The sequence below is a fragment of the Octopus sinensis genome, linkage group LG29 (genome assembly GCF_006345805.1).
Source record: "Octopus sinensis linkage group LG29, ASM634580v1, whole genome shotgun sequence".
Taxonomy (NCBI): domain Eukaryota; kingdom Metazoa; phylum Mollusca; class Cephalopoda; order Octopoda; family Octopodidae; genus Octopus; species Octopus sinensis.
Genome location: NC_043025.1, coordinates 6,280,205 through 6,352,293, shown reverse-complemented (window position 1 = coordinate 6,352,293; position 72,089 = coordinate 6,280,205). Strand labels below are relative to the sequence as shown.

Sequence of the window (72,089 nt, the reverse complement as noted above, 5' to 3'; positions counted from 1 at the left end):
CACACATCTACGTACACTGACACATACACACACATTTAAATACACAGACACATATGTACATAAATATACATGCACACACATTACACTCAATCATCATCATCATTGTTCGACTGTGGTCGAGACAATGGAATTTACCAAGCTACGCCAGACTTCACGGTCCTTCATGGCATTACGGAGGTCCTGTTGCTGGATGCCTGTATCCCTGGAGATTACATCAGGGTAGGAGAGTGTGCGCCCTCTGGTATTGCGAGTAGATGGCTTCCAGAGGAGAAGAGTAGAAATTACCTATTTTTCAGCTCTACAACAATGTCCAGCAAACTGGACTCTCCTACCTTTCACAAGAGATGACACAGGTGGTAGTTTCCCATATATTTGCATTTTGGTTGGATGATGCTTCCACGAGAGATTGTGAGCTCTCATAAGGAGGCAAGTGTAGGTTCCATCCAACTGCCTCTCAAGCTTCTTTGATAACGTCCAGGTTTCTGAGCCATATAAAAGGTGTCAGTAGTTAACGTTGTCTGTGTGTACAAAGAGAAAAACAAGATATATTTACATCTGTTTAAAGTTCCACAGCAAAAGGTTGGGAAAAAAAAACAAAAAACACAGCAGCAAAATTCTTAGACTTATCTTAGGTTTTTCCAATAGTGTGTTATATGAAATAGTCGTGTGTGTGTGTGTGTGTGTGTGTGTACTCTTTTACTTGTTTCAGTCATTTGACTGCGGCCATGCTGGAGCACCACCTTTAGTCGAGCAAATCAACCCCGGGACTTATTCTTTGTAAGCCCAGTACTTATTCTCAATCGATCGGCTCTTTTTGCCGAACCGCTAAGTGACAGGGACGTAAACACACCAGCATCGGTTGTCAAGCAATGCTAGGGGGACAAACACAGACACACAAACAATAACACACACACTTATATATATATATATATCTATACATATATATATACGCTGGCTTCTTTCAGTTTCCGTCTACCAAATCCACTCGCAAGGCATTGGTCGGCCCGGGGTTATAGCAGAAGACACTTGCCCAAGATGCCACGCAGTGGGACTGAACCCGGAACCATGTGGCTGGTTAGCAAGCTACTTACCACACAGCCACTCCTGCGCCTATGATATGATAATTCTAAAGATGTATATATATTTATATGTGTGTGTGTGTATATATTTATAAGTGTGTGTGTGTGTGTGTGTATGTGTCTTTGTCTCCCCAGCATCGCTTGACAACTGATGTTGGTGTCTTTACATTCCCGAAACTTAGCAGTTCAGCAAAAGAGACCAATAGAATAAGTAGTAAGCTTACAAAGAATAAGTCCTAAAGTTGGTGCTCTAGCATGGCCACAGTCAAGTGACTGAAACAAGTAAAAGATTATGTGGCCGTGTGGTAAGTAGCTTGCTAACCAACCACATGGTTCCGGGTTCAGTCCCACTGCGTGGCATCTTGGGCAAGTGTCTTCTGCTATAGCCCCGGGCCGACCAATGCCTTGTGAGTGAATTTGGTTGACGGAAACTGAAAGAAGCCTGTCATATATATGTATATATGCGTGTGTGTGTTTGTGTGTCTGTGTTTGTCCCCCTAGCATTGCTTGACAACCGATGCTGGTGTGTTTATGTCCCCGTTACTTAGTGGTGAAATGACTGAAACAAGTAAAAGAGTAAAAGAGAGTAAAGATATATATACATACATACACACACATACATATCATATATATCCATCACAGCTGATTGGTTTCACACTCAATGGTTTGATGGAGTGTTAGGTAACAGTTCGATTATGTAACTCTGTGTTCCTCAGAGGTAGTCGTTGAAGCCATCCATTCAGCATTCACCTCTTATACCCTCTGACTTTATGGTACTCTAAACTCCTCTTGAAATAATTTCATTGATCAGGTCTTCTGGATTTTCAATTACATGGACATTCTACATTGCACTTGAGAATATGACCTTCATACAAAGCAGTAAAAGCATGATTTTCAGAATAGATTTGGCTGCTATTTCTAGCATATTCAGTGACTGCGAAAACAAGTCCCACAGGATATTTTGAGGGTGGATTGTGGTGGGTAGTATCAGCCTGTGGTGTATTGGATTAAAATATAGCGTGTTATTTAGATACATTGGTTTGCATTCTGGGTTCGAATTCTTTTGAGGTCAAAGATGGTAGCAATGATGATGATGGTGGTAATGATGATGATGATGGTGGCGGTGATGATGATGACGATGGTGGTGGTGATGATGATGCTGCTTGTCGCCTCGGTGATGGATGACGGTGATTCTGGTTATGTGGTATGTGTAAGTTAAGATTGATGGCATACTATAGTTGTACGTGTGAGTGTTTATATATATATATAGATAGATACATGTGTGTATTGAAATATATATATATACACACATCTATATATGTCATGTAATATATTCATCAATCTGTATTCATATGTGTGTGTATATATATATATATATATATATATATATATACATACTACATACACATAAACATGTATATATGTGCATGTGTGTGTGTATAGACATATACACACATCTGTGTATATATATGTGTGTATTGTATTCAATGTGTGTATTGAAATATATATATACACATATCTATATATGTCATGTAATATATTTATCAATCTGTATTCATATGTGTGTATGTATATATATATATATATATATATACATACACATAGACATGTATATATGTACATACACACACACAGAGAAACATACATCATCATTTAACGTCTGTTGACCATGCTAGTATGGGTTGGACAACATGTATTTGTTACATATATTTCTCCGACTTTCTTCCACACACACACATATTTGTGCAATATATAAACACACACACACACACACACACACACCACACACACTCACATATGTATATATTTCTGTACATTTCTCTTTCTTCCAAACACACATGTATACATGTAGGTGCATACACCATGTGGTAAACCAACATACAACTTGGCTGCGTTCTTATCAGTGAAGCTGCCATCATTTTGTTCCACAATAAAGTTTGTTTTTTACTTGTTTTATATATCGTTTATCTTTTAGTTTCTTCAGTGTATAGGCTGTGGCCATCCTGGGGCACTGCCTTGAAAGTTTAGTCGAACATATTTATTTCTTTTACTGCCCACAAGGGGCTAAACATAGAGGGGACAAACAAGGACAAACAAAGGGATTAAGTCGATTACATCGACCCCAGTATGCAACTGGTACTTATTTAATCGACCCTGAAAGGATGAAAGGCAAAGTCAACCTCAGCGGAATTTGAACACAGAGAGGACAAACAAGGACAGACAAATGGATTAAGTCGATTATATTGACCCCAGTACGTAACTGGTACTTATTTAATCGACCCTGAAAGGATGAAAGGCAAAGTCAACCTCAGCGGAATTTGAACACAGAGAGGACAAACAAGGACAGACAAATGGATTAAGTCGATTATATTGACCCCAGTACGTAACTGGTACTTATTTAATCGACCCTGAAAGGATGAAAGGCAAAGTCAACCTCACCGGAATTTGAACACAGAGAGGACAAACAAGGACAGACAAACGGATTAAGTCGATTATATTGACCCCAGTACGTAACTGGTACTTATTTAATCGACCCTGAAAGGATGAAAGGCAAAGTCAACCTCAGCGGAATTTGAACTCAGAACGAAGCGGCAGACGAAATACCGCTAAGCATTTCGCCCGGCCTGCTAATGTTTCTGCCAGCTTGCCGCCTTAGTAGAACATATTGACCCCAGAACTTATGTTTTAAGCCTGGTGTTCATTGCCATCGGTGTTTTGTTGCTGGACAAGCTATCAAGCAGTGGTGGGGACAAAAACACACACAAGATGGGCTTCTTTCAGTTTCCATTTACCAAATCCACTCACAAGACTCTGGTCAGCCCAGGACCGTAGTAGAAGACACTTTCCCAAAGCCACACAGCAGGACTGAACCTGAAACCATTTGGTTGGGAAGCAAGCTTCTTACTACATAGCCATGTGTGTGCAAGCCTGGGCTTATATATATCTAAGCACAGGCATGGCTGTGTGGTAAGAAGCTTGGTTCCCAAACTCATGGTTCCAGGTTCAGTCCCACTGCGTGGCACCTTGGGCAAGTGTCTTCTACTATAGCCTCGGGCTGACCAAAGCCTTGGGAGTGGATTTGCTAGATGGCAACTAAAAGAAGCCCACTGTATATATACATATGTATGTATCTCTGTGTATTTGTTCCCTCTCCCCGTTACCACTTGACAACCGGTGTTGGTGTGTTTACGTCTCTGTAACTTAGCAGTTCAGCAATAGAGCCTGATAGAATAAGTACTAGGCATTAAAAAAAAGAGAAGGCCTGGGGTGCTCCAGCATGGCTGCAGTTAAATGACTGAGTAAAGTAAAAGAATATATATATATATATATATATTGGAGGATATATACTTAACATGGGACCCTAAAACGGTTCCCTAGCTCCAGCCTGGGCTGTGAATTTGGAACCAATCATAGCACTTACTCGGTGTGCCTATTCGTTTCGATCACCAGTGAAATAAACTCTCATATTCTATATATTTATTCTTTTACTTGTTTTAGTCATTTTACTGCGGCCATGCTGGAGCATCGCCTTTTTAGTTGAACAAATCGACCTCAGGACTTATTCTTTGTAAACCTAGTACCTATTCTATCGGTTTCTTTTTGCCGAACTACTAAGTTACAGGGACGTAAACACACCAGCATCGGTTGTCAAGCAATGCTAGGGGGACAAACACAGACACACAAACATATACACACACATACATATATATATACATATATATATATATATATATATACACATATATACAATCTTCATTTAACCTACAAACTTTTGTATAGGTGAGGTTGTTGTTTAACTCTGATCAAATTTTTGACCAGAGATATCCCACCCATGCCCCTCCATCATTACACACACATACAAACACATATTCAGACATAGTGTATCTAGGACTACATTATCTAATGTGTCCTTTGTTGTAGGTGATGCTAAGTTACAGGGGACATAAACACACCAGCATCGTTTGTCAAGTGATGTTGGGGGGGACAAGCACAGATGCACAAACATATACACGCACACACATAGATACATATCTATATATATGATGGGCTTCTTTCAGTTTCCATCTACTAAATCTACTCACAAGGCTTTGGCCGGCCCGAGGCGATAGTAGAAGACACTTGCCCAAGGTGCCACGCAGTGGGACTGAACCCGGAACCACTCATGCGCCTATACTCTTTTACTCTTTTACTTGTTTCAGTCATTTGACTGCGGCCATGCTGGAGCACCGCCTTTAGTCGAGCAACTCGACCCCGAGACTTATTCTTTTGTAAGTCCAGTACTTATTCTATCGATCTCTTTTGCCGAACCGCTAAGTGACGAGGACGTAAACACACCAGCATCGGTTGTCAAACAATGCTAGGGGGACAAACACAGACACACAAACACACACACATACATATATATAAATACATATATACGACAGGCTTCTTTCAGTTTCCGTCTACCAAATCCACTCACAAGGCATTGGTCGGCCCAGGGCTATAGCAGAAGACACTTGCCCAAGATGCCACGCAGTGGGACTGAACCCGGAACCATGTGGTTGGTTAGCAAGCTACTTACCACACAGCCACTCCTGCGCCTATATATTTTTTTTTTCTGCGATTATTTGGTAAATGGTGCTGAATTTTATGTTTCTGTAAATAATAATAAGAAATACCACAAGGGACACGTGTGTGTGTGTGTGTGTGTGTGTTTATTGTCTCAGCCTTGCTTGTTGGGGCAAGTAGACAATGAAGATGATGGGTGGGGGTGACGTGTGTTTGTCTGGTTTCAACCATACAAGGGAAATAGACATTAAAACGACGATGATGTGGCATGTGTGTGTGTGTGTGTCTGTGTGTTCACACAGTATATGTTCGTGTATGTGTGTGTCCTGTTACAGCCATGCAAATAGACAAAATGGTGCAGATGGTGTGTGTGTGTGTGCACGTGCATACGTGTGTGTGTGTACATGTACATATGTGTATGTCTATACATGTGATATGGTGTGTGTGTGTGTGCATGTGATGTACTGTATGTGTGCATGTGCAATGTGACGTGTGTGTGAGCATACGTGTATGTCTGTGTGTACATGTGTGTGCATGCATACGTCATATGTGTGTGTGTACATGTGTATGTGATACAATCATGTGTGTCTGGTCTCAACAATAGTCATAAAGGAGATATTAAAATGATGATGATGATGATGATGCAGTGTGTGTGCGCGTCTGTTTGTGATGTGTGCTTATGCAATGTGTGTGAGTATGTGTGCTTATGCAATGTGTGTGTGTGTATGCACACAATATATGTGCGTATGTATGTGTCTTGTCTCTGCCATACTAGTACAAAGAAAATAGACTTTGACACGATGATGATGATGATGTGTGTATGTGTGTGTGTTTTTGCTTGTGTATGATGTGTGTGTGTGTGTTTGCATGTGTCCATATATGTGTGTAGATCTGAGTGTATGTATACATGTGTGTGTGTGTGTGTGTGTGTATATTGGCAAGTATTGGTATGTGTACAATGTGTTTGCACACCTGTATTACGATGTGTGTGTGATGTGTATACATACATGTATCTGTTTGTTTACATGTGTATGTGTGTGTATGTGTGTGTATATATATATGATGTCTGTCATATGTTTGTGTGATGTGTATACATACATGTATCTGTCTGTTTACATGTGTATATATATATATATATATGATGTCTGTGTCATATGTTTATCTGTATGCCAATATATGTATCTGTTTGCGTGTGTATATCAGAGCTTATGTATATGTGTGTGTGTGTGTGTATATGTGTTTTTGTATATTTGTGTGTGTCGTGCTTATTTGTATGTACATATATGTATCTGTTTGTTTGCATGCGTGCATATGTAAGTGTATATCTGAGCTTATGTATACATGCAAGTGTGTGTGTGTCTGTGGATGATATATGTGTGTGGTATTTGTATGTGTATACATGTTTGTCTACATGTATGCATACATATGTGTATATCCAAACATATATAGAAATACAGATGTGTGTGTGTGTATACATATATATATATTTGTCTGCATGTATGATTTGTATATGATACATATATATATATGTGTGTGTGTGTGTGTGTGTGTATACGTGTTTGTCTACATGTATGCATACATATGTGTATATCTAAACATATATAGAAATACAGATGTGTGTGTGTGTGTGTGTACATATATATATATATATTTGTCTGCATGTATGATTTGTATATGATATATATATATATATATATATATATATATATATATATATAATATATATATATATATTATATATATATACACATATATATATGTGTGTGTGTGTGGTGTGTGTGTGTGTATATACATCTGAACATGTGTGTGTATGTGTACACACATGCATTCATGTAGCCGCAATTACTTTGCTTTCTGATTTTCCATAACTACTGACTGTTTGTCATTTGCTGGTTGCAACGAGACTGTTTATATATAAACTGGCTAATTTATAGTACACAGGTGTGTGTAGGGACGTGTGTCTGTCTCTGTGTGTGTGAGATAGTCTATGTATGCGTCTGTAAGTGAGCACATATGTCTGTGTCTATACACAAAACAATCTGTATGTTTGTTTACATATATATATATACATATATATATATATATATACATACATATACATGTATATTCATATATCTCTTACAAATGTGTGCATACGCATGAAATCTGTATGTATTCATTTGTAGAGGTACATATATGTATACATTATATTTGTGTGTGTGTGTGTTTAAATTTTTATATACATATGTTCATGTATTACAGTAATGAGTGTGTGTGTGTGTATATATATATATATACACACACACACAGAAATAGATATACATATATACATGTGTGTGTGTACGTGTATATATAATATATATATACACACACACAGAAATAGATATACATATATACATGTGTATGTATATATATATATACACACACACACACAGAAATAGATATACATATATACATGTGTATGTATATATATATATACACACACGCGCACCTATCCACCTCATTTCCTTCATTGCTCATCAGACAAACACCTTGGCGCCATCACCATTTTCTCTACTAAATATATTTACGTCTCTATGGAAATGGTATCAGAAATCCTAAAGTCATTGGTTTTTATATGCTGGTCACATGTCCAAACATGGTTCGGTCATTTTAGCCATGTGCATTCACTACAACACACACACACACACACACACATATATATATACATTTTGTCAGGTCTTTGTTGCATTTCAATGTATGTGTGTGTGTAGCAGGAGGAGACGTATAGGATGGAAAATTGCTGAAGAGATCACAGAATGCGTGAAGAAAGCTTTCCAGACAAAGTGAAGAACGAATATATAGTGTCTGTGTTTTGGTGGGGGGAAAAATACCATCCCAGAATATAACAAATATAAAAGTATCCGGTCCACAGTGAAGTGGTTTGCATTTGGAAGAGAATCCAACTGTAAAAGCCATGCCAAAACCAACCTTGCCTGTACTGGTGCCAAGTAAAATGCACCCAGTCCACTCTGTAAAATGGTTGGTGTTGGATGGAAGCACTCCGTCGGTCACGACGACGAGGGTTCCGGTTGATCCGATCAACGGAACAGCCTGCTCGTGAAATTAACGTGTAAGTGGTTGAGCACTCCACAGACACGTGTACCCTTAACGTAGTTCTCGGGGATATTCAGTGTGACACAGAGAGTGACAAGGCCGGCTCCTTGAAATACAGGTACAACAGAAACAGGAAGTAAGAGTGAGAGAAAGTTGTGGTGAAAGAGTACAGCAGGGATCACCACCATCCCCTGCCAGAGCCTCGTGGAGCTTTTAGGTGTTTTCGCTCAATAAACACTCGCAATGCCCGTTCTGAGAATCGAAACCGCGATCCTACGACCGCGAGTCCACTGCCTTAACCACTGGGCCATTGCGCCTCCGGTTGGTGTTAGGGAGGGCATCCAACCGTAAAAACCATACCAAAACAGACACAGTAGCTTGGTGTCATCTTCTACCTGGCTGGCTCCTGTCAAACTGTCCAAACCATGCGAGCTGGCAGAACCGTTAGCACGTCGGACAAAATGCATAGCCGTATTTCGTCCGCGGCTACCTTCTGAATTCAAATTCCGCCAAGGTCGACTTTGCCTTTCATCCTTTCGGGGTCGATAAATTAAGTACCAGTTACACACTGGGGTCGATGTAATCATCTTAATCCGTTTGTCTGTCCTTGTTTGTCCCCTCTGTGTGTAGCCCCTTGTGGGTAGTAAAGAAACAGTTATTAAATGATGATGATCCCTGATGAAATGAACTCGCTGTAAATTGTGTAACTTTCATATAGGCTCTTATATGTAATATGAAATAAATGGTGGGTCATTTGTTGAAACATCTTTTACAAGAAGAACTTTGGACAGATGAATCTTTTGCCAAACCATTGAGTTACTGGGACATAAACAGACCAACCCCTGTTGTCAAGCAGTAATGTAGGGACAACACAGATGCACGCACAAGTGTGTGTGTGTATATATATATATATATATATTATATATATGTATATTATATATATGTATGTATATTATATATATGTATGTATATTATATATATATATGACTTAGTGGTTAGGGTGTTGCACTCACAAACTAGTGATCGTGATTTCAATTCCTATACTAACATAAATCCTTCGACAAGATAAGTTATATTTTTATTTTAAGAAATATTGTTAAATGCTTTTTGATTATTTATAGTTAATACATGTATTTTTTTATATATTTATTTGATAATTAGTATAAGTTAAGTACATTTATTCTATTATTATTTTTTATTATCTTAGACCTGATGAGTGACTATATTTTTAAATAGAAATAATATTAGTTCGACTTAATTTTGGTTCGAATTGATTTTATTATTATTATTATCTATTTGAAAATATAGCCATGAAACATGCGTAGCCTTTTTACTATTTATTGTACTTTATTGATTTTTAAAATAAGGTTTTTTTATAGTTTGTTTTCTACATGGTGTAAATAACCTCTTTCTTCATTGAATTGTTTACTAGTGGTTTTTCTCTAAATTATATACATACATACATATCATCATCATTTAACGTCTGCTTTCCATGAGTTGAACACTTTGACTGAGGTCTGGCGAACCAGACTCCAATCTGATCTGGCAGTGTTTCTACAGCTGGATGTCCTTCCTAATGCCAACCACTCCGAGAGTGTAGTGGGTGCTTTTACGTGCCACTGGCACGAGGGCCAGTTTGGTATAAATGTATGAATTTGTGTCTCTGTGTTTGTACCCCACCATCACTTGCAAGGACTGTTTCAACAAAGTCACATGTTGTCCTTGCCTTCGTAATGCGGAGTAGATGAAACAGGGACAACTGAAGAAGGGGAATTTTCTTTATGTTGTATGACTCATTTCTCTGTTTTTTTCGTTGTTCAAAAAAAAGTTTGTTTCTATGTTTTCGTTTCTCATTAACTAACTAACTAACTAACTAACATCCCCAAAAGAGACCAATAAAATAAGTACTAGGCTTACAAAGAATAAGTCCTGGGGTCGATTTGTTCGACTAAAGGCAGTGCTCCAGTATGGCCACAGTCAAAATGACAAACAAAAGAATAAAATAATATACACACATGCATACACACACACGCACACACACACACACTTGTTTCTAAATGCCCTGACACCTCTCTTCTCTCTCTCTCATTACAGGTTATGGTCATGTGGCTCCGAAAACCCCTTATGGACGCATCGTCACAATATTCTACGCTGTGCTTGGCATCCCGTTGACGTTGCTATGTCTAACAAACATAGGAAACTTGATGGCTGATGGCTTCCGGATCCTCTATGGAAAAATATGTTGTGGATTATGCTGTCTCCTATTTAAACCTCGACGATACGGCAGAAGAAGAAGGTCTCGTTATTTTTTCTTATGTAGATATTTATAGGGGGCTGGGGCAAAATAAGGGATCTCGGATTCCTTGTTATTTTCTCTCTACCTGTTTGGAACCATTATGTTTAACCCTTTAGTATTTAAACCGGCCATATCCGGCCAAAATGGTTAATCTGTTTTATGTTCAAACTGACCAGATCCAGGCTCTCACATCTACCCTACAATATTATTCCACATTAAGTAATTACACCATCAAGATCTTGAAGATATGAGATAATGCATGATTAATTCAAATCAATGGGAATCAATAAGCATTATGTTTGATTGAATAATCTGAACACTAAAGGGTTAAGTATGGCAACATCATTTTGTACTATTGTCTCATCTTTGGGAGTGAAAATTGGTCAGCATAGTTGCCATGGCGAGTGGAGAATCCAATGTTTTGAACACATTCCTCCTTCAGGAGAAAAAATTAAAAGGAGAGAGAGAGCAGAATTTTTCATGTTCTTTGTTGTAGATAGTTTTTTTTTTTATCTTAACCCTTTAGCATTTAAACCGACCATATCCAGCCAAAAGTATTCTGCCTGTTTTATGATCAAACTGGCCATATCCGGCCAAAAGTATTCTGCCTGTTTTATGATCAAACTGGCCATATCCGGACAAAAGTATTCTGCCTGTTTTATGATCAAACTGGCCGGATCTGGCCAAAAGTATTCTGCCTGTTTTATGATCAAACTGGCCGGATCTGGCCAAAAGTATTCTGCCTGTTTTATGATCAAACTGGCCGGATCTGGCCAAAAGTATTCTGCCTGTTTTATGATCAAACTGGCCATATCCAGCCAAAAGTATTCTGCCTGTTTTATGATCAAACTGGCCATATCCGGCCAAAAGTATTCTGCCTGTTTTATGTCCAAACTGGCCATATCCGGCCAAAAGTATTCTGCTGTTTTATGATCAAACTGGCCATATCCGGCCAAAAGTATTCTGCCTGTTTTATGATCAAACTGGCCATATCCAGCCAAAAGTATTCTGCCTGTTTTATGATCAAACTGGCCATATCCGGCCAAAAGTATTCTGCCTGTTTTATGATCAAACTGGCCATATCCGGACAAAAGTATTCTGCCTGTTTTATGTCCAAACTGGCCATATCCTGCCAAAAGTATTCTGCCTGTTTTATGATCAAACTGGCCATATCCGGCCAAAAGTATTCTGCCTGTTTTATGATCAAACTGGCCATATCCGGCCAAAAGTACACTGCCTGTTTTATGATCAAACTGGCCATATCCGGACAAAAGTATTCTGCCTGTTTTATGTCCAAACTGGCCATATCCAGCCAAAAGTATTCTGCCTGTTTTATGATCAAACTGGCCAAAAGTATTCTGCCTGTTTTATGATCAAACTGGCCGGATCTGGCCAAAAGTATTCTGCCTGTTTTATGATCAAACTGGCCGGATCTGGCCAAAAGTATTCTGCCTGTTTTATGATCAAACTGGCCATATCCGGCCAAAAGTATTCTGCCTGTTTTATGATCAAACTGGCCATATCCGGCCAAAAGTATTCTGCCTGTTTTATGATCAAACTGGCCATATCCGGCCAAAAGTATTCTCCCTGTTTTATGATCAAACTGGCCAAAAGTATTCTGCCTGTTTTATGATCAAACTGGCCGGATCTGGCCAAAAGTATTCTGCCTGTTTTATGATCAAACTGGCCGGATCTGGCCAAAAGTATTCTGCCTGTTTTATGATCAAACTGGCCGGATCTGGCCAAAAGTATTCTGCCTGTTTTATGATCAAACTGGCCGGATCTGGCCAAAAGTATTCTGCCTGTTTTATGATCAAACTGGCCATATCCGGCCAAAAGTATTCTGCCTGTTTTATGATCAAACTGGCCATATCCGGCCAAAAGTATTCTGCCTGTTTTATGATCAAACTGGCCATATCCAGCCCAAAGTATTCTGCCTGATTTATGATCAAACTGGCCATATCCAGCCAAAAGTATTCTGCCTGTTTTATGATCAAACTGGCCATATCCGGCCAAAAGTATTCTGCCTGTTTTATGATCAAACTGGCCATATCCGGACAAAAGTATTCTGCCTGTTTTATGTCCAAACTGGCCATATCCTGCCAAAAGTATTCTGCCTGTTTTATGATCAAACTGGCCATATCCGGCCAAAAGTATTCTGCCTGTTTTATGATCAAACTGGCCATATCCGGCCAAAAGTACACTGCTTGTTTTATGATCAACCTGGCCATATCCGGACAAAAGTATTCTGCCTGTTTTATGTCCAAACTGGCCATATCCAGCCAAAAGTATTCTGCCTGTTTTATGATCAAACTGGCCAAAAGTATTCTGCCTGTTTTATGATCAAACTGGCCGGATCTGGCCAAAAGTATTCTGCCTGTTTTATGATCAAACTGGCCGGATCTGGCCAAAAGTATTCTGCCTGTTTTATGATCAAACTGGCCATATCCGGCCAAAAGTATTCTGCCTGTTTTATGATCAAACTGGCCATATCCGGCCAAAAGTATTCTGCCTGTTTTATGATCAAACTGGCCATATCCGGCCAAAAGTATTCTGCCTGTTTTATGATCAAACTGGCCAAAAGTATTCTGCCTGTTTTATGATCAAACTGGCGGATCTGGCCAAAAGTATTCTGCCTGTTTTATGATCAAACTGGCCGGATCTGGCCAAAAGTATTCTGCCTGTTTTATGATAAAACTGGCCATCCGGCCAAAAGTATTCTGCCTGTTTTATGATCAAACTGGCCATATCCAGCCAAAAGTATTCTGCCTGTTTTATGATCAAACTGGCCATATCCGGCCAAAAGTATTCTGCCTGTTTTATGATCAAACTGGCCATATCCGGACAAAAGTATTCTGCCTGTTTTATGATCAAACTGGCCGGATCTGGCCAAAAGTATTCTGCCTGTTTTATGATCAAACTGGCCGGATCTGGCCAAAAGTATTCTGCCTGTTTTATGATCAAACTGGCCGGATCTGGCCAAAAGTATTCTGCCTGTTTTATGATCAAACTGGCCATATCCGGCCAAAAGTATTCTGCCTGTTTTATGATCAAACTGGCCATATCCGGCCAAAAGTATTCTGCCTGTTTTATGATCAAACTGGCCATATCCAGCCAAAAGTATTCTGCCTGTTTTATGATCAAACTGGCCATATCCGGCCAAAAGTATTCTGCCTGTTTTATGTCCCAACTGGCCATATCCTGACAAAAGTATTCTGCCTGTTTTATGATCAAACTGGCCATATCCGGCCAAAAGTATTCTGCCTGTTTTATGATCAAACTGGCCATATCCGGCCAAAAGTACACTGCCTGTTTTATGATCAAACTGGCCATATCCGGACAAAAGTATTCTGCCTGTTTTATGTCCAAACTGGCATATCCAGCCAAAAGTATTCTGCCTGTTTTATGATCAAACTGGCCATATCCAGCCAAAAGTATTCTGCCTGTTTTATGATCAAACTGGCCATATCCGGACAAAAGTATTCTGCCTGTTTTATGATCAAACTGGCCATATCCGGCCAAAAGTATTCTGCCTGTTTTATGATCAAACTGGCATATCCGGCCAAAAGTATTCTGCCTGTTTTATGATCAAACTGGCCATATCCGACAAAAGTATTCTGCCTGTTTTATGATCAAACTGGCCGGATCTGGCCAAAAGTATTCTGCCTGTTTTATGATCAAACTGGCCGGATCTGGCCAAAAGTATTCTGCCTGTTTTATGATCAAACTGGCCGGATCTGGCAAAAGTATTCTGCCTGTTTTATGATCAACTGGCCATATCCGGCCAAAAGTATTCTGCCTGTTTTATGATCAACTGGCCATATCCGCCAAAAGTATTCTGCCTGTTTTATATGATCAAACTGCCATATCCAGCCAAAAGTATTCTGCCTGTTTTATGATCAAACTGGCCATATCCGGCCAAAAGTATTCTGCCTGCCTGTTTTATGTCCCAACTGGCCATATCCTGACAAAAGTATTCTGCCTGTTTTATGATCAAACTGGCCATATCCGGCCAAAAGTATTCTGCTGTTTTATGATCAAACTGGCCATATCCGGCCAAAAGTACACTGCCTGTTTTATGATCAAACTGGCCATATCCGGACAAAAGTATTCTGCCTGTTTTATGTCAAACTGGCATATCCAGCCAAAAGTATTCTGCCTGTTTTATGATCAAACTGGCCATATCAGCCAAAAGTATTCTGCCTGTTTTATGATCAAACTGGCCATATCCGGACAAAAGTATTCTGCCTGTTTTATGATCAAACTGGCCATATCCGGCCAAAATATTCTGCCTGTTTTATGATCAAACTGGCCAAAAGTATCTGCCTGTTTTATGATCAAACTGGCCGGATCTGGCCAAAAGTATTCTGCCTGTTTTATGATCAAACTGGCCGGATCTGGCCAAAAGTATTCTGCCTGTTTTATGATCAAACTGGCCATATCCGGCCAAAAGTATTCTGCCTGTTTTATGATCAAACTGGCCATATCCGGCCAAAAGTATTCTGCCTGTTTTATGATCAAACTGGCCATACCCGGCCAAAAGTATTCTGCCTGTTTTATGATCAAACTGGCCAAAAGTATTCTGCCTGTTTTATGATCAAACTGGCCATATCCGGCCAAAAGTATTCTGCCTGTTTTATGATCAAACTGGCCAAAAGTATTCTGCCTGTTTTATGATCAAACTGGCCTGATCTGGCCAAAAGTATTCTGCCTGTTTTATGATCAAACTGGCCGGATCTGGCCAAAAGTATTCTGCCTGTTTTATGATAAAACTGGCCATATCCGGACAAAAGTATTCTGCCTGTTTTATGATCAAACTGGCCATATCCAGCCAAAAGTATTCTGCCTGTTTTATGATCAAACTGGCCATATCCGGCCAAAAGTATTCTGCCTGTTTTATGATCAAACTGGCCATATCCGGACAAAAGTATTCTGCCTGTTTTATGATCAAACTGGCCGGATCTGGCCAAAAGTATTCTGCCTGTTTTATGATCAAACTGGCCGGATCTGGCCAAAAGTATTCTGCCTGTTTTATGATCAACTGGCCGGATCTGCCAAAAGTATTCTGCCTGTTTTATGATCAAACTGGCCATATCCGGCCAAAAGTATTCTGCCTGTTTTATGATCAAACTGGCCATATCCGGCCAAAAGTATTCTGCCTGTTTTATGATCAAACTGGCCATATCCAGCCCAAAGTATTCTGCCTGTTTTATGATCAAACTGGCCATATCCAGCCAAAAGTATTCTGCCTGTTTTATGATCAAACTGGCCATATCCGGCCAAAAGTATTCTGCCTGTTTTATGATCAAACTGGCCATATCCGGACAAAAGTATTCTGCCTGTTTTATGTCCAAACTGGCCATATCCTGCCAAAAGTATTCTGCCTGTTTTATGATCAAACTGGCCATATCCGGCCAAAAGTATTCTGCCTGTTTTATGATCAAACTGGCCATATCCGGCCAAAAGTACACTGCTTATTTTATGATCAACCTGGCCATATCCGGACAAAAGTATTCTGCCTGTTTTATGTCCAAACTGGCCATATCCAGCCAAAAGTATTCTGCCTGTTTTATGATCAAACTGGCCAAAAGTATTCTGCCTTTTATGATCAAACTGGCCGGATCTGGCCAAAAGTATTCTGCCTGTTTTATGATCAAACTGGCCGGATCTGGCCAAAAGTATTCTGCCTGTTTTATGATCAAACTGGCCATATCCGGCCAAAAGTATTCTGCCTGTTTTATGATCAAACTGGCCATATCCGGCCAAAAGTATTCTGCCTGTTTTATGATCAAACTGGCCATATCCGGCCAAAAGTATTCTGCCTGTTTTATGATCAAACTGGCCAAAAGTATTCTGCCTGTTTTATGATCAAACTGGCCGGATCTGGCCAAAAGTATTCTGCCTGTTTTATGATCAAACTGGCCGGATCTGGCCAAAAGTATTCTGCCTGTTTTATGATAAAACTGGCCATATCCGGACAAAAGTATTCTGCCTGTTTATGATCAAACTGGCCATATCCGGCCAAAAGTATTCTGCCTGTTTATGATCAAACTGGCCATATCCGGACAAAAGTATTCTGCTGTTTTATGATCAAAACTGGCCGGATCTGGCCAAAAGTATTCTGCCTGTTTTATGATCAAACTGGCGGATCTGGCCAAAAGTATTTGCCTGTTTTATGATCAAACTGGCCGGATCTGGCCAAAAGTATTCTGCTGTTTTATGATCAACTGGCCATATCCGGCCAAAAGTATTCTGCCTGTTTTATGATCAAACTGGCCATATCCGGCCAAAAGTATTCTGCTGTTTTATGATCAAATGGCCATATCCAGCCAAAGTATTCTGCCTGTTTTATGATCAAACTGGCCATATCCAGCCAAAAGTATTCTGCCTGTTTATGATCAAACTGACCATATCCGGCCAAAAGTATTTGCCTGTTTTATGATCAAACTGGCCATATCTGGACAAAAGTATTCTGCTGTTTTATGTCCAAACTGGCCATATCCTGCCAAAAGTATTCTGCTGTTTTATGATCAAAACTGGCCATATCCGGCCAAAAGTATTCTGCCTGTTTTATGATCAAACTGGCCATATCCAGGCAAAAGTATTCTGCCTTTTTTATGATCAAACTGGCCATATCCGGCAAAAGTATTCTGCCTGTTTTATGTCCAAACTGGCCATATCCAGCCAAAAGTATTCTGCCTGTTTTATGATCAAACTGGCCAAAAGTATTCTGCTGTTTTATGATCAAACTGGCCGGATCTGGCCAAAAGTATTCTGCCTGTTTTATGATCAAACTGGCCGGATCTGGCCAAAAGTATTCTGCCTGTTTTATGATCAACTGGCCATATCCGGCCAAAAGTATTCTGCCTTTTTTATGATCAAACTGGCCATATCCAGGCAAAAGTATTCTGCCTGTTTTATGATCAAACTGGCCATATCCGGCCAAAAGTATCTGCCTGTTTTATGATCAACTGGCCATATCCGGACAAAAGTATTCTGCCTGTTTTATGATCAACTGGCCATATCCGGACAAAAGTATTCTGCCTGTTTATGATCAAACTGGCCGGATCTGGCCAAAAGTATTCTGCCTGTTTTATGATCAAACTGGCCGGATCTGGCCAAAAGTATTCTGCCTGTTTTATGATCAAACTGGCCATATCCGGCCAAAAGTATTCTGCCTGTTTTATGATCAAACTGGCCATATCCGGCCAAAAGTATTCTGCCTGTTTTATGATCAAACTGGCCATATCCAGCCAAAAGTATTCTGCCTGTTTTATGTCCCAACTGGCCATATCCTGACAAAAGTATTCTGCCTGTTTTATGATCAAACTGGCCATATCCGGCCAAAAGTATTCTGCCTGCTTTATGATCAAACTGGCCATATCCGGCCAAAAGTACACTGCCTGTTTTATGATCAAACTGGCCATATCCGGACAAAAGTATTCTGCCTGTTTTATGTCCAAACTGGCCATATCCAGCCAAAAGTATTCTGCCTGTTTTATGATCAAACTGGCCATATCCAGCCAAAAGTATTCTGCCTGTTTTATGATCAAACTGGCCATATCCGGACAAAAGTATTCTGCCTGTTTTATGATCAAACTGGCCATATCCGGCCAAAAGTATTCTGCCTGTTTTATGATCAAACTGGCCAAAAGTATTCTGCCTGTTTTATGATCAAACTGGCCGGATCTGGCCAAAAGTATTCTGCCTGTTTTATGATCAAACTGGCCGGATCTGGCCAAAAGTATTCTGCCTGTTTTATGATCAAACTGGCCATATCCGGCCAAAAGTATTCTGCCTGTTTTATGATCAAACTGGCCATATCCGGCCAAAAGTATTCTGCCTGTTTTATGATCAAACTGGCCATACCCGGCCAAAAGTATTCTGCCTGTTTTATGATCAAACTGGCCAAAAGTATTCTGCCTGTTTTATGATCAAACTGGCTGGATCTGGCCAAAAGTATTCTGCCTGTTTTATGATCAAACTGGCCATACCCGGCCAAAAGTATTATGCCTGTTTTATGATCAAACTGGCCAAAAGTATTCTGCCTGTTTTATGATCAAACTGGCCGGATCTGGCCAAAAGTATTCTGCCTGTTTTATGATCAAACTGGCCATATCCGGCCAAAAGTATTCTGCCTGTTTTATGATCAAACTGGCCATATCCGGCCAAAAGTATTCTGCCTGTTTTATGATCAAACTGGCCATATCCGGCCAAAAGTATTCTGCCTGTTTTATGATCAAACTGGCCATATCCGGCCAAAAGTATTCTGCCTGTTTTATGATCAAACTGGCCATATCCGGCCAAAAGTATTCTGCCTGTTTTATGATCAAACTGGCCATATCCGGCCAAAAGTATTCTGCCTGTTTTATGATCAAACTGGCCGGATCCGGCCAAAAGTTTTCTGCCTGTTTTATGATCAAACTGGCCATATCCGGCCGAAAATATTCTGCCTGTTCTATGTTCAAACTGGCCGGATCTGGCCAAAAGTATTCTGCCTGTTTTATGATCAAACTGGCCGGATCTGGCCAAAAGTATTCTGAAGTTTTATGATCAAACTGGCCAATAGTATTCTGCCTGTTTTATGATCAAACTGGCCGGATCCGGCCAAAAGTATTCTGCCTGTTTTATGATCAAACTGGCCGGATCCGGCCAAAAGTATTCTGCCTGTTTTATGATCAAACTGGCCGGATCTGGCCAAAAGTATTCTGCCTGTTTTATGATCAAACTGGCCAAAAGTATTCTGCCTGTTTTATGATCAAACTGGCCATATCCGGACAAAAGTATTCTGCCTGTTTTATGATCAAACTGGCCATATCTGGCCAAAAGTATTCTGCCTGTTTTATGATCAAACTGGCCATATCTGGCCAAAAGTATTCTGCCTGTTTTATGTTCAAACTGGCTGGATCTGGCCAAAAGTATTCTGCCTGTTTTATGATCAAACTGGCCATATCTGGCCAAAAGTATTCTGCCTGTTTTATGTTCAAACTGGCTGGATCTGGCCAAAAGTATTCTGCCTGTTTTATGATCAAACTGGCCATATCTGGCCAAAAGTATTTTGCTTGTTTTATGTCCAAACTGGCTAGATCTGGTCTCTCACACTAGCCCTACAATATCGTTTTAAAAATTAACAGCTACCTCATCAAAATCTCATAGCTACAAGATAATGCAGGATAGTTCAAGGCAATGAGGATAAAAAGGGATTAATTTTGGTAGAATAATGTGAACACTAAAGGGTTAAAGGATGTAAAATTCTATTGTCTTGTTAATTTCTCTCCTTAGAATTTTTCCCTGCAGGAGGACACTGTCTGAAATGTTGGATTTTCCGCTCCTCCCAGCAAGTTCACCATACATTTTTATATTGACTTTGCTACTGTATATCATCATCGTTTAACGTCTGTTCTCCATGCTAGCATGGGTTGGACGGTTCAACTGGGGTCTGGGAAGCCAGAAGGCTGCACCAGGCTCCGGTCTTATCTGGCAATGTTTCTACAGGTGGATGCCCTTCCTAACGCCAACCACTCCGTGAGTGTAGTGGGTGCTTTTTACGTGCCACCAGCACAGGTGCCAGCCGAGGCTGGCTTCGGCTAAGGTCGGATTGGTGCATTTTACGTGCCACCTGCACGGAAGCCAGTCGAGGCGGAACTGGCTTTGGCCACGATTCGGATGGTGTTTTTTACGTGCCACCGACACGGAAGCCAGTCGAGGCGGCACTGGCTTTAGCCACGATTCGGATGGTGCTTTTTACGTACCACCGACACGGAAGCCAGTCGAGGCGGCACTGGCTTCCGCCACGATTCGGATGGTGCTTTTTATGTGCCACCCGCACGGAAGCCAGTCGAGGCGGCACTGGCTTCGGCCACGATTCGGATGGTGCTTTTTACGTGCCACCGACACAGAAGCCAGTCGAGGCGGCACTGGCTTCGGCCACGATTCGGATGGTGCTTTTTATGTGCCACCTGCACGGAAGCCAGTCGAGGCGGCACTGGCTTCGGCCACGATTCGGATGGTGCTTTTTACGTGCCACCGACACAGAAGCCAGTCGAGGCGGCACTGGCTTCGGCCACGATTCGGATGGTGCTTTTTATGTGCCACCTGCACGGAAGCCAGTCGAGGCGGCCCTGGCTTCGGCCACGATTCGGATGGTGCTTTTTATGTGCCACCGACACAGAAGCCAGTCGAGGCGGCACTGGCTTCGGCCACGATTCGGATGGTGCTTTTTACGTGCCACCTGCACGGAAGCCCGTCGAGGTGGCGCTGGCATCGGCCACGATTTGGATAGTGCTTTTTACGTATCTCCAGTCCAGGGGTCCTGGCATCTACTGGGTGCCAGTCATAGGCTTGGTTCAATTTCAATTCCGATTTCGATTTATATGTTCATAATAATTTTTCTATCATATTGTCTTAACAGCCCTTACCGTTTCTTTTCACTGTTTTGTTCTCCCTGTCCCTGTTTTTGCTACCACTTTCACCCTCCGCAAAATAATCCCAAATTTTATTTAGTTTACTTTGCGGGAAGGACTGTGTCAACAAAGTCGCGTCTTGTCCTTGCCTTCGAAACGTGGAGTAGATGAAACAGGGACAACTGAAGAAGGGAAATATTCTTTATGTTGCATGTCTCGTTTCTCTGTTTGTTTTTTTCATTATTTGAAAAAGAGGTTATTTCTATGTTTTCGTTTCTCATTGTGTTCAACATTTTTTTTGTTGTTGTCCTGTACCCATATATGCATGCATATATATGTAGGTGTGTGTGTATGTTTGTATGCATATATATATGCATACAATGTAACCCCATGTGAATCGTTGGTGATTTTTTTCCCCTCCATCTTTTTTCTCTTGGACTTTTCACAAGCAAGCTGTCCCATTGATCAGATTGACTGGAACCCTCGTCGTCGTAACCAATGGAGTGCCACTATTCCGACCCCTATAGTATCCCCACTACCACCCCTGACCCATAGTCTACCACTGCTGTCGTTATCCCCCCCCCCCCACTAATCTTATTTCTTTATTACCCAGTGTGCTGCATTGATATTCTTCCTTTCTCTCGTTTCAGAAGACACATGCACGACCCAGAATTCTGCAACTGTGAGATAATGGAACGCAAAGTGGAGAAGAGCAACGAGGTGGTACAGGTGCCGACCTCTCTCTGCATCCTCCTGATCGCGGCCTACATCTTCGCGGGGGCCCTCCTGTTCTCGCTGTGGGAGAAATGGGACTACCTGACCGGATCGTACTTCTGTTTCATCACGCTAAGCACGATCGGCTTCGGCGACATCGTGCCAGGGACCGACATCAAGTCCTGGTCCCAGCAGGAGAAACTCGTGCTGTGCGCCCTCTACCTGGTCATCGGTCTGTCGCTGATCGCTATGTGCTTCAATCTGGTGCAGGAGGACGTGAAGGCCAAGTGCCGTTGGTTGGGACGAAAATTTGGTATCATCGATAAAGATGACACCAGCATGAACTGAACAGAGGTGGAGCAGTGTGTAAGTGGCAGTGATGGTGGCACGGAGGTGGTGGGAACCTGTTGGAGGTGGCTATTCTTATCTATTTTTTTGTTTGGTTTTTTTAATTACACACTCTTTTTACTCTCAACCCCACACATATACATAAATAAACATATATATATATATACATATATACACATATATATATATATATATATATATAGGAAGGCGGCGAGCTGGCAGAAACGGTAGCACGCCGGGCGAAATGCGAAGCCGTATTTCGTCTGTCGTTACGTTCTGAGTTCAAATTCCGCCGAGGTCGACTTTGCCTTTCATCCTTTCGGGGTCGATAAATTAAGTACCAGTTACGCACTGGGGTCGATGGAATCAACTTAATCCCTTTGTCTGTCCTTGTTTGTCCCCTCTGTGTTTAGCCCTTTGTGGGTAGTAAAGAAATATATATATATATATATATATATATATATATATATATATATACATACATACATATGGTGGTGCTCCAGCATGGCCACAGTTATTGGACTGAAACATCTAAAAGAATATATATACATATAGCCTCAGGCGTGGCTGTGTGGTAAGGAGCTTCTTTTCCAACCACATGGTTCTGGGTTCAGTCCCACCATATGACACTTTGGGCAAGTGTCTTCTACTCTAGCTTTGAGCTGACCAAAGCCTTCAGAGTGGATTTTGTAGGTGGAAACTGAAAGAAGCCTGTTGTGTATGTGTGTGTGTGTGTGTGTGTCTGTGTTTGTCTGCGTCACCACCATTTTAAAACTGGTGTTTGTGTGTTTATGTCCCCGTAACTTAGTCATTCAGCAAAGGAGAATAAGTACCAGGCTTAAAAAATAAGCCCTGGGGGTTTTGATTTTCCTCGACTAAAACCCTTCAAGGTGGTGCTCCGGCATGGCCGCATTCAAATGACTGAAACAAGTAAAAGAATGTGTGCGTGTGTACATATATATCACACACTCCTACTATCATTCACTACCACCGACACTGCTATTCCCACCCATACACTAGTACCCCCACTACTACCCCTGACGATGACAACAACCACCACATGCATTCACACCACCACCCACTACCACTGCTGTCATTATCTCTCCTCCCACTACTCACAGCACCACCGCCGCCACCACCATCACGTAACAACACCACAACCACCACTGCACCTGATACTCAGCTAAGATGATGATGATGGTGGTGGTGGTGTAAAAATTGTATGTATATGTGTAGACTGACTGGGGGTGGGTATGGAAGGAATCACTTTCCCCCCCACCTCCCTCCTGCACTCACATATATACCACCACCCACCATACACGATGATGATGATGCTGACGACAGCAACAACAAGAAGAATGAAACAAACGAAATATTGGGAGGTGTGATGAGAAATATATATATACATACACAAATGAAAATTAAGATAATTAATTAACGAGTTTCTGCTGCTACTGATGAGGATTCGAAACTAATAATAATAATAATAATAATAGTAATAATAATTGTTTGTTTATTTTGCTGCACAGTCAACTGAGAAATGGGGGCCAGGGAAAGAATGCTACCCCCTAAAAAATTTTTTAAAAACTGGAAATATTTTTGGAAAATAAAAAAAAAAAAAAGCGTGAATTTAATTTGAGTGAAAAATATTTTTAAAAAAGTTTAAAAAAAAAAAGGCAATGAAACAAAGAAGAAAAGTACCAAACAAATAGAAAACAGAAATATGGGAAGAAATATATATAAACCAATAAATGGTGGAGCACTCTGCAATTCTAGCAGTGTTGGATCCTATGAAATCCATTCAATCCTTGCCAATGTGGAAGATGGACATTAAAAAATGATGAAGAATATATATAAAACTTTATAATATATATACATATATATATCCTTAAAAAACGTCTATGGAGGATGAATTAGGTCTCGTATGCACACACAGCCACTTTGACTAATTCTTCAATTTTTCCCTTTGAATATTTAACCCTTTACTGTTTAAACCAGCCCCCAAAAAATTCTACCTGTTTTATGTTCAGAATGGCCAGATCCGGCCTCTTGCACCTACCCTACAATGTCGTTTTAAAAATACACAATCACATCATTGAAATCTCAAAGCTCTGAGATTAATGCCTGATTAATTTAAAACTGTGAATAATTAAGTATTACGTTTGACAGAGGATTCTGAATGTTAAAGGTTGAAATCTTTAGCATTTAGACTGGCCACATTTGGCTTTGGTATTTTGTTTTATGTTCAAACTGGCCAGATCCAGCCTCTCACACCTACCCTACAAGGTCATTCTAAAAATAAACAATCACATCATTGAAACCTCAAAGCTATGAGATAATGCATGATTCATTCAAAACAAGGCCAGATCTCTCTTCTCACACCTACCCTACAATGTCATTCTAAAAATAAACAATCACATCTTTGAAATCTCAAAGCTATGAGATAATGCATGATTAATTCAAAACAAGGCCAGATCCAGCCTCTCACACCCACCCTACAATGTCATTCTAAAAATAAACAATCCCATCATAGAAATCTCAAAGCTTTGAGCTAATGCCTGATTAATTCAAAACAAGGCCAGATCCAGCCTCTCACACCTACCCTACAATGTCATTCTAAAAATAAACAATCACATCATTGAAATCACAAAGCTATGAGATAATGCATGATTAATTCAAAACAAGGCCAGATCCAGCCTCTCACACCTACCCTACAATGTCATTCTTAAAATAAACAATCTCATCATAGAAATCACAAAGCTATGAGATAATATTTGATTAATTCAAAACAAGGCCAGATCCTGCCTCTCACACTTATCCTACAATGTCATTCTAAAAAGACACAATCTCATCATTGAAATCTCAAAGCTATGAGATAATGCATGATTAATTCAAAACAATGTAAAGGTGATACAAAAATAAAATTCTAAAAAAAAAAAGATGAGAAAAAAAACAACCCCAAACCAACCAAACAGTCACAGCAGGTCGACCCTTCACTGCTTTCTCACTTGCATTTCAGTAATTCTCCAGACACAGGAATATAAAATTGGTTTCTGATTTAGGCACAAAGCCAGCAAATTTGTGGTAAGGGGAACAAATCGATACCATTAATCCCTGTACTTGGTTGGCACCCTGTTTTATCGACTGCACCCTTGATTGCCCTTCATTGGCAGTTTTATCAACTGTACCCCACAACACCAAGACAAAAAAAAAACAAAGTTAATCTTGACTGGATTTGAACTTGGAATGTTAAACAGCCAAAACAATTACAAGGCACTAATGGCTCTGATCTTCATTATCTAACGATAATAACAAGCACTCTAATTTTTGGGGAGGGCATGGAGTTGATTGCATCAACCCAAGAACTCAACTGCTATTTATTTAATCCAACTCCTAAAGGACGAAAGACAGGGGTGACCTCATCAAAATTTGAAGTCGGGTCATAAAGAGCTGCAAGAAATGTCGTTAAGTATTTTGTCCAACATAACGATTATTCTACCAACTTGCCACATTAATAATAATAATAATAATAATGATGATAATTTTGGCAAAAAAAAAAAAAAGGTCGCAATTTGAGGAAAGGGAGCAACTTGATCCCACGAACCATAATTCTTGACTGGTACTTTATTTCATCCACCCCAGACGGATGAATGGCAATGCTGACCTCGGCAGGATTTGAACTTAGGACATAGAGAACTGGAAGAAATACTTGTAAGCATTTTGTCCGATACACTAACGATTCTACCAATGTACCATAATAATAATAATAATAATAATCATCCTTTCTACTGGAAGTACAAGGCCTGAAATTTGAGGAAGAGTGGAGGAGTCGATTACATCAACCTACTTAATTTATCGACCCCACAAAAGGATGAAAGGCAAAGTCGACCTTGGCAGAACTTGAACCCAGAACAAAAAGACAGATGAAATACAATTAAGCATTTCGCTGTCGGGCATGCTAACGATTCTACCAGCTCACCACCCTAATAATCATCCCTTCCACTATAAGCACAAGGACTGACATTTTGGGGGGAGTGGACAGATTGATTACATTGACACCCCCCCCCCCAACCCCAGTGTATCACTGGTACTCAATTTATGAACCTCGAAAGGATGGAAAGCAAAGTCGACTTTGGCAGAACTTGAACCCAGAACAAAAAGAGATGAAATACTGCTAAGCATTTTGCTGGGCATGCTAACGATTCTACCAGCTTGCTGCCTTAATAATAATAATAATAATGATGATGATGATGATGATTTTTCTCCCTTTCATGGGAATTCTCCACTTTCTTCGAAATGAATGTAAACAAAGTTAGTATGACTCTTGTGATATTGCGTGTTTCAGGACTGGCTGACTGTTGCTGCAGCTTGGGACACTATGTCATACATACCGGTACACTTTCTTTAAAAATGAAAAAGATTAACTGACGTGAAGAGGTGGGCGAAAAGGGTGGCAGATTACCTGATTGCTGCTGCTGTAATTGTTGACGATGATGATGATGATGATGTTTGCTTAAACAAACAAAACTTTTGTAAAAAAAAAAAATATATATATATATATATATATATGCTACATACAAAAACAATAAGGGAAAAAAACTATAAGCAAACAAATATACAACAATGATGTTGGTGGTGATGGTCATGGTGATGGTTAAGGTTATAGTAGTAGCACTTTTGCTGACTATAATGGTTTGGTTGATGGTCATGGTGATGATGATGATGATAGTCAATTATAGCAATAGTGATGGTCAGATGGAAGGGAAGAAAGGAAAAAAGAAATGTTAATGTTTTTGTTTGCAAAATTACAGAAGGGGGGGAGGGGTGTGCATGAGGGGGGATGGGTGGGAGGAGGAGAAAAAAAGTTGCTTTAATTACCTTATTTATTTAATTAATAGCACAACTAAAAGAAAAATACGATGCATATATATATATATACATACATGTATACAGTTACACATACATAAATATACATACATATGAATACAAGTACATGTACACACACACATATATATATATATATGCATACAAATACATGTACACACACACACACATATATATATATATGCATACAAATACATGTATACACACATATATATATATGCATACAAATACATGTACACACACACACACACATATATATATATATTATATATATATATATATATATATATATATATATATATGCATACAAATACATGTATACACACACATATATACAACCCTACAAATATTTATATGCACATAAAAATAAATGCATACATGTATGCATATATATCTATATACTTATATGTATATATATTATTGGTCACTATGTAGAAAATGTGCCAAAATTTTTCCCCCTCTGCCTCTATCCTCCTTTCGTTACACATTCCCTCCCCAACCACTGTGCCACTCCCCACAAACTCTGCTCCATGCAAACCATATCATTCTAGTCCAAACACTGTCGGCCCCTTCCTCCTCTCCCTGCTCATCTTTATATTGATGCAGCCACCCATCCACTTGTCTCGCCACCACACACCAACTCTGCACTAAACACACTATTATTCACCCAATCCTTCTGCCCGTCATGATCCCACTGTAAACTGCACAAATGTCAACTGATTCAGGTTGAGAAATGACTGCATCAACTGCAGCTGTTTTGTTGCACTTTTATTGTGCAGCCTGTCAATTGCCACAGTTTTTAAATACAATTCTGCACATGTACAGCTGCAACAGCTGAAATTAACAAATGCATCTGCAGACTTGATACAATGCCAGGTGCAACCTTTTGTAAGAAACTGAAATGCACTGGATTTGCATTTAGCACAATGCAGCTGCAACATTTGAAACTGCAAAATGCATGTTGCACAATTAGCATGGGAGACAGCAATGTCTTCAGAATCTGGCGAAAAATGCAACTGCAGAAATTTTCCAAAGAGCAGAATTTAAGTGCATAGCTATGACTCAGGAGAGAGATGCATGTCACAATTGTCTCATGCATGATGCACGGCAATTGCACAGCTTAGATGTCAGGTGCAAAGGGTAACTAAGAGCAACAACAAAACATTACATATATATATATATATATATATATTGTAACTTATAGAGCAACTTGTTGCTCTATAACTCAACTGGGTGGCCAGGGGAGGATGCAAAGCCTCATTTGTACGTTTTGAATTCGTTATTACTGGATGTCGAAGGTGGTTCGTCTGAGGTTACTCAAATCAGACAGGTATGTTCGATTTTTAGTGCTCCCAAATTTAACGAAATCTTGGAATAGGTATGTATTTCTAGCATCTCTATATCTAACTAACCCAGAAACACATTCTCAATAATCGATTTTCGTTATTTTCCCCTCTATGCCTACGTGAATTGTTTTCGAGTAAACATTGTCTGGGAGACTCTTCTTACAGTGGGGGAAATAGTTAAATTCTTTGGCTGCTATTTCTAAAAGTTCGGTATATATACATATATATATATTTATAAATACACAAACCTAATTAAACACACATGCATATATATAAATGAAATTACTGCAGTGAAAAATGCAACATGTTATAATTTATAATCAACTAACTTTAACACACTAAGCTTGCACATTAACGAGACAATCGCAAATACAAAACACTAATGAATGAGAGTGATAATTATAATGATAATAAATGCCCTGATGCAGTACCAGGCAGTGGCTCTCATGGCTTCTGATCTTAACTGATTGGAAGTGTTATCATGTACATTGTTTTGTCTTGGTATAAAAGATGGGCTACAGCAAATATTCTGCTCAATACCACAGATTTGCTTGTCAGTTGTTTGACCTTAACCAGTTGAGCATGTCCCTTAGTGGCTGACGATATGTGCATCTCTGATCACGAGCAGAAGTAGTGGGGGAGCATCATAGCCATGTGTTGAGAGAAATTCTTTGGGGTTTGAATAATTCACCCCTGGAAATATGGTTGTTTCAGTTATCATCCTTAAACAACCCTTATTCAGGGACCTTTTGAGTGGGATGGGTTACTCGACCAGAAGAAAATTCTAACTGGGCCCCACCTGCAAGGTTATGTGCTGTTTATCTTGATATGAGATCACCATGTCGCACACATATGGTTGTGGTGCACGTGCCTAGGGTACCCTTATCAGAAGGTTGTCATTATGGATATATTGGGCTTTGTATCTCTGTCACCCTGTTGTCACTTTGATGGCATGCACTGCTCTCTCGCTCAAGAAGCATTGCCCTTATTCAGCACACCTGAACTGCACTCGGTTGTACAGTCAAAGCACACTAATAATAATAATAATAATAATAATGATATTTATTAACCTGTGTTCACAGAAAATGAATGAAAATTAACCAAAAAATGCATTTTAAAAATATGATTTTTGCAGCTGCTGCACATATATGCACACGACTGTTCATAGTGAGGCAAGAGAATACTGCACAATCACCAATATTGCAATAGCTGTATGCAATGTGCAGCAAAAGCCATAATCTGCACCAACGTCTGATGTTGGTTGCAATCAATGTAATATAGAGAAAGCGAGACGTCTTTGGAGGGGGAGAAACACAAAGATTTGACAGGTGATGGTCACAGCTGGAGAGTCTTCAATCATAGGTGTATAGGTCTGCTGCACTTTTAAAATGTGTGTGCAATGATAACAAACAGACATGTCTAAAAAGAAAATCAAACTCAGTAGTCATGGCTGGATTGTCTTGTTATAAGTATCTTCTGGACCTACTGTTTTATGTATGAGCCAATGAAGAGACCTCTACATGGTAGCTAGACCTGGTAGAAATAGCAGCCAAATCTCCCTCGAGCCAATGAGGGAGACCTCTACATGGTAGCTAGACTTCCTGTTCCAGCTGTGACCATCCCATCTTATATTCAGGCATAGTGTCTTATGTTGTTTAACCACAGGTCTGTCCTGATTCAGCAGACCTATGATCAAAGATGTTCCAGCTGTGACCACCCTGTCTTTTATTCAAACATAGTGTATCTAGGACTACATTATCTAATGTTTCTTTGTTATTGTTTAGCCCCAGGTCAGTCCTGATCTTGTAGATGTATGATCAAAGATGTTCCAGCAATGACCATCCCATCTTTTTATCATTTTTTTCAACACAGTATACCTTGGACTCCATTATCTAATGTAGTCCCCTTTTCTTTTTATAAACACTACAGCGTGATTTTTGTAAGACTTGGCTGATATTTCTAGCAGGTCATATGACCACATGGAGACACCTTAACGGTTGTTATTGTATATTATAATTCTTCTAGGGGTTGTTGTTTTTTTATTTATTTACTCATATTTATATATTTTTTGTTAACAGGTTTTTTTCCTTCTAATTAACATAATCAATGCACATAAATTTATTAATTAATTTTACTGAATTTAATTAACAAGAGTGTTTGTACGACACATTTAGAATACCTGGTTTCTATCTCTTGACTAAATTCTACACATAAACACAGTTTATGTATGTAGATATATATATATATATTTATATAAATATACACAATTATTTTTATGTATTTATATATATATGTGTGTGTGTGTAAATGTAGATATATATATATTTATATAAATATACACAATTATTTTTATGTATTTATATATATATATGTGTGTGTGTAAATGTAAATATATATATATTTATATAAATATACACAATTATTTTTATGTATTTATATATATATATGTGTGTGTGTAAATGTAAATATATATATATTTATATAAATATACACAATTATTTTTATGTATTTATATATATATATGTGTGTGTGTGTAAATGTTTACATATATATATGTACGTATGTTTATTTTTAAATGTAATATATTTGTGTGTGTGTATTTGGCTGACACCTTCTGTTATTACCTGAAATTTCACAAATGCTTTACGTTGGACTACAATGTATAACGTGCCTTTCTGTTTATGAGGGTGCCAAAAGCTCGGCCTCATTGGTTAACACTGACAGGGGAATCGCATATTAAGGGCAGGAATTTCATAATTAAAAGAACAAAAAAAAAAAACCCATTTTCAAGGGGAGGCAACTCGGGGTTAGTTTTATTTTTGCTTGTTTCTTCATAGCCTAGGACTAGAAATTCACGACCCTTTTAATGTACATTTGGTGCTTAAAAGGTAACTATGGTTCATTTATTTATACCAAAGAAAAAGCAGTCATTTCCCCAAGAAAAAAATTTTCAAAAAGGGAGGTAACCAAAGAAAAGGCTAAATGCAGAATTATCTCCCCTTAAGAAAACCATTTTTTTTTTTCAATAAGGGAGGTAACCAAAGAAAAGGCTAAATGCAGAGTTATCCCCCCTTGAAACCAATTGTTAAATATTTCTTTTTCGACATACGTTTTCAGTAGGTGTGTTATGTGGTTTGCATTAACCAATGAAATACCTCAAATTTCAACTACATGTTGACATTTTACCATCATGTCAAAAGGTCTCCCTTTAAGAAAGAATATTTTTCTTTTTGTTAAGTTTAGATTACTTACCCTCTGTAAATGAAATACTAAGGAGCTGGTATCATTGAAATTTTAGATTGTACTCCAGCATGGCCTGTTGGAGCATTTGTGAAATTTAGAATACCAGTAGAATAAGTGTGTGTGTTGAGCTGCCTGCCTTGCCAGCAAGGTGGCATCATTTGAAAGCTAAAACACTAAAAAGAAGTGCACTGTGGTCAGTGATGTAGAACATCTGTCCAATTGATACTTATATGTGCCTTTCATCCTCTCGGGGTCGATAAATTAAGTACCAGTTTCGCACTGGGTTGATGTAATTGACTTAATCCGTTGGTCTGTCCTTGTTTGTCTCCTCTATGTTTAGCCCCTTGTGGGTAGTAAAGAAATATATATATAATATATATATATATATATATATATATATATACACACACACACACATGTACACAGGATTATATGTATACATGTACAAATATATATACATGTATAGAAGTACATATATATGAATGTACATGTGTATATGCATAAATTGTTGTATATATATATATATATATATGTGTGTATACACACACACACAAGATATATATATATATATATATATATATATATATAGCAAAGTCAGCTGTGTATATATACATACACACATAAAAATAAGAGATAGATGTGTGTGTGTGCGTGCATGAATGTGAACAATATATACACATACAGATGTGTATAACTTTATACGGATGTATGTATGCATACCATTGACATACACACATACATATACAAGTGTGTTTCGGTATTTCTGTGTGTGCGTGTGAAATTGATTAACCCCCCCCCCCTAGCACTACTGTGTACACATGGGTGTATATACATACAGTTGCTGTATACACACTGGTGTATAATCTACACATTGGTTTCTTGATTGACATAGAAGTGTTTTAATGATATTTTTCTCTCATCATACCTGTATGTCACTCATTACTTAGATTGTGTGTGTGAGTGTGTGTGTACCATGTTATGTTACAAGCATAGATATATATACATACATACAGTCATGCAAGCACAAGTATATATATATATATATATATATATATATATACATACATACATACACTGACATGTTTGTATATATATATATATATATATATATATTGTAAGCATGTCTGTGTGTATGTATACCTTGTTTCACATTTAGGTGCTTAATCTACTATATATATACGTAACTATACACACATATGTAAATATGTTTTGTGTGATACATGTGTGTGTGTTTGTCTACATGTTTTAAGTAAACATATTAAACAGAAAATCTATATAGCCAAACATACACACATCTATAAATATATGTACATGCGTGTGTGTGTGTGTGTGCATCGTTAGTTCTAATTATTTCTTGTATATTTTTTTCATTATACTGACATGATTTTTACACACTTCAGTTTGATTTCCCGTTTGCAAATTCTACACATTTGTTTTCACCACTTTCTGTATACATACATACACAAAAAAAAAAAATGTGTGTTTATATATATATATATATATATATATCTCTACGCACATATGTATGTATGTATGTATGTTGTTGTTGTATATGTCTACATGTATATAAATCTGTATTTCTGTATGTATTTATTATTTAAAATTACACACCTGATTCATAGAGATAAACAAATATCAACAAAAGATGTTTTGTTTCTTGTTTTTTTTTTTTTATTTTCTGCTACTAATTCTTCAAATTTCTTTAACAAGTTGGTCTGTATAGTCTGTATATTTGTTACTTTTGCCAAAGACTCTGTCTGCAGGATATTTCTTTGCGTTCTTCTGGAATTTACGCAGAGCAGCGCTTGGAAGGTCAACCCTACATCGGTCGGCTAACCGAATCAAATATATTAAAACATCACTCATTTCCTCACCTACATGTTCCTTTTCACGTTCAGAAAATTCTGAAATAAAAATGAAATAAGTATGAGGTCAACGATAAGCACCCATGTACCTAAGGTAGTGTGACAATGATAAAGGTATGTTATGGTAAAAGTGTGAATAATTTTTGAATTCCCATCATAATATAGGCGCAGGAGTGGCTTGTTTACCAACCACATGGTTCTGGGTTCAGTCCCACTGCGTGGCACCTTGGGTAAGTATCTTCTATTATAGTCTCGGGCCGACCAAAGCCTTGTGAGTGGATATGGTAGATAGAAACTGAAAGAAGCCCGTCGTATATATATATATATATATATATATGTGTGTCTGTCCCCCTAACAGTGCTTGACAACCGATGCTAGTGTGTTTATGTCCCCCGTTACTTAGCAGTTCGGCAAAAGAGACCGATAGAATAAGTACTGGGCTTACTAAAGAATAAGACCTGGGGTCGAGTTGCTCGATTAAAGGCGGTGCTCCAGCATGGCCGCAGTCAAATGACTGAAACAAGTAAAAGAGAGAAAAAAAGAATATAAATTAAGATTGAAACAGCATTAGTCTCTGGTCTGTTTTCCATGCTGGCATGGGTTGGATGGTTTGACCAGAGCTGTACCAGGTTCCAACCTGATTGGGTTTGGTTTCTACAGCCGGATGCCCTTCCTAACATCAACCACTTTACCATGTGCCAGGTACTTTTTACATGGTACCAACACTGGTGCCTTTGAAGTGGACTGGAATGAGGGTTCTTCAAGGCAAAAACCTCTTCAGCTGGAAAAGAGGGAACATTAATAATTCTGTTATAGGGGACAGGTCTTATTGGTTTGTTTACATCCCATGACTTAGCAGTTTAGCAAAACCTACCAATAGAGTACTTAAAAATAAGTACCGAGGTTGATGCAGTGCTCCAGCATGGCCACAGTCCAATGATGGAGACAACTAAGATGAAAGAGAGAGGTTAAAGTTGCTGAGCTACAAATACGTATAGAAGCATGAGGATATCTGTAGAATTACAGACCTATCAAACCCGTACTTTTCACTAGCACCCCACCCTCTTTCTGTCTGTATAATATTTCAAGTAGCAAGAAACTTTGGTGGGGAACCTACCTGGAAGTCCTTGTTTCACTTCACCCTTCCACTGACTGAAAACAGGAGAAAATAGACATAAAAACATGTACACACACACACACACACACACACACACACACACATATATATATATATATATATATATATATATATATAGGGAGAGTTTATGAAAAAAACAAAAGACGAAGACAGGTAGTGTACAAAACAGATGTATTAGTATAAATCTCAGGAATAGAAAAAGTCTTTTGTTTCGAGCCTATGCTCTTCCACAGAAAGAGACACAGAAAAAACAAGTGATGTTATTTCTGGACAAAAACTGCAAGTGTACAATACACAGATGGCTCTTTTTGAAATTAAACACTGCCTCATTGCTTGACAACTGATGCTAGTGTGTTTACGTCCCTGTCACTTAGCGGTTCAGCAAAAGAGACCGATAGAATAAGTACTGGGCTTACAAAGAATAAGTCCCGGGGTTGATTTGATCGACTAAAAGGCGGTGCTCCAGCATGGCCGCAGTCGAATGACTGAAACAAGTAAAAGAGTAAAGAGTAGGGTCTTTTCACTCTGACCATTCATTCAGAGGAGTAACTAAATGAAACTGACCAGAACCGTGATGACCCCTTCCAATTTATGTCACCATGGAAATAAAGATGGTACAGACACAGCATAAGAACCTACAGTTTTGACTTTGAAATCTTGGATAAACGTAAACCAACTTACAATATTTCAGCGAGTTCTCCGACTTCTCCAACCAGTGCCAACAAGATATTTCGTGGTGTGTGATACTGGGCCCAGTTTCGTTCCGTGCAGAAGTCTTCCTGTTTCTGGCGACTGGAAAGAAGTTAGAGAGTTGGAAAAGTGATTTATGATAAGCAGCTTATATATATACTAACAGCTTATATATATACGTGTACCCTTAACGTAGTTCTCGAGGAGATTCAGCGTGACACAGAGAGTGACATGGCCGGCCCTTTGAAATACAGGTACAACAGAAACAGGAAGTAAGAGAGAGAGAGAGTTGTGGTGAAAGAGTACACCAGGGATCACCACCATCCCCTGCCGGAGCCTTGTGGAGCTTTTTTAGGTGTTTTCGCTCAATAAACACTCACAACGCCCAGTCTGGGAATCGAAACCGCGAGTCCGCTGCCCTAACCATTGCACCTCCACATACATGAATACACGCACAATGAAAGATAGCGAAAATTCAACATTGTAAAAAGCCTCTCAAAACTGTTGCGGCAGAAGTCAACACCTCTGAGATTTTATTATATTATATTATATACATATATTGGGTTGGCAACTAAGGCTCTTTAAATTTTGGAATTTATTGCGTTTTTAAATTTTGGAATACAGTTTTTTTCGAGAATTCTATCTTTGAATCATTTTGGAATCCATTTTGTTTTTTTGTTTTTCTAGTTAATTATAATTAATTTTTGTTTATTTTCAGATCATTAAAATGGGATGTCAAGTTAAGAAAAACGAGCATTTTCAACACCTGCTTCTTTTTGCTTTTAATCAAGGTTCTAAGGGTGCAAAAGCTGCTTGCTACATTTGTGCCGTGTATGGAGTGGGTGCCATAGCTGAAAGAACTGCACCCAACACCAGAGCAGAAGACACCTCCGCTAGAGGAATAGGGGCCGAAAGTGGACGTGGTTCCTCCTGATGATGTCTTGAGCTAACTGGATCCTATAAAGGAGCTGTTGTGGTAGCAGACCACGAAGCACGGTTGTAATTCCTCCTTTAACTCACCCCCACCACTCCACTGCTCTTGAAATTCCTTTATCTGCAAGGACATCCAAACAGATCCCTAATTTGGGAGAGCAAACAAACAGAGATACGTAAAACCTTTTTCTGTGATTGGTTATTGATCTTCAGCTAGGATGGGTTTAAATATCTCATTTTTTCACTCTATTTCTGTGGTTTGGGTTTCAATTCCTTCCCAGTCAAAAAGTAATTTTTTTTTTTTGTTATTAACTGAAATAAATTGAAATATCTTTTTTTTTACCCCTAAACATTGTTGCTGTTTTGTCTGTTAAATGGTGGTTTGGGTTTCAATTCCTTCCCAGTCAAAAAGTAATTTTTTTTTTTTGTTATTAACTGAAATAAATTGAAATATCTTTATTTTCCCCTTAACATTGTTGTTGCTTTGTCTGTTAAATGGTGGTTTGGGTTTCAATTCCTTCCCAGTCAAAAAGTAATTTTTTTTTTTTGTTATTAACTGAAATAAATTGAAATATCTTTATTTTCCCCTTAACATTGTTGTTGCTTTGTCTGTTAAATGTTGGTTTGGGTTTCAATTCCTTCCCAGTCTAAAAATTATTTTCTTGTTATTAAGTGAAGTATTATGATTATAGACAAGTGGCTAGAGATGGTCACAACTGGAGTGTCGTTAATTATAATTGGTCTGGTAGAGTAGAACTAATCTGGAGTAAACAATGAAGCATAGTGTGTGTGTATGTGTGTGTGTGCGAAAATTGGGTCTCAAGACAGCCTTGCCATAGTTACCAAATCTTTTCATTAGGCACAAAAATTTAAATATCTTTTTTTTTTTTTTTTTTACCCCTTAACATTGTTGCTGCTTTGTCTGTTAAATGGTGGTTAGGGTTTCAAATCCTTCTCAGTCTAAAAATTTTTTTTTTTATTAACTGAAATTGGTCTGGTGGAGTAGAACTGATCTGGAGTAAACAACGAAGCATAGTGTGTATGTATGTGTGTGTGAGAAAAATGGGTCTTGAGGCAGCCTTTGTCTGTTCAAAAGTGGTTTGGGTTTCAATGTCTTCCCAGTCTAAAAGTAATTTTTTTTTGTTATTTACTGAAATAGATTTAAATATCTGAATTTTCCCTTTAATTTTGTAGCAGTTTCGGTGGCCTAGTAGGTAAGGTGCTAGAAGTAGTGGCATAATAATGGTTGAGGTTTCAAACCTCTGCCGGGAAATCAAGATTTTTCACTTTTTTTGTCTCTAGTGGAAAAAAATGAATTTCCCGGCAGAGGTTTGAAACCTCAACCATTATTATGCCACTACTTCTAGCACCTTACCTACTAGGCCACCGAAACTGCTACAAAATTAATGGGAAAATTCAGATATTTAAATCTATTTCAGTAAATAACAAAAAAAAAATTAGTTTTAGACTGGGAAGACATTGAAACCCAGACCACCAAAATAAAATTACTTTTAGACTGGGAAGACATTGAAACCCAGACCACCAAAATAAAATTACTTTTAGACTGGGAAGACATTGAAACCCAAACCACCAAAAAAAAATTACTTTTAGACTGGGAAGACATTGAAACCCAGACCACCAAAATAAAATTACTTTTAGACTGGGAAGACATTGAAACCCAGACCACCAAAATAAAATTACTTTTAGACTGGGAAGACATTGAAACCCAAACCACCAAAAAAAAATTACTTTTAGACTGGGAAGACATTGAAACCCAGACCACCAAAATAAAATTACTTTTAGACTGGGAAGACATTGAAACCCAAACCACCAAAAAAAATTACTTTTAGACTGGGAAGACATTGAAACCCAGACCACCAAAATAAAATTACTTTTAGACTGGGAAGACATTGAAACCAGACCACCAAAATAAAATACTTTTAGACTGGGAAGACATTGAAACCCAAACCACCAAAAAAAAATTACTTTTAGACTGGGAAGACATTGAAACCCAGACCACCAAAATAAAATTACTTTTAGACTGGGAAGACATTGAAACCAGACCACCAAAATAAAATTACTTTTAGACTGGGAAGACATTGAAACCCAGACCACCAAAATAAAATTACTTTTAGACTGGGAAGACATTGAAACCCAAACCACTATTGAACAGACAGAGCAGCAACAATGTTAAAGGGTAAAAAAAAATAAAGATATTTAAATTTATTAAAATTTTTGTGCCTAATGAAAAAATTTGGTAACTATGGCAAGGCTGTCTTGAGACCCATTTTTCACACACACACACACACACACACACTATGCTTCATTGTTTACTCCAGATCAGTTCTACTCCACCAGACCAATTTCAGTTAATAAAAAAAAAAATTTTTAGACTGAAAAGGATTTGAAACCCTAACCACCATTTAACAGACAAAGCAGCAACAATGTTAAGGGGTAAAAAAAAAAATAAAGATATTTAAATTTTTGTGCCTAATGAAAAGATTTGGTAACTATGAGACCCATTTTTCACACACACACACTATGCTTCATTGTTTACTCCAGATTAGTTCTACTCTACCAGACCAATTATAATTAACGACACTCCAGTTGTGACCATCTCTAGCCACTAGTCTATAATCATAATACTTCACTTAATAACAAGAAAATAATTTTTAGACTGGGTAGGAATTGAAACCCAAACCACCATTTAACAGACAAAGCAACAACAATGTTAAGGGGAAAATAAAGATATTTCAATTTATTTCAGTTAATAACAAAAAAAAAAATTACTTTTTGACTGGGAAGGAATTGAAACCCAAACCACCATTTAACAGACAAAACAGCAACAATGTTTAGGGGTAAAAAAAAGATATTTCAATTTATTTCAGTTAATGACAAAAAAAAATTACTTTTTGACTGGGAAGGAATTGAAACCCAAACCACCATTTAACAGACAAAACAGCAACAATGTTAAGGGGTAAAAAAAAGATATTTCAATTTATTTCAGTTAATAACAAAAAAAAAATTACTTTTTGACTGGGAAGGAATTGAAACCCAAACCACCATTTAACAGACAAAGCAGCAACAATGTTTATGGGTAAAAATAAAGATATTTCAATTTATTTCAGTTAATAACAAAAAAAAAAATTACTTTTTGACTGGGAAGGAATTGAAACCCAAACCACCATTTAACAGACAAAGCAGCAACAATGTTTATGGGTAAAAAGAAAGATATTTCAATTTATTTCAGTTAATAACAAAAAAAAAAAATTACTTTTTGACTGGGAAGGAATTGAAACCCAAACCACCATTTAACAGACAAAGCAGCAACAATGTTTAGGGGTAAAAAGAAAGATATTTCATTTATTTCAGTTAATAACAAAAAAAAAATTACTTGACTGGGAAGGAATTGAAACCCAACCACCATTTAACAGACAAAGCAGCAACAATGTTTATGGGTAAAAATAAAGATATTTCAATTTATTTCAGTTAATAACAAAAAAAAAAAATTACTTTTTGACTGGGAAGGAATTGAAACCCAAACCACAGAAATAGAGTGAAAAAATGAGATATTTAAACCTATCCTAGCTGAAGATCAATAACCGATCACAGAAAATGGTTTTATGTATCTCTGTTTGTTTGCTCTCCCAAATTAGGGATCTGTTTGGATGTCCTTGCAGATAAAGGAATTTCAAGAGCAGTGGAGTGGTGGGGGTGAGTTAAAGGAGGAATTACAACCGTGCTTCGTGGTCTGCTACCACAACAGCTCCTTTATAGGATCCAGTTAGCTCAAGACATCATCAGGAGGAACCACGTCCACTTTCGGCCCCTATTCCTCTAGCGGAGGTGTCTTCTGCTCTGGTGTTGGGTGCAGTTCTTTCAGCTATGGCACCCACTCCATACACGGCACAAATGTAGCAAGCAGCTTTTGCACCCTTAGAACCTTGATTAAAAGCAAAAAGAAGCAGGTGTTGAAAATGCTCGTTTTTCTTAACTTGACATCCCATTTTAATGATCTGAAAATAAACAAAAATTAATTATAATTAACTAGAAAAACAAAAAAACAAAATGGATTCCAAAATGATTCAAAGATAGAATTCTCGAAAAAAACTTTTTTAGACTGGGAAGGAATTGAAACCCAAACCACCTTTTCACAGACAAAGCAGTAACAATGTTAAGGGGTAAAAAAATAAAGATATTTAAATCAATTCCAGTTAATAACAAAAAAAAAATCATTTTTAGACCGGGAAGGAACTGAAACCCAAACCACCATTTGACAGGTATTTAAATTTATTCAAATATCTGAATTTCTCGAATCACTGAGAGAGAAGGGGGTGACCATTCCTCCTAGCATATCTTTTAAATAAGTCACTAAGAGAGAGAGGAAGGAGGGACAAACTAACAAAGAGAGAGAGAGAGGGGGTCTCATGCGGTCTTCCCAACACATGACAAGCGATAAATTTATCGAGCCACTAAGAGAGAGAGAGAGAGGAAGGAAGGACAAACTAATACAGACAGAGAGGGAGTGTGTATCATGCGATCTTCTAAAAGCATTTATCAAAGCAGATGTACGAAGGGGAGACAATATTTCTAAAACAACTGGACGTATTTTCTTTGAAACAAAGAAGGCATGCAGCGCATAGCTGAGAGTGCACGCCCCTGATGTCTACAAAATGGAACTTTTACTTGTTTAAAATATTTGAGTGAGGCGTTAGTGGAGCTTTGCCTTTAGTCAAATGAATTGACCCCCAAGTACTCCTTCTATCCAGTCTCTTTTGTGAAGCTGCTAATTTATGAAGACATAAAGATACCAACATTAGTTGTCAAGCAATGTGTGTGTGTATATATATATATATATATATATATATATATACCGGAGTAAACACATAAATGTGAAACAAGGTGGAAGAAAGAGTACTCAAATACCAGTGGTAGAGCAATATACTTTATTTAAAGCAGCAGAAAATTCAACAAAACCTGTTACTCTGAGTTTCACGTTTCCGTTCGTCGGACAGTTTTTGCTAGAATAGAATATATATATATATATATATACCGGAGTAAACACATAAATGTGAAACAAGGTGGAAAAAAGAGTACTCAAATACCCGTGGTAGAGTAATATGCTTTATTTAAAGCAGCAAAAAATTCAACAAAACCTGTTACTCTGAGTTTCACGTTCCGGTTCGTCGGACAGTTTTTGCTAGAATAGAATATATATATATATATATATATATATATATATACCGGAGTAAACACATAAATGTGAAACAAGGTGGAAAAAAGAGTACTCAAATACCAGTGGTAGAGTAATATGCTTTATTTAAAGCAGCAGAAAATTCAACAAAACCTGTTACTCTGAGTTTCCCGTTGCCGTTCGTCGGACAGTTTTTGCTAGAAGCGGCTTCTTTTGCTTGAAAAACTGTCCGATGAACGGCAACGGGAAACTCAGAGTAACAGGTTTTGTTGAATTTTCTGCTGCTTTAAATAAAGTATATATATATATATATCATCATCATCATCATCATCATTTAGCGTCCGTTCTCCATGCTAGCATGGATTGGACGGTTCAACTGGGGTCTGTGAAGCTGGAAGGCTTCATCAGGCCCAGTCAGATCTGGCAGTGTTTCTACGGCTGGATGCCCTTTCTAACGCCAACCACTCCGTGAGTGTAGTGGGTGCTTTTTACGTGTCACCCGCACAGGTGTCAGACAAAGCTGGCAAACGGCCACGAACGGATGGTGCTTTTACGTGTCACCGGCAAAAAAAAAAAAAAGCCATCACCATCATTTAACATCCGTTTTCCATGCTAGCATGGGTTGGACAGTTCGACCGGGGTCTGGGAAGCCAGGAGGATGCACCAGGCTCCAGTCTGGTCTGATCTGGCAATGTTTCTACAGCTGGATGCCCTTCCTAATGCCAACCACTTTGTGAGTGTAGTGGGTGTTTTTTACGTGCCACCGGCACAGGGGCCAGAGGAGGCTCTCATGATACACACACACACACATATGTATATCAATATAAATGCATGAAAGTACATGAAGTTTGGTAAAAAGAAGGGGACCATGTACATACCTCCTGGCTGTTGTGATTATAACACCTCATCGTAAACAATGTTCCTTGTGGAGCATATACAAAGAGGCTTCTTTCGCTTTCCATTCTTGAGCACCCAACATACAGTTGTCCATGCGAGAAGCAGGGCTCTTCCAAGAGAAGACCAGCTACTGAGAGGGTTTGACACTGAGATTTGTTAATGGACATGGCAAAGCTGACACGAAGGAGGAATTGCAGTCGTCTGATGGAGCGAGAGGAATTCTTGGAATAAAGAAGTCATCACCTTTTCCACATCCAGAAAAAATTATTGCCTCGATAACGTGTGACATCGTTTTCTTTATCACCAGTCGTGTTCCATTGCAAAGTCTTGGTGGTTCCAGATTGCGGAGTAGCATTACAGGAGTTCCAACTTTAAGTGCTAATATGTGCGGAGGTAGTTCAGGAGGCTCCAATGAATTGAGAAATTCAAGAGGATAGTTCACAATTTCATTTATATCGGGAATTGTATCAACAGACTTGTAAGTGTGTATAGTGCCGGGAAGAGAATGCATTAGCTGTTGATTAATTTTGTTAACAGCGACGTTTTGAGGAAATTAAGAGAAGTTATCAAAATCAAGAGGCAGGGCAAGATCAGCAAAGGCATCCTCCTCCTGCAGGACAACGCTCCGGTCCACAACTCGCTTGTCGCCAGATCAGAAGCACAGGCGTGCAGCTATGAACTCCTCCCCTTGCACCCTCTGATTTTTACCTCTTCCCAATCATGAAGTTGTTTTTGAAAGGAAAGCGTTTCCCAGATGATGCAGCCTTGATTTCTGAAGTCACGTTCAGGTTGGAGGACCAAGCTGGGTTCTTCTACAAAAACGGTCTCCAGAGCCGCAGCAAACGATGGGAGAAATGCGTAACTCTGGGTGGTTCCTATGTAGAAAAAGACTAATAACTGTGCCAAGTTTCGTTGCTCTACTCCTATGGGAAGTGGGTCAGGGGCATTACTTATTGAACGCCCCTCGTAATATTGCTCTTTTGCACAGCCAATTGTGATTTTAGTAGTTTTCTGTGAAGTTGGGAAAGACTTTTTGTTTGAGCTCATCTACGGAATTAACAACAAAGGAAAATGGCTACACTTCCATTTGTCCTGCAGCATCGAGAGGCATCCTGCCTTCACCAAGTGTCAAAATGTCCTGTGCAACCTTTATGGACATTTGGTTGCCATGTAGCTAAGCTCTCATATTAGTGGTAGGACTGAGGATCGTAATATGATGCCACAGGGTAGAGAACTTTAGGCATGCTTGAACTTCATCAGCTCTAGTGCCTTTCGGAACGACAGGGAAAGTTTACCTGAAATCACCTGACAACAGAAGCGTTACACCTCCCATTGGAGCCTGACAGTCTCGGATGTCTTTCAGGGCTCTATCTAATGTTTCCAAAGCTCCCTTGTGAGCCATGGTGCACTCATCCCAGACAATTAGATGACACATTTTAAGTACTTGCCCCTGATCTGAGCTTCTGTTGATGTTGCATGAAGGCATCTCGGATGCTGCTAAATTGAGAGGAAGTTTAAACGTTGAGTGTGCTGTCCTGCCACCGGGTAACAAAGTAGCTGCAATGCCAGAGGATGCTACAGCTACTGCAACGTCCTGATGCTACCTAACTTCTGCAAGGAGAAGCTTTGTAATAAATGCTTTTCCTGTCCCTCCAGGAGCATCGAGGAAGAAGATTTGTCCCTCGCATTGGCATGCACTGTTAAGAATAGTTCTGTAGGCCTGCAGCTGGTCCAGAAGTAATTTAGGCTCATTTTCAACAATGAACTTTGAAAGCGCTTGAGTGTCGTAGGTTGTTTCACGAATGACAGCAGTGGGAAGGCTATTTGACCCTGACCTGAATGTTTGCGGCAGGCCATACGGGGACAATTCATTTCCACCCAGTTTAGTAATTCTGCCTTCAATGTCAATGAGAGTTTTGTTATAGACTTCATTGCTGATACCCTCCATGTCAGGATAGAGCAGTTGAGCTTGGCACCGAAAGTCTTCAGCCGGGTTGTCTCTGTATTTGAGCCATAGAGTGGCAGAATCATACAGCTCACATGTTTGTAGTAATACTGCAAATAGTGACCCTGAGACTTTGAGGTGATTCTGATAAAGCAGCCTCTCCCAAAGTTGCATCCCATTGTGCACCATCTTCTAACAGACCTTGTCGATAGCAGGCTTCTCTGTATGTTGTGCAGACATGTCCAAGAACGGTTTTTAGGGCCTGGAAAGACGTTGGCGCTCTGACCTCATGCAGTAGTAGACGGAGGTAGAAGCACTCTTGTTGAGTGGGATGCACTGTGTATACTCGCCCAAGGCAAGTGTGAAACTTAATGCCAGGGTATCCATGAACATTTTGACCTGCTTTCCGTGGGGCCCATTTTTTTTTCCATTCCAAGTGTAGTACGATGGAATCTGTGGATACAGCAAAGTTTGAGCGAATGGATACACTTGACAAAGCTTGAAGAATGCAGTGAGTGTGCTATCCCTTGGTTCCTCTGACAACAGAGAAGCATTAGCATCGGTGAAGTACACTCTTTGACCGTTTTCCAGGTGCACTGCAAGCTGTTGAATGGCAGGGTGTCATTGGCGAAGTGGAAGTATGAGTAGAAGTCCATGCAGGACATTGGCTTGTTGAGATGTTCATTACAAATTGGGGGATCTTGCAGTGCTATATCGATGTGGTAGCCATCCTCACCGTTAACAAACAGAAGTGGGTATTGGAGTGAATCGTATAATCGGTGTGTTTCACTATTTCGTTGGAGGGTGGTGTCACGTCGGCTGAGGACAATGTCTCTGGGATTGTGCTGTTCACCGTGAAGGGGTACAGACATTTCATTGCATGTGGGTGCATTGTAACGGCCTGCATGTTCCCTGGATGGTCTTTTCTGGGCATCAATGACAACATTAAAATTTAATGAATCTTCTGTTTCCAAGGTATACTTGAAGCTGCATACATAGCTGTTTTCCTGGTGCAAAAGGTCTTGCAGTTGTGCAGTTGCATTATCAAGTGAAAGTTAGTACCAATGGAAATGGGGTTTCGTCGGGTGGCCTGTTCATGTAAATTACCTACAAAGTACAGTTAAAAAAATTGAGGATCTTGATTTTCAGCAGGTTGGAGCGATCCTATCCAATGGTAAATCTGTCCCTGCACTTTGAAAGTTGGCATAAACCCGCTTTCTTGAACAACATTAGCGCCGAAAGATGTCATATGGAATGCACAATTGTACTTCCAGATGTTATTCAGGAAATGTTTCGACTCTGTAGTTGTGCCAGCGTAGAGTGACTTTAAGAGCTGTGGTGGATCCTGCAGTGGAGTGGGGTTAACTTTTCCATTAGCACAACACATCGCAGGAGTTTCTCTTGACCACTTCTTAGCTTTGCAGAAAGAGCAAATGATGGACATATCTCCAATGTTCATATCTGGGTGGCAATCATAACGAAGGTTAGGGTTGCAGTGGAAAGCCTTTAATAACCATCGTGGCGTTGAAAATCCTCGTCTATGAGCTCTTTGTTGAATGGAAGTCTGCAGAAATGGTATACCTCTGTTGTAAGGTGTGGGAAGCTCGCGCAGCAGCCAGGCTGGCTGCATTCCTGAGCGCATTCGTTTTTCTTCTCTGCAGCTCATGCAGCAGCAGTTGAGGCAACATCAACAGTTCGTCGAAGTGTACCCTAGTGATCTGTTTGGAGTGCTCTTGAAGTGGCTGTATGTTCAGCATTTTGGGATTGTCTAATGTCAGTTTCCACTGACGATTCATTGGCCCTCCTTGCTGAGGATCTTGCAGTTTTGCGTCCAATTGAAGAAGCCTTCCTTCGGGGCATGATCTAAAAGAAGCATGATGAAATGCAGTGAGATACACTGTGGAGTATGAAATATTATTTGAAGGGTTAGCATGCAACTGTAGAGCAGTTGAAAACTTGCAAGTGCTGTGGTAATAATGAAAAGGTAATAGAACGGTAAATGTGTGAAATCAGATGATGTTAGTGTTAGGACATGAAAATGAGAATGGAAACAGTTGTTAGTTAGTTAGTTAATTTTTTGGCTCAAAAAGCAAGGCCATGTAGGGGGACATGGAGTTATGTACAGGGAGGGTGTTCATGTAAAGAGTTCAGGCCACTTGAGGTCCAGGGAGGCTTTGAACAAAGCGGTCGTCGGCATCTTCACTATCTCGTCTGGCAGCTTGTTCCACGGATCCGCAACCCGGACGGAGAAAGCTCCTCTCCTTCGATTGAGATGAAATCGTCGCAGGTAGAGCTTTTCGGAATGACCCCACAGCCGACGCTCTGGAGCAGGAGTGAAGAACAGCTCTTTCGAAAGGTTACACTTTCCACTTATGATGTTGTGACCAAGAATGAGATCACCACGGCAGCGGCGTTTTTCTAGAGAATAAAGGTCGAGCGTCTTCAGCCTTTCTTCATCAGACAAATTCTTGAGACCAAGAACCATGCGGGTAGCCAGCTTCTGGACTCTTTCGAGATGCTGTATGTCTTTGAGGAGATAAGGAGAAGAGGCTTGAATCCCGTACTCCAATATGGGTCTCACCAGTGTGACATAGAGCGGTAGGAATATGGCTGCTGTGAGCATTCCGAATGACCGTCAAATCAAGAACAGAACTCCGCGTGCTTTGTTGGCAGCATGGACGCACTGTGAAAGGCAAGGCGAGGGAAATGGTAAGAGCAAAGGAGAAATTGTTTATGAATTGTGTTGGGAATGTTGTCGTTTGTGTGGACATGAATTTTGGGTGTTGTTTGTCAATGTATGGCTGCTCTGTCGTATAGATTGGATAGAGAAAGGGTTAACCCTTTTGTTACTGTATTTCTGTTGAGATGCTCTGTGTTTCTTTCAATTACTTTAAAGATAATAAAGAATTTAGTAAAATAACTTAGTTATCATTCAGCTAGTGTTAGGAACATAAATTGTGACTAAGGTTTGGTTGAAGATTTTAATTCAAAACTTATGAAAACAAGACATTTGTACTACAGAGCCAGGGGTGGTTTCAACCAAGTTGGTATCAAAAGGGTTAAAAATATCATGGTGACTTGAACCCTTTTGTTACCGTATTTCTGTTGAGATGCTCTGTGTTTCTTTCAATTAATTTTAAATATAGCAAAGAATTTAGTAAAATAACTAAGTTATCATTCAGCTAGTGTTAGGAGCATTAATTGTGACTAAGGTTTGGTGGAAGATTTTAATTCAAAACTTATGAAAACAAGACATTTGTACTACAGAGCCAGGGCCTGTTTCAGCCAGGGTTAGGGTTAGGTAACAAAAGGGTTAATGAAAGAGCAAGTGGATGAGTTGCTTAGGTTTGTTTAGGGGTGCTGGTGGGGCAGAAATTGCCGTTGATGCGCATGTGAGTGTAGGAATGGTTAAAGGTAAGTTGGTAGGTCTGCAGGTCCACATTAAAGAAGAAGCAAAAACAGACACATGAAATTTTAATGCATGCATTGGCATGCATTTCAGTAAGGAAAACTGAAAGAAGTGAGAGTGTTTTTGCTCGGTATCAAGTACCCTGTTCCCCTATTCTTAATGTAAGAAATTGCCTGAAGAAATGTAAAAGATTGCTTGGCACCCGCATTAGGAAAACTGAAAGAAGTGGGAGTGTTTTTGCTCGGTATCAAGTACCCTGTTCCCCTATTCTTAATGTAAGAAATTGCCTGAAGAAATGTAAAAGATTGCTTGGCACCCGCATTAGGAAAACTGAAAGAAGTGGGAGTGTTTTCGCTCGGTATCAAGTACCCTGTTCCCCTATTCTTAATGTAAGAAATTGCCTGAAGAAATGTAAAAGATTGCTTGGCACCCGCATTAGGAAAACTGAAAGAAGTGGGAGTGTTTTCGCTCGGTATCAAGTACCCTGTTCCCCTATTCTTAATGTAAGAAATTGCCTGAAGAAATGTAAAAGATTGCTTGGCACCCGCATTAGGAAAACTGAAAGAAGTGGGAGTGTTTTCGCTCGGTATCAAGTACCCTGTTTCCCTATTCTTAATGTAAGAAATTGCCTGAAGAAATGTAAAAGATTGCTTGGCACCCGCATTAGGAAAACTGAAAGAAGTGGGAGTGTTTTCGCTCGGTATCAAGTACCCTGTTCCCCTATTCTTAATGTAAGAAATTGCCTGAAGAAATGTAAAAGATTGCTTGGCACCCGCATTAGGAAAACTGAAAGAAGTGGGAGTGTTTTTGCTTGGTATCAAGTACCCTGTTCCCCTATTCTTAATGTAGGAAATTGAAAAGAATTGAAAATGTAAGAAATTGACTGAAGAAATGTAAAAGATTTCTTGGCACCTGCATTAGGGAAGAAGTATGGAATTATTTTGAAAGAAGTGAAAATGTAAAAATTAGGAGTAGGGACAGGGAATTGAAAATGAAAGGTATTATTTTTGCATAATTGGAATGTCCGTGATGGAAAACATATGAATCCGCTGGAAAAGAAAGAAAAGTGTTTGGAGTTGATATGCAGGTGTACTTGCAAACATTGACCGACTTGGTTGGTATTTGTAACACGTCATGCTACCACTGAACAGGTATTCGCGAGAAGCCATTACGTGGTAGCAGTGTGTGGTAGAAATAGCAGTGAAATGTTTCATATTGTCACAATTTACAAAGGAGAAAGGTTACGTACCGAAATCAGGAAAATGAATGAATGTGCTTTAGTTGATCAGTATTGCTTTGATGTGAAGGCACATGGCTCAGTGGTTAGAGCGTTGAGCTTATGATCGTGAGGTTGTGAGTTCGAATCCTGGACCGGGCTGCGTGTTGTGTTCTTGAGCAAGACACTTTATTTCACGTTGCTCCAGTTCACTCATCTGTAAAAGTGAGTTGCAATGTCACTGGTGCCAAGCTGTATCGGCCCCTTTGCTTTTCCCTTAGATAACATCGGTGGTGTGGAGAGGGGAGGCCGGTATGCATGGGCGACTGCTGGTCTTCCATAAACCACCTTGCTCTGACTTGTGCCTGGGAGGCTAAGTTTCTAGGTGCAATCCCATGGTCAGTGTCATGATTGAAGGGGGTCCCGATTGCTTTGATAGAGCAATGTTGTGAAAGAGAAGACAAGAGAAAAGGACAGAGTGATTATGAATTGCATTCAGGATGTTATTTGGCGGGAAATGAATTCTGTCGCATTTATAAGAAAGCAGACAGCTAGAAGGATGAAGGTATCAGTGGCGCTATAGTGATATGGGGTTGTTTGAACTCTCCGTATGCTAGGAAGGTTAGAGGTGAAGGTGGATGACAATATACTTCACTTGAGAATGTAGCATGTGGTAAATATCTATTTCTTTACTACCCACAGGGGGCTAAACACAGAGAGGACAAACAAGGACAGACAAACAGATTAAGTTGATTATATCGACCCCAGTGCGTAACTGGTACTTAATTTATCGACCCCGAAAGGATGAAAGGCAAAGTCGACCTCGGCGGAATTTGAACTCAGAACGTAGCGGCAGACGAAATACCGCTAAGCATTTCGCCCAGCGCTATTTCATCTGCCACTACGTTCTGAGTTCAAATTCCGCCGAGGTTGACTTCGCCTTTCATCCTTTTGGGGTCATGTGGTAAATATGTTACCATCTTCCATTGTCCCGTAGTGAAAACTAAGTTTTATTTCCCTGAGGTGGGAATGAAATGAGAATGAGATGTAAGGGGACAATGTTTTTGAGATTCCGGTTCGAATGTAGGACAGGTCTGAAAGGGTTCCCAACAGTTATTAGTAATAGTGGTGGAGTGTTTATGCCAAATATGTATGTATGCATATACTCTTTTACTTGTTTCAGTCATTGGACTGCGGCCATGCTGGAGCACCGCCTTTAGTCGAGCAAATCGACCCCGGGGCTTATTCTTTGTAAGCCCAGTACTTATTCTATCGGTCTCTTTCGCCGAACCGCTAAGTAACGGGGACATAAACACACCAGCATCGGTTGTCAAGCAATACTAGGGGGACAAACACAGACACACACATACATATATATACATACACATATACGACAGGCTTCTTTCAGTTTCCGTCTACCAAATCCACTCACAAGGCATTGGTCGGCCCGGGGCTATAGCAGAAGACACTTGCCCAAGGTGCCACGCAGTGGGACTGAACCTGGAACCATGTGGTTGGTTAGCAAGCTACTTACCACACAGCCACTCCTGCGCCTATATATATATATATCTGAGGTAATAATTTCACTATAATAGTGAAAGTATCTCACATTGCAATAGAGAGATATTATTGTTTCACATTTGACATGTAATCCCGAATTAGTGTAAGAGATTACTGTGGGCTCGCATTAGGTACAACGTTGAAAATTTTTGGGGCCTATGACGTTGCACAGACCGTAAGGCATGTGAATGAAATCAGTTGGGTAATTCTCGAGTTTTAGGGATTCACACACACAGATACGCATTCTCATCTTTATATATCACGTAACAAACAACATCCGATCGTAGCCGTTCGCCAGCCTCGTCTGGCACCTGTGTCGGTGGCACATAAAAAACACCATCCGAGCGTGGCCGTCTGCCAGCCTCGTCTGGCACCTGTGTCGGTGGCACATAAAAAACACCATCCGAGTGTGGCCGTCAGCCAGCCTCGTCTGGCACCTGTGTCGGTGGCACATAAAATCACCCACTACACTCTCGGAGTGGTTGGCGTTAGGAAGGGCATCCAGCTGTAGAAACACTGCCAGATCTGACTGGCCTGATGTAGCCTTCGGGCTTGCCAGACCCCAGTTGAACCGTTCAACCCATGCTAGCATGGAAAGCGGACGTTAAACGATGATGATGATGATGATGATGATGATAGATTGTATTCTCCATATAAATAGAGTCAATGAACCTTTCGAATTCAAAGAATCTATGATTTTCTTCCTTTCAAATGAAGGGGGTAACATCACCGTAAATAAATATATTTTGGGGTAATTGGTTAAAAAAAGTTCTCCGACCCCTGCATTAATCCATTTAAATTCCAACAGCAGTGGCCACTATCGTTTTCGTTTCGGTATTTCAAGTGCTGGGATTTACTGTCATGTAATTCACGCGGGAAAATATGAAATGTAAGAAAAACTCAAAAATTGAAAGAAAAAATATGGCAAACTAACTCTTCTTACATATAACAACTAAAGTGCCCTCAATTAACACCTTACTTAATGTCATGAAAAAGAACGGATACATAAAGTAGTTATAAATATACAACACCATCCGACCGTGGCCGTTGCCAGCTTCGTCTGGTCCCCGTGCTGGTTGCACGTAAAAAGCACCATCCGATCGTGGCCGTCTGCCAGCCCCGTCTGGCACCTGTGCTGGTGGCACGTAAAAAGCACCCACTATACTCATGGAGTTGTTGGCATTAGGAAGGGCATCCAGCTGTAGAAACACTGCCAGATCAGACTGGGCCTGGTGCAGCCTCCTGGCTTCCCAGACCCCAGTTGAATCGTCCAACCCATGCCAGCATGGGAAGCGGACGTTAAATGATGATGATGATGAACACATATTGACACGATGGTCACGACCTCAGTGCTTTAATTACGGGGCTGACTAAGAACTTAACAGAGAAGGTCACAGCTAGAACGTCTTTGATTCTTTTTTTTCTTTCTTCCCCACAAATAGTTTCAAAACAGTTTTAGCACAAAGATTTAAAGTTCTCCGGTTATTTTCTACTATAGACCCCCCAAGCCCTGACCAATGCTTTGGCTAGAGCAGATAGACGGAAACTATATAAAAGTCTGTGTATGGGTGTGTTTGTTTGTATATATAGGTTATATGTTTATGTATGAGTGTATATAGACAGAAAGATAGACTCACACACAAATAGACAGACAGACAGATAGATAGACAGACAGAGAGAGACACACACACAGATAGATAGACAGATAGACACACACACAGATAGATAGACAGACAGATAGACACACACACACAGATAGACACACACACACACAGATAAATAGATAGACAGACACAGATAGATAGATAGATAGATAGATAGATAGATAGATAGATAGATAGATAGATAGATAGACAGACACAGATAGATAGATAGATAGATAGATAGATAGATAGATAATAGATAGATAGATAGATAGATAGACAGACACAGATAGATAGATAGATAGATAGATAGATAGATAGATAGATAGACAGACACAGATAGATAGATAGATAGATAGATAGATAAATAGATAGATAGATAGATAGATAGATAGATAGACAGACACAGATAGATAGATAGATAGATAGATAGATAGATAGATAGACAGACACAGATAGATAGATAGATAGATAGATAGATAGATAGATAGATAGATAGATAGATAATAGATAGATAGACAGACACAGATAGATAGATAGATAGATATAGATAGATAGATAGATAATAGATAGATAGACAGACACAGATAGATAGATAGATAATAGATAGATAGATAGATAGATAGATAGATAATAGATAGATAGACAGACACAGATAGATAGATAGATAGATAGATAGATAGATAGATAGATAGATAGATAATAGATAGATAGACAGACACAGATAGATAGATAGATAGATAGATAGATAGATAGAAGATAGATAGATAGATAGATAGACAGACAGACAGATAGATAGATAGATAGATAGAGATAGATAGATAGATAGATAGATAGATAGATAGATAATAGATAGATAGACAGACACAGATAGATAGATAGATAGATAGATAGATAGATAGATAATAGATAGATAGACAGACACAGATAGATAGATAGATAGATAGATAGATAGATAGATAGATAATAGATAGATAGACAGACACAGATAGATAGATAGATAGATAGATAGATAGATAGATAGATAGATAGATAATAGATAGATAGACAGACACAGATAGATAGATATAGATAGATAGATAGATAGATAGATAGATAGATAGATAGATAGATAGATAGATAGATAGATAGATAGATAGACAGACAGATAGACACACACAGATAGATAGATAGTTAGTTTCACACAAGACTCGATTTCGGTACTAAATAATTTTTGTCTCCAAGGTTTTTTCGGGTGCAATCGTCTAAGTTGACCCGGTAAGCTATCGGAAATGCATTCTTTCTGCAGAAAACGGAGGAGGGCCCGACCCGGTCTCCCGCACTTTTTTTGTATTCGTTGCAATCGTCTTAACGGCTGTCATACGTATAATCAGTTAATTCCATTTACAGATTGTAATTCTAATTAAAATGTTTATGTTTGGTTGTTCGCTGGCATTGAGCGGATTAGCAAATTTGTGAGTCCATCAAATAAATTATTCAACCCTATTAAATGTTGGCCTTCCTTACCAAGAGACTAAGAGAAAGCGATTGTATGACGAGGGAAGTTCTTTTGAAGTTACCGTGCATGTGAAGCATTGATGTACATGTGTGTGTGTGTGTGTTTGATGGGGTGTGGGAGACAGACAGTATGTTGTGTAAGTGAAGTGCTTCTGTTAGTGTGTGTGAAGAGACAGAGTAATGTGTGAAAGAAAGAGATAACTGAAATTTTTTACTCGGTGTATGTGTATATATGTATGTATAATACTTCAAAAGTTCCCGCAAGCCCATATGTAAAAAAAAAAGAAGTTTTTTACGGAAATCGACGGAAAGGTCTACTAGAGACGAAAGATCGCCCGATAGTTCCAGCCCTATATTAACCTAAATAAATTCATAACTTGTACTTTTAAAGACATTCTTATCCTAAAATAACATGAAATATTGAACTTTAGATAGAATAAAGTAAAATATAGCTACGAATAAAAGGTGTATAGCTTATGAATTTTGATTGAAGGGATTAGTTGCAGAGAGCCTTTCAAAGGAATGAGATGGCCTTGGGGTTAGGGTTACGCCGAAAACGGGTGGTGTGCGTATTCTTTACCTCCACCACACACACACACATATATATATATATATAAATTAGAGATAAAACCACTATTAGGCAACTCAAACAGTGATAGACATAAACCAATAATATAAATATAATATAATATATATATATATATACATAGGCGCAGGCGTGGCTGTGTGGTAAGTAGCTTGTTTACCAACCACATGGTTCCGTGTGACACCTTGGGCAAGTGTTTTCTACTATAGCCCCGGGCCGACCAATGACTTGAGAGCGGATTTGGTAGACGGAAACTGAAAGAAGCCCGTCGTATATATGTATGAGTGTGTGTGTCTGTGTTTGTCCCCGTAGCATTGCTTGACAATCGATGCTGGTGTGTTTACGTCCCCGTCACTTAGCGGTTTGGCAAAAAGAGACTGTTAGAATAAGTACTGGGCTTACAAAAGAATAAGTCCCGGGGTCGATTTGCTCGACTAAAGGCGGTGCTCCAGCATGGCCGCAGCCAAATGACTGAAACAAGTAAAAGAGTAAAGAGTATATATGCACACATATATATATATACATATATATACACACATGTATATATATTTATATCCGTTATATATATGAGGGAACGTGTTTTGTGCTTGTTCAACACAGCTTGCTAAACCGGTGTTAGTCTCTTTGAAGGCAGTGCCCCAGCATGGCCACCACCCAGTTACTGAACCGAACAGAACAGTATAAAAGCTTCAATACTCACATATCTTCCAAAGTGGTTTCCAGACTGAATTTAAACCCAGCTTCGTCCTCAAGGTTCGTCGTCTTCTCAAAGTCTTGTCGCGGTCTTTTTGGTGGGGATGTTCCCACATCTCCGTTCGAGTGGATATTTTCCGTAGCCTGGAAATTCTTTTTCCACGTTAAAAGCATCTGATCTGTTGGCGGTTCTTCTGCGTACTTCTCCGTCCATTTAACTCTCACAGCCTCCGTTGATTTCAGCTCTGCCAGCCACAAAACCGCCTGCAACTTCTGGTCGAATGCTGCCATCATTCAACGATTCGCGGTAATGGAGGTTAAGAGAGATAACTCCGACTGGCTTATTATTCAAAACGTTTCCAATTATCTCCCTTGCAGAAATTAAACAGGACGTATGCTGGGTGACTGTTTGAGCGGCTAGAAATAGCAGCCAAATGACCTTATATTATACAGTAAATCTTTATATATAAAAGTGAGGTTGTGTGAGTGTCTGTCTCCTACGATTTAGATTCCTAACTACTCCCACATTTTGCGGTGCAGTTTAACCAAAACCGGGTATCTTATAGTCGTGATTCATATCGAGCCCTTCTGGGTATTAGCGCGCGTCTACGATGAGTCTACAATTTAAAAAAAATTTACCATCATTTTCCCCCATTTTAATGCATTTTTTTCGCTATTATATAAGGGAAGTAACTCTCTAAAATATCTACGATGAGTCAACGATTTTAAAAAAAATTTACCATCATTTTTTTCCATTTTTAATGCATTTTTTTGCTATTTTTTGGCTATAACTCTCTAAATATGCTTATATAGTTATTTCCCTTACAAACCCGAGCAACGCCGGGCGATACTGCTAGTTAATAAATAAAACATATGCATATATATATACATATATGTACGTACCTACCTCTACATGCATATATGGGTACAGGACACCAAAAAAACGTCAGACAATGAGAAACGAAAACATAAACACAAAACCAAGGAACAGGACATTTTTCTTAAACAACGAAAAAATAGAGTACAGGACAAGATGGAACGCACGCATCCATTTCTAAGAAAGATTATATTATACAGTACCGGACTTATTAACTGGTATACTTGGGGCTGGAAGTTAAAATATAAACTAAACAATGAAAAGGAAAGATATAATCTTTATCTAACAGTGATAATATATTTCTAAAGCTGAGCCTGTTTGATAGTTATGAATCACTAAAAATTATTAAAATATATTCTGTACCATGTATTCAATATAATGACTGAAACAAGTAAAAGAATAAAAAAATGTAATTCAACTTTTATTGGAATATTCAGGGGTGGCTGAAGGTACCGGCCCCGAAATTCTTTTCCCACGTGAGTTCCGGACCTCAGTAATGAACTCATTTGCATACGGCCAGTCAGAGCTCACCTTGAAAACCTACATACTATGTACTACTACAGTACAGCCAGTCAGGCATAGAATGGTGTATGCCACTCTGTGAGTACAGCACTGTAGGTCCCACATAAGCACCAAATTTCCCCCACTTCTACCATCCTCATAGATCAATTGAGCACCATCTGCTGCGTTAACTAGGATTGGGGTTCAGTTATTAAATTACGATGGTGTAGGAGTGGCTGTGTGGTAAGAAACTTGCTTTCCAACCACATGGTCCCGGGTTCAGTCCCACTGCGTGGCACCTTGGGCGAGTGTCTTCTGCTATAGCCTCGGGTCGACCAAAGCCTTGTGAGTGGATTGGGTCCACGGAAACTGAAAGAAGCCCGTCGTATATATGTATATATATATATGTGTGTGTGTGTGTCTGTGTTTGTCCCCCCACCATTGCTTGAACACCGATGCTGGTGTGTTTACGTCTCCGTAACTTAGCGGTTCGGCAAAAGAGACCGATAGAATAAATAGTAGGCTTACAAAGAATAAGTCCTGGAGTCGATTTGCTCGACTAAAAAGGCGGTGCTCCAGCATGGCCACAGTCAAATGACTGAAACAAATAAATGGGTACGGGGTACAAAAGGAAGTCTTTCCCGAAAGTCTGAGCCCTATTTTTACAGGGCGATTCAAAAGTCGCCATACATAAGAACATTTTTTTTTTTTTATTAAACTACTTATAAAAAAAATATTTTTTCCTATGTATGGTGGCTTTTGAATCACCCTGTACAAAATAACTAAGAATAAAAATAGGGCAATTCTTGCGTAACATGCGTGTCAATTAGAAAGACAAATTATGAAATACCTACACTATAAATCTTCAACACTTGCATTGTATTTTAAATAGCATTTCTTCCCCTAGCATTGCTTGACAACCGATGCTGGTGTTTACGTCCCCGTCACTTAGCGGTTCGGCAAAAGTAACCGATAGAATAAGTACTGGGCTTACAAAAGAATAAGTCCCGGGGTCGATTTGCTCGACTAAAGGCGGTGCTCCAGCATGGCCGCAGTCAAATGACTGAAACGAGTAAAAGAGTAAAAGAGAGTATCAAACAGATGTATCTGTCAATCCATCTTTTTATCGACCGGCCCTTACCTCTGTCTACTTACTTATGTACCCAACGACTTCTAAATCTTTTACTGTATTGTTCTAGATATCCCTAGTCTCTGACAGCAATATTTCAAATAGTTATATCCCAAATCTATCACGAAAACGAAAATGAAATCTTCTTTATACTGTTTTTTAAAACTTTATTTGATTTTCCTCCCATTTCCCTTCCTAACTCCTCCTACTAACGACCTTACCCAGTGTTATCATGTTACCTGAGATACGCCCAACACATTATAAATAATAAATCAGTGTGAGTTGTCTTTCTTAAGGCTGTGCACATCCAAATTTAGAAGCGCTAAATCATGGCAGCATTCAACCAGAAGTTGCAGGCGGTTTTGTGGCTGGCAGAGCTGAAATCAACGGAGGCTGTGCGAGTTAAATGGACGGAGAACTACGCAGAAGAACCTCCAACAGATCAGATGCTTTTAACTTGGGAAAAGAATTTCCAGGCTACGGAAAATATCCACTCAAACGGCGATGTGGGAACATCACCGCCAAAACAACCACGGCAGAACGGTGAGATCACGCGACTTGAGGACGAACCTGAGTTTAAATTTAGTCTACAAACCACTTTGGAAGATATGTAAGTACTGATTTTACTATTCGGTTCAGTCACATATATACATGTGTGTATATATATATATATATATATATATAGGAGTGGTAGGTAGCTTGCTTACTAACCACATGGTTCCGGGTTCAGTCCCACTGCGTGTCACATTGGGCAAGTGTCTTCTACTATAGCCTCAGGCCGACCAAAGACTTGTGAGTGGATTTGGTAGACGGAAACTGAAAGAAGCCCGTCGTATATATGTGTGTGTGTGTGTATACATTTGTGTGTCTGTGTTTCTCCCCCAACATCGCTTGACAACCGATGCTGGTGTATTTACGTCCCCGTAACTTAGCGGTTTGGCAATAGAGACCGATGGAATAAGTAATAGGCTTACACAAAAATAAGTCCTGGTGTCGATTTCTTCGACTAAAGGCGGTATTCCAGCATGGCCACAGTCAAATGACTGAAACAAGTAAAGGAGTACATACATATATATATATATATATATATATATATGGTACTTATACCTATTTCTTTACTAAACACAGAGGGGACAAACAAGGACAGACAAAGGGATTAAGTCGATTCCATCGACTCCAGTGCGTAACTGGTACTTATTTAATCGACCCCGAAAGGATGAAAGGCAAAGTCGACCTCGGCGGAATTTGAATATGGTACTTATGCCGAAGGATCGCCACATACACGATGGACTTTTATAGTTTCCCGCGGGGTACCGGTTGGCAAAGGCCTTTAGTAGAAAACACTTGTCCGAGGTGACGCACGGTGGAACCGAAACTGGGACCGCGTGGTCCTTTCATAGGTTAAAAAAAAAAGCTAGCATCTTCCTGTTTTAAGCTATATGTTTCATTCCCAGTCATAGTGTACCTAAACTGCAATATTCAATGTGTCTCTCCTTGTAGTTTTGTCCCTGGTCTGTCATGCGCCTGTTGATCTATGATCAAAAACGTTCCAGCTCTGACCTAGGGCTACATTAGTTAACGTATTTGGCATAGTATATTTACACTTACAATGTGTCCTTCGTTTTTCATGACATTACGGCGTTATTTGAGGGAGCTTTAACTGTTGTATTTAGGAAGAGTGACCTTGTTGCATTTTTTCATTCAACCGTAAGATTTCTTTCCCCAAGTTTCATGTTTTCCCGCGTAAATTGCATAATTTTAAATCCGGGTACTTAAAGATTTCGTTGGCGCCAAGTTCTAAAAAAAAATGGGGTATGTCTAAAAGTATCGTGTATTTTATGTACTGAAACGAAATGAATATTGGACGGCGGTCTGGAATAAGCAGGCCCACGCTGTGACAAGGGCTGTTTACTTTTAACACCCAGTCACCAAAACAAAAGGTGTAATAAAAAAGATGTATATTAAACAAATTCGAGAACAGAAATTTTTTCCTTCGAGGGGGTCAGGAGAGGACTTTCGAAAAGAAATTTATACTCTTTTACTTGTTTCAGTCATTTGACTGTGTCCATGCTGGAGCACCGCCTTTAGTCGAGCAAATCGACCCCCAAGACTTATTCTTTGTGAGCTTAGTACTTATTCTATCGGTCGCCTTTGCCGAACCGCTAAGTTACGGGGACGTAAACAAACCACCATCGGTTGTCAAGCGATGTTGGGGGGACAAACGCACACACACACACACACAACACACACACACACACACACACACATATATATATATATATTATATATATATATATATATATATATATATATATATATACACACACATATACAACGGGCTTCTTTAAGTTTCCGTCTACCAAATCCACTCACAAAGCTTCGGTTGGTCCGAGGCTATAGTAGAAGACAGTTGCCCAAGGTGCCACGCAGTGCCGCCCCGAGAAAACTGTGTAAAAATAACATACTCTTTTACTTGTTTCAGTCATTTGACTGCGGCCATGCTGGAGCACCGCCTTTAGTCGAGTAACTCGACCCCGGGACTTATTCTTTTGTAAGCCCAGTACTTATTCTATCGGTCCCTTTTGCCGAACCGCTAAGTAACGGGGACATAAACACACCAGCATCGGTTGTCAAGCAATGCTAGGGGCACAAATACAGACACACAAACACACACACACGCATATATACATATATACGACGAGCTTCTTTCAGTTTCCGTCTACCAAATCCACTCACAAAGCTTTTGTCGGCCCGAGGCTATAGTAGAAGACACTTGCCCAAGATGCCACGCAGTGGAACTGAACCCGGAACCATGTGGTTAGTAAACAAGCCACTTACCACACAGCCACTCCTGCGCCGTATTTAAGTTTTAAAAAAAAAGAAGAAAAATTGAAGGCTGTCCGTGGAACTATAGACATAATAGATATTCTACCATCATCCCCACAACATCCTTTAACTTTTTCTGTCAAAATGGGGTTTTTTTCAACCGCTTCCAGTCTCTCCAAAAACCACAGATATATAATATGAATAACAAAAATCCTACCCCTAAGCACCAGGCGTGGTGCCGAAGTTCAAAAGCCACACATATATAATATAAATTATATATACATGCATATATGGGTATAAGACATAAAAAAAACGTTGAACACAACGAGAAACGAACTTTTTTTTCTTACCTGCTTCATTTGTGTATGTAAAATCCGTAAATTCCGAAGAAGAAAACTAGATCGACGTCGAAAAGGCCAAATTAGTGGTCAACACGTGCTGTCACGGACAAAATCCTGTTTCAAGAAAATTCTCTGGGAAAAAGTGAATTAGTCCCTGAGATACAAGTGTGGAAAATTAATACATTTTTTGGTACTCGTGGGGGAGAGTGGACCTGCGTTAGTCATTAATTAACAAAGTGAAAATAAAACAATTTTGAAATCGAAATAAAATGTCATTTATTTCGGTATAATTTGACTTATTGTTATTTAAAATGCCATGTTGGCGATCTTTCGTCTCTAGTAGACCTTTCCGTCGATTTCCGTAAAACTTTTTTTTTTTTTTTACATATGGGCTTGCGGGAACTTTTGAAGTAATATACATACATATACACATACACTGAGTAAAAAATTTGTTATCTCTTTCTTTCACACATTACTCTGTCTCTTCACACACACTAACAGAAGCACTTCACTTACACAACATACTGTCTGTCTCCCACACCCCATCAAACACACACACACACATGTCCATCAATGCTCCCATGCACGGTAACTTCAAAAGAACTTCCCTCGTCATACAATCGCTTTCTCTTAGTCAGTTTCGCTCTCATTACTTCAAAAGTTCCCGCAAGCCCATATGTAAAAAGAAAAAAAATTTTTTTACGGAAATGGACGGAAAGGTCTACTAGAGACGAAAGATTGCCAAGTCGTGATACCCTTAGTAAATAACTTTTCACGGAAACTAACAAACGCATTTTCATAGGTCAGTCGGTCGGTGACAAGTCTTGAGACCAATACTGATTAATTGCCATGAAAGATAAGGGCTGTGTGTGAGTGCGCGAGCCCTTATGTATGTACTTGTATACGAAAAATAACGGTTGTGTGCCCGAGCGTGTTCATATCTAAGTATGTTCGTGGATGGCGCAGGAGTGGCTGTGTGGTAAGTAGCTTGCTTACCAACCACATGGTTCCGGGTTCAGTCCCAGTGCGTGGCACCTTGGGCAAGTGTCTTCTACTATAGCCTCGGGCCAACCAAAGCTTAGTAAGTGGATTTGGTAGATGGAAACTGAAAGAAACCTGTCGTATATATGTGTCTGTGTTTGTCCCCCCAACATCGCTTGACAACCGATACTGGTGTGTTTATGTCCCCGTAACTTAGCGGTTCGGCAAAAGAAACCGATAGAATAAGTACTAGGCTTACAAAGAATTAGTCCTGGGGTCGATAAGCTTGACTAAAGGCTGTGCTCCAGCATGGCCGCAGTCAAATGACTGAAGCAAGTAAAAGAGTTATACAGTGTCTAGTCCCTGTAACTTAGCGGTTCGGCAAAAGAGACCGATAGAATAAGTACTAGGCTTACAAAGAATAAATCCTGGGGTCGAATTGTTCGACTAAAGGCTGTGCTCCAGCATGGCCGCAGTCAAATGACTGAAACAAGTAAAAGAGTTATACAGTGTGTAAAACAAAAAGTTTTAAACTATCTTTCTAACATGTTTTCCAGTCGCCAGAAACAGGAGGACTTCTGCCTGGCACGGAACCGGGACCAGTATCAAACCCCACGAAATATCTTGTTGGCACTGGTTGGAGAAGTCGGAGAACTCGCTGAAATATTGTAAGTTGGTTTACATTTATCCAAGATTTCAAAGTCAAAACTGTAGGTTCTTATGCTGTGTCTGTACCATCTTTATTTCCATGGTGACATAAATTGGAAGGGGGTCATCACGGTTCTGGTCAGAGTAAAAAGACCCAGTTCATAGTCTCTATGTAAGTCATGTGACTTAACCCTTTTGTTACCAAACCGGCTCTGGCTCTGTTGTACAAATGTCTTGTTTTCTTAAGGTTTCAATTAAAATCTTCCACCAAACCTTAGTCACAATTTATGTTCTTAACACCAGCTTAATGATAACCAAGTTATTTTACTAAATTCTTTTGTTATATTTAAAATAATTGAAAGAAACACAGAACATCTCAACAGAAATATGGTAACAAAAGGGTTAAAGTCACCATGATATTTTTAACCCTTTCGATGCCAACCTGGTTGAAACCACCTCTGGCTCTGTTGTACAAATGTCTTGTTTTCAAAAGTTTTGAATTAAAATCAAGCCTTAGTCACAATTTATGTTCCTAACACTAGCTTAATGATAACCAAGTTATTTTACTAAATTCTTTGTTATATTTAAAGTAATTGAAAGAAACACAGAACACCTCAAAATAAATACAGTAACAAAATGGTTAATGTGAATGCATGTGGCCTAGTGGTTAGGATGATTGCATTTACAGTCACAAGATTGTGGGTTCAATTCCAGGACTGGGTGTTCGTTGTGTGTTCTTGAGCAAAATATTTCATTCTATGTTGCTCTGCTTGTGGGAGAGTGGTAGGGCCATTGGCCCGCGAACAGAGGTGGTTTATGCTATATCTTTCAGTTCTCCACATCCTGTGTTCAAATCCTACCTGCCTAGAGAAGACCACGGGGGAAACTACTCCACTATTCATCTCAAGTCCACCGGAACTTAGGGCACAATGACTAATCACCATCACCATCGTCTAACGTCCTCTTTCCATGCTAGCATGGGTTGGACGATTTGACTGAGGAATGGCGAACCAGATGGCTGCACCAGGCTTCAATCTTGTTCTGGCAGAGTTTCTACAGCTGAATGCCCTTCCTAACGCCAACCACTCCGAGAGTGTAGTGGGTGCTTTTAAAGTGCCACCGGCATGAGGGCCGGTTTGGCGGTACTGGCAATGGCCACATTCGAAAACAGTGTTTTTTACTTAATGTATACACAGTTGATAGGCCAGTTGCTGTAATTTTTGTCCAGAGATAACATCCTTTATAGACTTGCTCTTCTAAAAATACAATGAATGCCAGAGAGATGAAAATTTGTCACAGCAGCATTATTTGTGATTGTGTATATGTATCTATCTCTCTGCCTATCTATTGTTATATATGTGTGTGTGTGTGTGTGTGTGTACACACATGTTTTCATGTCTATTTTCTCCTGTTTTCAGTCAGTGGAAGGGTGAAGTGAAACAAGGACTTCCAGGTAGGTTCCCCACCAAAGTTTCTTACTACTTGAAATATTATAGAGGGACAGCTGGGAGTGCTAGTGAAAAGTAGGGGTTTGATAAGTCTGTAATTCTACAGATGTACTCTTTTACTTGTTTCAGTCATTTGACTGCGGTCATGCTGGAGCACCGCCTTTAATCGAGCAACTCGACCCCGAGACTTATTCTTTTGTAAGTCCAGTACTTATTCTATCGGTCTCTTTTGCCGAACCGCTAAGTGACGGGGACATAAACACACCAGCATTTGTTGTCAAGCAATGCTAGGGGGACAGACACACACAAACACATATATATATATATGTACACGACGGGCTTCTTTCAGTTTCCGTCTACCAAATCCACTCACAAGGCTTTGGTCGGCCCGAGGCTATAGTAGAAGACACTTGCCCAAGATGCCATGCAGTGGGACTGAACCCGGAACCATGTGGTTGGTTAGCAAGCTACTTACCACACAGCCACTCCTGCATGCTTCTACATGTATTTGTAGCCAAAGAACTTTAAAATCTTGCTCTCTTGTATCTTCTTAGTTGTCTCCGTCGTTGGACTGTGGCCATGCTGGGGCACTGCCTTAGTACTTATTTGTTTTAAGTACTTTATCTATCAAGTCCACTCCCAAAAGTTTGGTCAACCCAGGTCCATAGTTAAAAGCGCCGAATGTGTTGTACAGTAGGACTGAATACAAAACCATGTAGTCGATGCCTTGTATGCAGTGAGACCAAAGTGTGACAATTCTTTTAACTGTTTCGGTCATTTGACTGCGGCCATGCTGCAGCACTGCCTTGCTTTTTATTATTATTATATATAATAATTGGGGGTGATGTACAGATTTAATACTTATGAAAGAAAAAGGTGTTCAGAATGCTGGATGGTTGTATATAAAAATATATATATATATATTATATATATATATATATATATATTTACATATCACATATTATTTCTTCAAATCACATATTTAATAAAATTATTAATTAAATATGTGATATGTAAATAAATATAAATATTTTTTATATACAACCTTCCAGCATTCTGAATGCCTATTATATATATATGTATATATATATCAGTGCCAGTGGCAAGTAAAAAGCCTCGTCTGGCACATAAAAAGCACTCACGGAGTGGTTGGCGTTAGGAAGGGCATCCAGCTGATGAAACACTGCCAGATCAGACTGGAGCCTGGTGCAGCCTTCAGGCTTCCCAGACCCCAGTTGAACCGGCCAACCCATGCTAGCATGGAAAGCGGACGTTAAACGATGATGATGATATATATATATATATATATCAAAGAAATCAACCCCAGGACTTGTGCTATTGGCCCCTTTTGCTGGACCACTAAGCTATAAAGACATAAACACCAACATTTGTTGTCAAGTGATGGTGGGATGGCTTCTTTCAGTTTCCATCTAGCAAATCCACTCAAGGCTAAGGTAGAAGACACTGGCCCAAGATGCCAAGCAGTTTGATTGAACCTGGAACCATGTGATTGGCAAGCAAAGCTTCTTACCACACAGCCACACCTAATGATTATATATAAAAAAAATAAAGGCGCAGGAGTGGCTGTGTGGTAAGTAGCTTGTTTACCAACCACATGGTTCCGGGTTCAGTCCCACTGCGTGGCATCTTGGGCAAGTGTCTTCTGCTATAGCCTCGGGCCGACCAATGCCTTGTGAGTGTATTTGGTAGACAGAAACTGAAAGAAGCCTGTCATATATATGTATATATATATGTGTGTGTGTGTCTGTGTTTGTCCCCCTAGCATTGCTTGACAACCGATGCTGGTGTGTTTACGTCCCCGTTACTTAGCGGTTCGGCAAAAGAATAAGTCCCGGGATCGTGTTGCTCGACTAAAGGCGGTGCTCCAGCATGGCCGCAGTCAAATGACTGAAACAAGTGAAAGAGAGTATGGAACTCTTCATCTAAATCTATATTGCAATTATAACATCCATGGTTTTTCTTTTTTTCCAGAATTTTCTGAATGTGAAAAGGAACATGTAGGTGAGGAAATGAGTGATGTCTTAATATATCTGATTTGGTTGGCGCACCGGTGTAGGGTTGACCTTCCAAGTGCTGCCCTGCGTAAATTCCAGAAGAACGCAAAGAAATATCCTGCAGACAGAGTGTTTGGCAAAAGTAACAAATATACAGACTATGAGGACCAACTTGTTAACTAAACACTAATATGCCGTCTCTTTTCTTTCATTTGTTTTAGTTATTGGACTGTGGCCATGCTGGGGCACCACCTTGAATGGTTTCATTCAGTGGTTTGCATTTTTTTTTTTTTTTTTTTTTTTTTGGACTTCTGCCCCCATGGCACCCAAGCCACATTACTAATGCCCATTCACCCCTACAGACATTGATTCCTTTCTACAGCAAATTCAAACCTTTTTTTCTTGAATAAAACTCATCTTAATTAATCCTTCGTTTTGTTGTTTTTCTCCCTCCACCCCCACCCCCCACCCCCTGACTGGCTCTCGTGCCAGTGGCTCATACAAAGCACCATCTGGACATGGCCGGTGGCATGTAAAAAGCACTGTCAGAATGTGGTCGATTCCAGGTCCACCTGACCGGGCACATAAAAAGCGCTCACTACACTCTTGGTGTTAGCAAGGACATCCTGCTGTAGAAGCATTGCCAGATCAGATTGGAGCCTGGTGCAGCCTTCTGGCTCTCAAGACCTCAGTCAAACCGTCTAACCCATGCCAGCATGGAAAACTGACGTTAAACGATGATGATACGAAAGACTAAATTTGCACCCCACCAGTAACCACATTGCGTAGGGATATCAGCGTCTCAACATCTGGCTGAAAAGTTCTAAGAAGTAGACTTAGCTCCCTTCATTCAATACTTTCTCAATCAGTTTCTTTGCTTAGAAAAAATCCTGGGAAACTGCACTGGAGCTCCGCTCTACAAAATACGATGTTGGGAAGGCAATAATAATATATCTTGATTTTGTTCCACAGTGAAGGGTAGCAGTCAGAAAAGTCCGTTTTACAATAAAAAATCTTGGAAGCACTCCGTCGGTTACGACAACGAGGGTTCCGGTTGATCCGAAACAATGGAACAGACTGCTCGTGAAATTAACGTGTAAGTGGCTGAGCACTCCACAGACACGTGCACCCTTAACGTAGTTCTCGGGGATATTCAGCGTGACAAGGCCGGCCCTTTGAAATGGAAGCACTCCGTCGGTTTCGACGACGAGGGTTCTGGTTGATCCGAATCAATGGAACAGCCTGCTCGTGAAATTAACGTGTAAGTGGCTGAGCACTCCACAGACACATGTACCCTTAACGTAGTTCTCAAGGATATTCAGAGTGACAAGGCCAGCCCTTTGAAATACAGGTACAACAGAAACAGGAAGTAAGAGTGAGAGAAAGTTGTGGTGAAAGAGTACAGCAGGGATCACCACCATTCCCTGCCGGGGCCTCGTGGGGCTTTAGGTGTTTTCGCTCAATAAACATTCACAATGCTCGGTCTGGGACTCTAAACCGCAAGTCCGCTGCCCTAGCCATTGCGCCTCCAAGAAAAAATCTTAGAACTTTGGCCTCTGCTCAATGTCATTTTAAAGTGAAACCAGTTTTTATTCCACTGTTCCTATTTCCTCATTATTGATATCTAGGAATCGCCCGGACTGGTATTTCAATCAAAGATAAATATCCTGAAATCTGTCAGACATGTTTGTGCAGATCCTCCAAGTGTATGAGTGGCTGTGTGGTAAGTAGCTTGCTTACCAACCACATGGTTCCGGGTTCAGTCCCACTGCGTGGCACCTTGGGCAAGTGTCTTCTGCTATAGCCTCGGGTCGACCAAAGCCTTGTGAGTGGATTTGGTAGACGGAAACTGAAAGAAGCCTGTCGTATATATGTATAAATATATATATATATGTTTGTGTGTCTGTGTTTGTCCCCCTAGCATTGCTTGACAACCGATGCTGGTGTGTTTACGTCCCCGTAACTTAGCAGTTCGGCAAAAATGACTGATAGAATAAGTACTAGACTTACAAGGAATAAGTCATGGGATCGATTTGCTCAACCAAAGGCGGTGCTCCAGCATGGTCACAGTCGCATGACTGAAACAAGTAAAAGAGTAAAGTGTAATCACCACTTTCCTTCTTTCTCCAATTCAGAGAGGCTAGAAGTAACATTACAAATGAATTACTGTAGCCTGGGGAGGGCTAGTTTTAATTAGATACGGTTTAACCTCGTTTTCTTGTAGTTGCAAATTAACTTATTAGTGAGAATGAGTGTAGTCATGTTTGGCTGGGAATGTGATGATCACATGTGGGCTACATGTAAATGAAGATTAAATATATAGGCGCAGGAGTGGCTGTGTGGTAAGTAGCTTGCTAACCAACCACATGGTTCCAGGTTCAGTTCCACTGCATGGCACCTTGCGCAAGTGTCTTTTGCTATAGCCCCAGGCCGATCAATGCCTTGTGAGTGGATTTGGTAGGTGGAAACTGAAAGAAGCCTGTCGTATATATGTATATATATATTTATATGTTTGTGTGTCTGTGTTTGTCCCTCTAGCATTGCTGTGTTTACGTCCCCGTCACTTAGCGGTTCGGCAAAAGAGACCGATAGAATAAGTACTGGGATTACAAAGAATAAGTACAAGAGTATATACTAAACATAAAATTACAAATTGAGATAGGGGTTGTAAGAGAAGTACCCAACAAAGTTAATACATAAATGTTAAGAATTGCGATGCAATTAATTCATTTACTGTATTATATGGTCAAAGGTAAAATGATTTACCACAAATTAATAATACAAAATAAGAAAATGGAGAAATACACCTTAATCAATAATCAACTACCAGATAATACCCAATCACATAATTTATTAAACCACTACATATGAACATCAAGGTCAAACATAATAGTTCAGAATAATACAGTGCACATCAATGAGTAATATGATACAATAAGTACAATATGTATAAATAAATATAAATCAAAAAATCAAATCGAAATCGATCAACATCAATGGAATTTGTAGTTGTACCAGTGCCGGTGGCACATAAGAGTACCATCCGAACGTGACCGTAGCCAGCACTGCATCGACTGGTCTCCGTGCTGGTGGCACGTAACAAACACCATCCAATTGTGGCCGTGCCAACCTTGCCTGACATCCGTGCCGGTGGCACGTAAAAAGCACCGTCCGAGCATGGCCATTCGCCAGCCTTGTCTGGCACCTGTGTCGGTGGCACGTAAAAAGCACCGTCTGAGCGTTGCCGTTCGACAGCCTCGTCTGGCACCTGTGTCGGTGGCACGTAAAAAGCACCGTCTGAGCGTTGCCGTTCGACAGCCTCGTCTGGCACATAAAAAGCACCCACTACACTCAAGGAGTGGTTGGCGTTAGGAAGGGCATCCAGCCGTAGAAACACCGCCAGATATGACTTACCTGGTGCAGCCTTCTGGCTTCCCAGACCCCAGTTGAACCGTCCAACCCATGCTAGCATGGAAAGCGGACATTAAACAATGATGATGATGATGAAATCTGTTTTGTTCTATACTATTATGTTTGACCTTGATGTTCATATGTAGTTGGTTAATAAATTATGTGATTGGGTATTATCTGGTAGCTGATTATTGATTAAGGTGTATTATTTATTAAACATAACAATTTTTATTTTGGTGGAAATTCGTTGCAAGATGCACGAAAGCTGGGTAATGTTATGGCAAGCTGAGTTGAGAGACCTACTGGAAGGTGGAATTGGTAGCAAAGCATGGAGCTTATTAGTCCTCAGGTTAGCTCCTGATGCCTTGAAGAGCTGAGAGCTTGTCAGCATGCTTCTATATATACCCTTAGAACCAGGCTGTCATGCCACTTCATGGACAAGGGGAGCTAACTGGTGTTTCTGTCTGGAACCCGGCAGAGAGATGCGAAGTGACACAACTCAACTTGCCAACCACTGCAACTTCATTGAACTTGGTGAATATATCTGCCATAGAAGTAATGTTTCTGTGTCCATCGCAAACGACAGAACGAGTCATGCAAGTATTCAGCTGTTTTAAAAAGGAAAGAGATTTTCAGGCAGTTCCCCTTTGACAGCTTGAGAGGCAGTTGGATGGAACCTACACTCACCTCCTTATGAGAGCTCAAAATCTCTCGTGGAAGCGTCATCCAACCAAAATGCAAATATATGGGAAACTACCACCTGTGTCATCTCTTGTGAAAGGTAGGAGAGTCCAGTTTGCTGGACATTGTTGTAGAGCTGAAAAAGAGGTAATTTCTACTCTTCTCCTCTGGAAGCCATCTACTCACAATACCAGAGGGCACACACTCTCCTACCTTGATGTAATCTCCAGGGATACAGGCATCCAGCAACAGGACCTCCGTAATGCCATGATGGACCGTGAAGTCTGGCGTAGCATGGTAAATTCCATTGTCTCGACCACGGTCGAACAATGATGAATGATGATTTGACAGATATTGAACTTCTGTGCAGGTGGCACGTAAAAAGCACCATTTGAGTGTGGCTGTTGCCAGTACTGCCCGACTGGCCCTTGTGCCAGTGACATGTAAAAAGCACCCACAACACTCTCGGAGTGGTTGGCATTAGGAAGGGCATCCAGCTGTAGAAACTCTGCCAGATCAGACTGGAGCCTTGTGCAGCCATTTGGTTCACCAGTCCTCAGTCAAATCATCCAACCCATGCTAGCATGGAAAGCAGATGTTAAACGATGATGATGATATATGATATATATATATATATAATGCATTAGGAAGAGCATCCAGCTGTAGAAACTCTGCCAGATCAGACTGGAGTCTGGTGCTGCCATTTGGTTCGCCAGTCCTCAGTCGAATCATCCAACCCATGCTAGCATGGAAAGCGGATGTTAAACGATGATGATGATATTTGATACATATATATATATAATGCATTAGGAAGGGCATCCAGCTGTAGAAACTCTGCTGGATCAGATTGGAGCCTTGTGCAGCCATTTGGTTCGCCAGACCTCAGTCAAATCATCCGACCCATGCTAGCATGGAAAGCGGACCTTAAATGATGATGATGATATTTGATACATATATATATATAATGCATTAGGAAGGGCATCCAGCTGTAGAAACTCTGCTGGATCAGATTGGAGCCTTGTGCAGCCATTTGTTTCACCAGACCTCAGTCAAATCGTACAACCCATGCTAGTGTCTGAAGTTTGAAAGTGTTTAGTAACAAAAAATCATCTTTTAAATCTGTTGGTCAAAAGGTAAAGATCTGATATTTCTTTATTTTTGCCTATCTCTTTACTTGTTTCAGTCATTGGACCGTGGCCAAGCTGGGGCACCGCCTTGAAGAATTTTAGTCAAACTTATTGACCTCAGTGCTTCTTTTTTTTTTTTTTTTTGTAAAGTCTGGTACTTATTCTATCAGTATATTTTGCCGAACCGCTACGTTACGGGGACGTAAACACTTCAACACTGGTTGTCAACCAGTGATGGTGGATAAACACTTACTCAGATACATACACATATGCATACACACATACATTATTATGGCTGCCCCAACCAAAATGCAAATATATGGGAAACTACCACCTGTGTCATCTCTTGTGAAAGGTAGGAGAGTCCAGTTTGCTGGACATTGTTGTAGAGCTGAAAAAGAGGTAATTTCTACTCTTCTCCTCTGGAAGCCATCTACTCGCAATACCAGAGGATGCACACTCTCCTACCCTGATGTAATCTCCAGGGATACAGGCATCCAGCAACAGGACCTCCGTAATGCCATGATGGACCGTGAAGTCTGGCGTAGCATGGTAAATTCCATTGTCTCGACCACGGTCGAACAATGATGATGATGATGGCTGCCCCCTCGTTATCGAGTATGGCCATTGCACGAAGCTTAACTGTTACTGGTGCTGTGATCGAATAAGACTTTTTAGCCCAGCCAAAGATCTACAATGTCTTGTACAGAATTGGCAACTAAAACCTTTACTGGTAATAGCCGGCTGTAGTTGTAACTGGGCTTCATGTACCTTTGCATGTCGTTTAAGTCCTCCTGCCGAATTACACATGCACACATACATACACACACACACATGCATACACACATACATGCATACATACATACACACACATACATATACATACACACATACATACACAT

General features: G+C 39.7%; 3 protein-coding genes across 3 annotated transcripts in view; 2 read left to right on the top strand and 1 right to left on the bottom strand.

Moving 5' to 3' along the window:
- LOC115226074 (TWiK family of potassium channels protein 7-like) overlaps window positions 1–22,651 on the top strand; it is a 24,532-nt gene extending 1,881 nt beyond the window's left edge. The window contains exons 2-3 of the mRNA XM_029797048.2: window positions 10,797–10,998; window positions 22,052–22,651. Coding sequence (XP_029652908.2) covers window positions 10,797–10,998; window positions 22,052–22,463 — 614 coding nt within the window. The 3' untranslated portion in view covers window positions 22,464–22,651. The remainder of the gene's footprint in view (window positions 1–10,796; window positions 10,999–22,051) is intronic.
- A 10,933-nt stretch (window positions 22,652–33,584) lies between these two features.
- Window positions 33,585–55,533, bottom strand: LOC115226079 (dCTP pyrophosphatase 1-like). Its single transcript, XM_029797054.2, has 4 exons — window positions 55,210–55,533; window positions 35,621–35,731; window positions 34,919–34,953; window positions 33,585–33,840 (listed from the first exon to the last, which is right to left on the bottom strand). The coding sequence occupies exons 1-4, from the start codon at window positions 55,494–55,496 to the stop codon at window positions 33,629–33,631; spliced, it is 645 nt and encodes a 214-aa protein (XP_029652914.1). The 5' UTR covers window positions 55,497–55,533; the 3' UTR covers window positions 33,585–33,628.
- A 2,434-nt stretch (window positions 55,534–57,967) lies between these two features.
- On the top strand, window positions 57,968–66,394 carry LOC115226080 (dCTP pyrophosphatase 1-like). Its single transcript, XM_029797055.2, has 4 exons — window positions 57,968–58,319; window positions 62,415–62,525; window positions 63,924–63,958; window positions 65,946–66,394. The coding sequence occupies exons 1-4, from the start codon at window positions 58,039–58,041 to the stop codon at window positions 66,149–66,151; spliced, it is 633 nt and encodes a 210-aa protein (XP_029652915.1). The 5' UTR covers window positions 57,968–58,038; the 3' UTR covers window positions 66,152–66,394.
- The last annotated feature ends 5,695 nt before the right edge of the window (window positions 66,395–72,089 follow it).

What these genes read in the sequence shown, in the direction of transcription:
- LOC115226080 (XM_029797055.2), top strand. Translation starts at nt 58,039, where the DNA reads ATGGCAGCATTCAACCAGAAGTTGCAGGCGGTTTTGTGGCTGGCAGAG. An exon ending in CAAACCACTTTGGAAGATAT is followed by an intron (nt 58,320 to 62,414) that starts GTAAGTACTGAT and finishes CATGTTTTCCAG; the next exon opens with TCGCCAGAAACAGGAGGACT. An exon ending in GGAGAACTCGCTGAAATATT is followed by an intron (nt 62,526 to 63,923) that starts GTAAGTTGGTTT and finishes TCCTGTTTTCAG; the next exon opens with TCAGTGGAAGGGTGAAGTGA.
- LOC115226079 (XM_029797054.2), bottom strand. Translation starts at nt 55,496, where the DNA reads ATGATGGCAGCATTCGACCAGAAGTTGCAGGCGGTTTTGTGGCTGGCA. An exon ending in GAAACCACTTTGGAAGATAT is followed by an intron (nt 35,732 to 55,209) that starts GTGAGTATTGAA and finishes ACTTCTTTCCAG; the next exon opens with TCGCCAGAAACAGGAAGACT. An exon ending in GGAGAACTCGCTGAAATATT is followed by an intron (nt 34,954 to 35,620) that starts GTAAGTTGGTTT and finishes TCCTGTTTTCAG; the next exon opens with TCAGTGGAAGGGTGAAGTGA.